The sequence below is a fragment of the Melanaphis sacchari genome, unplaced genomic scaffold (genome assembly GCF_002803265.2).
Source record: "Melanaphis sacchari strain LSU unplaced genomic scaffold, SCAv2.0 Contig54_pilon_pilon, whole genome shotgun sequence".
Classification (NCBI taxonomy): Eukaryota; Metazoa; Arthropoda; class Insecta; order Hemiptera; family Aphididae; genus Melanaphis; species Melanaphis sacchari.
In genome coordinates, this window is record NW_020271380.1 from 2,583,245 (window position 1) to 2,655,333 (window position 72,089).

Consider the following 72,089-nt stretch of genomic DNA (forward strand, 5'->3'; position numbering starts at 1 on the left):
AATTTCTAATCAACTACTCCTTAACTGGATAGAATTTAATATAAATATCGACAGCCACTTGGTACCAATGAACGAAGGAAATGTGCTGTAGTATCTATTGTATGACTTGTATTTTTATAATAAACCATTTTTAACTGATAAAAATGATACAGAAATATATTTCAAGTATTTAATATCAATTGTATTAAAATAAAAAAATGTCTACAATATTATTATGTAATTTTAAATGTTAAAACTGTATTACTATTTCAACAGTTAATGCCTATAGATTGCAAAACTTATCAAATATATACCTATGTTATATTTATATATTACACTTCAATCGTAACGATAGTTTTCTATACTTGTCATGAGTTTATTTGTTATAATATTATCTATGATATAATTAACTAAAGTTCAAATAGCGATTCATTAATCTGATTAGAATCAAGTTGCACAGTATTCCAAAGTATCTAATGATTATTTAGTGATATTCTTCGAATACATAGTTATCTAAATAACACTATTCCATCATGCGTCATGTGTAATTTATTTCTCTCAAAATAGCGAGAATACAAATAAATAAAATAATAAATTGTAAAGCATTTTAAAAGTCAATTTAGCTGCACATAAAATCACACATTCGAGTGATATTTGTCTCCGATTATAGTTTTATATTCCGTTTAAAATATCTAAATACTTAAAGTGTACAATACAGCTATAAATATACGTAGACATTATTTTGTTTTTAGATATTGGTCTTATCGAAAACCCACGGTTTATCTTCCGACTTCAACAGTTATAGAAAAGTGCGTAACGATTGCGGTGGTAGTAAATGAAGTGAAGGAGGAACGAGGTTGATGCAATTTTTAGGCTTACCCACTATCTCACCCCCTCGACAGACCAACAATGATCCGTTCGTTTGTGTAATGTTTTTTCGTCGTCTCTGCCTTGGATGGCTCACAATAGCTGTTAATCGAATCTTTGAATAATTGCCAACGATAAGTGGTATTATTCTCGTTACGGAGAAGACGTATATGTGATTACTTCACTCGGAATTGCCTGTCGGAAGCGGAAGTCGAGTGGTGTGACGCGTGTACAAAAGTAAAAATACAGATCGACGTTTTTGCATGAGCACAGTTGTACTCACAATATCATAAATTCATAACTATGGACATAGAAATATACCGAATTATGGTTATGGTTATGAATAATATTAGCGGTTCAGAAAATAGGATAAATGGTAATTACTTTAGAATTCGATATGAATTTTCGGGGAGAGTAATGATATATTTAGAATTAGTTCTGTTATAGCCCCATTCACCTAAGTGTTCCCTCCGCATTTTCAACAGCGATTATAACACATGTGATCACAATATATAGTATTACGCGTTATTGCAGTCTGCAGAACATGTAATAGTGCAAAACTCGCAATTATTATGACTGGTAATAAATAAATACTGTGCCCGAGTGGAGCGAACGTCCGTGATAAATACTAGGCGTGCACGATTTTGCTTGATATTCTATATATAATATTATAGTAACATAACGTTACAGGCGTAGGATACAATTTGACAAAAAAAAAAAAAAAGCAAAATAAAAACAAACGCCGCAAAACATAAATCTTTGCCTTTCTGTCCAACCGGTGCGGGCATCAGTGAACCGGATAAGGATTTCCCCTAAGCTTGAGCTATGAATAATAATTGCTCATTTGTTTTTATTTTACGTTTCCATGCACCCTCTCCGCACCAAACACCACCACCAACGCGTGTACAGGATTTGAATCCGTACGATTTTCCCGGGACGAATTCACTTCCGGATAAAATGGGCGGTTCTTTCGAAAACCAGCGGAAAAAAGAAAATTAGAAACTGCTATAATATTATAGACAAAACACATTTAAAATTAATTAAACTATATGGAAATTTAAAATAGTATTTTTTTCAGTATACCTGAGTTTACATCGATGCCGTATTTTTCGACATATATTATGTAACTTGATTATAATATTTTGCATTAAAATAAATATTGATAGGCTCGATGTATAACCAGCATAAAATACTGTACTAAGTAGTCTGCGGGAGTTAATTTAAATAAAATAATATTAAATTCATATTAGATCGGACTAAATTATAATTAATAAGAACTTTTTTTTATTCCTTTTATTAATTATAAAACTATTACTCAAGTATACATTTTTAAACAGAAAATATAATTCAATTCATTGCAAAAGTTAAAAATAATGAACAAAATCTAACTTTAACAAAAAAAAAAAAAATAAAATAATATTTCATTTAAATTATTTTCAAATTTTATGGTTTTTTTTTTTTTTTTTAATATGTAAAACTGTTTTGAAATGAAGATATATATATATATTTTAATTTCAATATTATAAATCAATTATTCAACATTAGAGCACAAAATAACAAAAAAATCATTCATTTATACATTATTGCGTTAGATATTGATTTACTATAATTTATTTGCGAAGTATTTTAATTTTATACCATCATTAATATTTTTAATATTTTTTGTTCATTTATTTAGTTAAAATATTTGAAGTTTTAAAAAAATTCCGTTAAATATAACAAAATTTGGATTATCTGGAAAGTTTGTAAAGTTTTAAAAATTTATTATTTTATTTTGGACCAGATATTTTGTTCAAATTTAAGAACATTACTTATTTCAATCATTATTAATAAATTGAAACATACAATCCATTGTGTAAGCGTATATTAACACCAAACGATTTAATTATAATATATATAATATTATTTACTAACAGAATTTGTAATAAATATTTAAAATTGTAATTCGATAAGTGACAAACAGAATTTATATGCTATTAAATATGTTATATTTAATAAACGTCGTTATTGGTCATAATTGTTTGTTGTTGAAACTTAAATTTGAATAATCTAATTCATAAACAATGTTATAAACCTTTTTAAATTCACTTCGAATATAATCTTTTAATATTCTTTGTTTCACCATTGTTTTTAGATAGAAAAATTAAAATACAGACAAGGCCTGAACGAGAGAAGCAAGCCTAGTGCCAACTAATGCATTTTTTTATCCTGTAAGTATAATAATTTTATTTTCAGAAGTTGTTTGAATTAGTTGTAAAAATATTCAATACAAATTAAATGTTATATAGATTTTCTGAGTATTTTATTTGAGTTTAATTTTACTTACAATATAATAATTTTAATATAATTTCATACAATTCCTTTATTCCTTTATAATTGGATTTTATTCTTTTGTACAATACTTTCTTTATTTATACATTATACTTTGTAATATCTTATTATGATGTCTTAAATATTATTTTTCTTGTAGATCTACACAATAGAGTTACCTTAAAATATTAAAATCGATATACCTTGTTTTATATGTATTTTGTAATGTATCTTTTTACGGAAGATTATGGATTCTATTGTTTCCGTGTTAATTGTAAATAATTTATTTATCTCTCTCTCTCAAAAAAAGTTTTTAGTTTTTAAAACAAAAACAATATGAAAATATAGACATTTTTGTATGCTAATTATACTTTATTTCAAAGTAAATATAAAAAAATTAAAAAAAATTGAGGGAAAATGATATTGTATTTTGTATTATTATTATGCGTTTATATTTTTTATTACTAAATTAATCGATTGTTTAATAATTAATAACTAAACTTTGATTAATTTAGTTCAAAAATGTGTTTTATAATATTTTGTTTAAAAGTACTAATAATTCATGTACATACTAATTTGCTACTTGTATGATGGAATATGATTAATAAATAAAAAATTAGATTTTTATATAATTAGATATGTATGTTTAACATTAAAATTCGACAATAAGTAATTTTTTTCAAATGTATAAATAAAAATTTGCAACAATATTATTGTAGTTTTATTTTCATAAACATTTTTACCTCTATATTTTAGTTTTAAAATCACAATGTGATGAAGACGATAAGTTATTTTGACAACACGTTTTATTTTCATAAGTTATAGATAAAATTAATGTATTATAAATAATATTTTATGGTACTTTAATGTTTAATTATAAAATAGAAAATATGGAATTTTTATAAAATTAGTGAGAATATTTCCTAATTATAATGTATGTGCTATAATTAAATATTAAAAAAAAATATTTAAACCTTAATTTAGGATGTTTTATTTGGTTACGTTGAATGCACCATAGAAATTAAATTTTATGTTTTAAACTGCTCCGTTTATTGCTTGTTTTTACACGTGGTTTAATGAAAATCGGATGCAGAAAGCTGATTAAATAACTATTAGTGTTTTTAATTTTTTACGTAAACAAAATATGTTATTTCTAAAATGCTTATGGTTCTTACGTTTTTCACTTCTCAAAGCATTGAAATATAACTTTGTACCTGTCAATAATGTATGCTAATTATTTGTATATATAATAATCGTAGGTTTATGCAATCTTAAGTATACAAATTCATTATCTTTTTTGTGATTATACAAAAGGTTTAATAAAAATACAATACAATCTGAAAACTGATGATTCATTTGAAAAGTTTCACATAAACTGCATGTACATCTGGTTTTAAATTATTAAGTGTATGTTTGTTTTAAAATGTATTTTGTAGGCATCTAAGTACTGCTTCTATATTGGATTTAATAATTATAATGTTTATTTTGTCAGTATGAACAATCTCTCATTCAATTGTATATTATATATTATATAATATTTATACTATATTATACAACTGTAAATACCGTAAAATAGTATAGATAGATTCATGTTATAATTAGATAATATTTTAAATTAATTAACATATTTTGAAAATTTTAATGCGTGTAGTAAAATGTTTAAATGTGTAAAAGTTTTAAGTCCCCACGTATAATATTTTAAAATTATAACAAAATAGTGAATATTATGTATATTTATCGTTAATATATTATGTAACTACAAATTAATTTGTAATTTTTGAAATTTTGATACATTTTGGGTAAAAATCTAAATTTAATTGGTTATAAGAAAATATTATGATTATAAATTTCCAATAAATTTTTAACTATGAAATAATAAGTTATCAAGAAGAATCTGATGTTACATTTTCATAAGCTTTTATCAATTTATATTGTTTTTGACATTAAAAAAAAAAAAATCGAAAATTTTAATTTCCCATAAATAGTTTAAAAAGAGTTAAAATACTTTCAAAATTATATAAAGTATATAAATTATCATAAAACTATTTGAATATGTTTTGAAGTGTATATGGTTATTATTTTTTGAGAGTTACTTTAAATTATAAAATTTATTTAAAAAAAACTAAATCTGCATATAAATTTTAGTTTTCATAAATTTCTTGTTTGGTTTTCCTGGTTATTTTGTAAAATACTAATTATTACAATTTTGGCTTCTCTAAAGTACAAATCAAATAAAATACAGTTACTATCCAAAACCTTCCTCAAAGTTGAAAAATAAACCATTTTTAACTACTTTTTGTGTATACTACATACACACAATGACATGCATTATATATAATTCAATACATTCATCGCTTCTCTCAGAAATTAAAATCGATGGTTATTACCTTAAAGTTTAATACTTAATATAATTATGAATTAAGGTTAAATTATCAAAGAATCTAATAATTTCTCTATTTTATTTTACATTAATTTTTAAGTGTTATAAAATAAAATGGATTTTGAATATTATAAAAGAAGTTTTTAATTCTAGTTGAACTTTTTTTCGTTACAAGATTGTATATTTATTTTTAATTATTCACTTAATAATAATACGCTTATATCATTTGTTCATTCGTAAAATAAACACAATGGTCAATAAAAAATGTTTAGCAAAACAATTTTATGATTTAACTACAATATTAATTTTTTTTAAATAATGACTGAACTGAATTTGAAATTTAATATGAATAATTTATATTAAAATAGTTTATTACTTTATAATCACAGTTAATATAGTTATAATTCGATTAACATTAAGATATACATTAATATCTGTTTTTTTTTTTTAAGTTTTGAGTTTGTTACTTCAATTAAAGCAATAAATAGGGTCTTCGATATATGGACACTTGCTCACTTCTCGTCATATCGTGTAGTTATTCCAGTTGTATGTCACGTATTATAAGTTATATTACAGTATTAAATGTATCATAAATTAGTATTATTTATCTACGTACATTAATTATTTAAATCTTAAAATTGCTTTAGCTTTAATGCCAACAGTTTTCGATAAGGACATTTAAATGAAGTGTTTAGTTTTTAATTAAACTAAATTTACGACTTATTTTTATAAAAAATGGATAATTTAGTGATTTATTGTCGGATTTTTTATGATTCATTATAATTTACAACCTTATATATATATTAGTACCTAAGTATTTTTTATTTCAAAATAGCAAACTGATTATAGGTAGGTACTTAATGAAAGATCTTGAAACGGTACGAGTGGTACATGTTTGAAGGATATTTTTAGTCACGAAGTATATCTAGTTTTAACTTTAAGAAGGGAAGGGGTTTAAAAGAAAAAAATTGTTTAGTAATCTTAAAAATAATTGATATTCACAACGTTTATTGCAATAAAGATTAATTATAGTTATAATGATGTAACTGGAAAAAAATGGAAATATAAGATAAAAACTGATTTCAGACACATTTGAGGCTTGTTAATTCATCCTTAGTCTTTTAAAAATATATTTATTACATTTTATTTCATTGACTGAACTAATGCAAAACGTGATAATAACTACTATATAAGTGAAATTGTTGGTATTATGCTTTGAAAATTCCCTAATTTTTAAAAAATTCATATGGTAATATTTATATATTGCTTAAAGTTCAATGATTGAATAAAATTAATGTAAAATCTAAAAAAAGAGAATTACGATCAAGGTGGTATTATTAAAAGAGATAATTCTTAAAATAGTCTGAAATAATGTCTCTCACAATATTAAAATACTTATTTAAGTCTACACACTTCCCATACGAGTCTTACGTTTTATGTATTTATAGCCCATAAATAATTCCTAAAAACATCTGAAATAATGACTGTATTAGTAAATATTAAGAAACTCAAACAGATTTAATGTAATTTCTATTTAAGTTGACATACTTTTGAATTGAATCATATTGAGTACCTATATCCTTAATGATTTCTGACGTCATTAAAAATATAATGCATGTAATATTTTTGTATATAATATATACAATTGCACTTCACATTTTTTAAATTAAACTTAAGCTATAAAGTTTTAAGCTACTGAAGTATAATTCATGATCATATGATATACTTAATGTTTTATATCGAAATAAGACAACTAATAAATGTTTTTAATGTTTAGACTGAGGGATGCGAAATATATGATTAGTCATAAAATAATATAGGATAGTTTTGAGTATTTGTAGTATTCAGTATTAGGTATTAATATACTTTAACCGTAAATCAATTAAAATTATAATTAATTAGGGATATATTATATCTATCAATATTTTTTGCCTGTAATTAATTTTAAAATAATTATATTAATTTAAATTATCATGATTTATAACTTTGATAAGTATAACTTAAAAATATTTTATACCTTGAATACTATCTTTATAAATTAAAGTATTTGTTATTATGAATTTACCGCAAAACAGCATTTTATACAAATTATTTAAATTGTATTATATTATTTTAAATTGGTCATAACTTATATTGGACTTATTAATTAGTTATTTGCATACAATTAAAATACAGTAAAGTAATAGTATCACTAACAGGAGATTTAAATTGGTGGCGAAATTCTATTATTTATGAAATATACCCGTTTTTCTTCAAAAAATCAGACGGTAATAGATCAAGTTATTTCAATTGAATATATTTCATTTATTTTAATTAACTATAAGATATGACTCAAAAATTGGTTATATCGTAGATACAGGAATAACTGCTACTATTTGTTTAACACAATTTTTTAAATAATCTGTAGAATCTGGTGGGTATGACATATATAACTATCTACAAGGTGTTTAATAAATTATATGATTTTAAAAATCATTTAAGTGCAGTATATTTAAAAAGTATGTGAATAATTTATTATTTATATGTGAGCACATATTATTATTTATTCGACTAAATTTTAACCGATATAAGAATTGAAAAACAATACAAAAAATATTATAGATTTAAAAGTTATTATCGACTTTGTTTCTAATCACACTAGTGATAAACATATTTGATTTGAAAATTCTATCAATAATAACACTATTTACATCAACTACTATACTTAGAAAGATATAAAAAAGTCAAGAGGGCATGTTAAAAAATAACAAAAAATTTTCTATTGTGCCGTAAAACTAGGTTATGTTTTAAATCTAAATTATACAGAATATTTGAAAGTTCCATCAAATCATATAATATTATATTATGTGTTATACTATATTATAACTACGTGAAAAAAATATTTAAAATGTTTGCTGTTTAAGAAAATTTTTTTATTCTACCCAACCGTTTTCCAAAAAATTTTAAATTTTGATTCATAGCCACGAATTTGGAATTTGTAACTTACTTTTGATTCTGAAAAATCAATTTTTTAAGTAGAAAACTACAATAAAAATACATCAGCACTTGAAACATGTATACACACAAAGTTGCTTAAAAATTATATCAATTGAATCATTTTTTAGTAATTGATTCATAACTGATGAAAAATGAAATGAAAATTTGAGTTTCATGACATAAATCTCATCCAGTGAAATTTATACCTCTCGAGAGTATTTTTCTCAAAATAAATATAATCAAAATTCCTTTTTTAATATCAATTTTTGTTAAAACGTATAAATCAATAAAAAATAAGAAAGTAGCTAGGTTTAAAATAAGGCTCATTATTTAAATAAATAGTCTATTGAGTGTGTAAATAATTTATGTTCAATTAATTTCAACAAATGATTTGATAAAATGCTAGTGCTTGGGTTTGGCATAACACTCGCAAACATTTTTATTACACTTAGTTCATTAAAAATTTACCAGGCTAAAATTATTGTAATGAAAAAGTTCATGGAAAAATGAAGAACGTTTTAAATGATTGGGTAGAATTAGAAATTGATAGTGTTCGAATAGAAGCTTTACAAGATGTTTACAAAAGCAAAAAACAGGAAGATGAACCAGTATTAGGTAAAAAGATTGCGGTTAATTAGTTTAATTTACACTATATATTTACATCAGATCAAATCGAAGTATATGACTTGATTAAAAATGGCGACTATTTACTTAAAAAATTTAAGCAAAAATATCACCAAACAAAAGGTTGAGAAATTACTTAGTCCTTTAAGTTTTTAATTTTATAATAAAGGTTTAAGTTAAGCTATTTATAGTTTGATATTTATTTATTTTTTTAATTAATAAATACTAAGTGGAATTATATTTTATTTAAATTAAATAATAGAGAATAACATAAAACATAACTAAATAATATAAATTTATTAATAAATGTAATAGTATATTTATGTGTGTAATTTGATTTTATTTCTATTTATTGGGCTATAACTAGCAGTTGGCTAAGCATTAAGTCTTATAGGATGCCTCTATTACTGTGTAAACCGTAAGTTATATAATATGTATGATGCTCACGCAGATAAATTTACAGGCTAAAGATAACTTTTACCTTAATTTGAAAAATCTAAAATAGTGTAAGCAAACTTAATAGTCACTACAAAATTTATTTTCAACAGATTTTAAAGTTTACAATCTACCTAGATATAATTAATTATAGCTACAAATTACATAAATTATATTTAAGGACTAAGTTAATTTTATTATGCAATTATTTTTTTTTTAATTAGAGTCTTCTTTCAGGATAATAATGATAGAATCATATTTTAATACTAGTGTTTTATTTAAATATTATACTAGTGGAATTGAAATATTAACTCATTTTTATTTATTGAAAGAGTATCGTGATACGCCACCAAGCGATTATGAGAGAGGAATAGAAAATTGGATAAATGAAATGTAGCTGGAACAAAATTTAATTCAGTAGTATTTTATATAACATAATATACTAATTAAAATAATTGCGTATAACACTTAATATTACATTTTTATTTTTAAATATTTAATATAATTTAAAATTATAATTATAATTATTCAATATAGTAAATTATATGTTTTATTTTTAAATTTATTTTGTTATGACTAAATCATATAAAAAAATTAAAAATTAAAATTGTTGTTTCTTTCTTGTAGGAAAAATGTTTTTCTTCAAAATATTTATTTTTTTAAGTTATTTATAGTTTTTGATAATTTAATCATAATAAATTTTGAAATTTAACTCAATAACCACAATCGTATACGATTTCCAACTTTTTACGGTACAAAATTGATTGATGACTTAAACGTTTATTTTTATTTTTACTAGGTATATCATTAGTGTTATTTGGAGGATAAATTTGGAATTGACGACTTACCTGACAAAATTAATTTGTCAAGAGGACTTATTCAATGAGATAACACAGAATACGTTAGATGGCACCTATAATAATAGTATAGCCAAGTGTCAAAAACATACTACGATTTTAAGTATGTTATATGATTATATCTGTTTGCTGTATATTAGGTTATTATTTAAGAGTATTTCATATATATAAGTATATTTTCCATCTTATAAACGTACAATGCATAAAATTGGTTTTATAAAAAACCTATATTGTGTTGTTAAATATTGATCTGTTATCGAGTTTTAAAATAAAAATAATATCATTGTAAGTTGGTTTTTGCGATATTTTATTGTTTAAGATGGTTATAAATAATAAGGCAATATGCATAATATGCATTTTTAAAATACTTTATTTCTTATATTTAAGTGTTTATGATTATTCAATTTAAATTTATTACAATTTGTACAATCAATATATTTTTTTTTATTTCTTAAAAATATTTAAAAATAAACACTCAAAATCTTATTGTTAAATAAATAGATATCTCTCAGAAAAAATAATATAAATTATCAAGTAATGTTATATGAATGTAAAATAATAAATTTTACGTCTATCCTTCTGGGACATATTGAAATCCTGATAAAGCAATATCACACTTTTTTGGAACAGCGTGTCAAATCTTTAAAGAACTGAAACATCAGAATACTCTATTACGTAATATTATAGCTTATCCTAAAATAAAATAAAAATTAATTTAAAACGTATAGTTACTTATTGGTATACATTTCAATGATGATAACTAGCAAATAAATAAAATAAATGAGAAGCTATTAAAGTATTACAACTTATAGGTATATATTATATTTTTCATTTGTTAGCACTCTTAGTATTAAATTGATGATAGTTAACAAAACATATTTTTCGTGATTTATTTTTTATAGTCTTCTCATTTCTTTTATAATTTAAAAACTACATAAAAATGCTGCATCAGTAATCAATTCGTATATAATATAATCATTAGCCATGTAGGTACTTACTTTGAAAATGATAAATTTATCATTTTTTCTGTTAAAAATAATGACTGTACCTAATGATGGATGAATATTCTGTGCTATAGATAGATTAAATCATGCATAATTTTGAAATTATTATAAAAAATAATTTAACTTAATACTGTATTAAAAAAAATACATAAATATAATAACAAAATTTATACTTTGGACACTATGTCACTTTGTATGTATTTATAATTAAATAATGCATTATATTATACAGGGTTCACTAACATTACACACGATCCATAGGTTGAAGTAAATTCAGAATATATCACGAACAATTTTCAGACTGAAAGCAAAAATCCCAAAAGTTAATAGACCTTTTTAAATCGGTATTGAAATTATGGGAAACTGGAACGTTTAAAATAAGAGGGATGGCAATAATTGAAATTTTTAACAGTTCAGTGTTTGTTTTAAATAAGTAAATAAATAATGAACCATATTATATAATTTAGATCCTGAACTAAAATGACAATTTAATTGTTAATTATTTGTGTTATCGAACAAATTAAATTAAATTATTATATAAAAGGTGATGTTTAGTAAATTATTATTACCCCGACAATTTTTTACACAAATGACTTTTTATTTTTTGTGAAATAATTTTAAGTTATTATATAATTACTTTTCAATTTTTTTTCACCTTTTTGAAGAATAATATATATATATATATATATATATCTTAACAATATGAGTTACGATAATTTTGAAGAGCTACTGCATTCATTAAGGACTGTCAACTTAAAATAACTCGAAAGAGTCAACCACCTCTCATAATACAGGTATCTCCTATATTTTAGATTCTGAGCTAAGTGAAAAATATATTGGTTTTATAACGATTTTTATATATAGTTTTTTTTTGTAAGTGACACTATCGTAAGCCAAGTAAACCAACTTACAAGCAAAATATTTATACATATAATATGAGAATAACAAAAAATACAAATTGAATTTCAGTCAAGAGGGTAATTAGGGTAGCTAGAGAAGCTCTCTGGGTGTATTACTGGCGGTGCCACTTAAAGTATTCGGAGACGGTTTTTCAGTTTTAAAGTAAGATTGCAATATTCTCAGGAGGACTAAACATTTTACCATCATTCATATAAGTGACAGTAAAATGCAAGAGTGTCATTTAAATTTGTATATGGGATACAAAATATAAATTTACTAAAATCCTATTATAGTACTAAAAAGTAAAAAATAGAGTAGTCATTTCGCTCATTAACTTTTTTCTATTTTTAATTATGGTAGTTATCGGGGTAATACATTTTTATATTTTTTTATGCGTAAGTAATATATAAATGTATCCATACTTAAAATATGAGTTGCTTGAAATATATAAGTTATTAAATAGTTTGTAATATACAATGCTATAGATTTTTACCAAAACATGAGAACTATATGTTAATTTTAACATGAATACGAATTATACATAGCACAATATACGTTTATTAGACTAAATATTTAATTTGAGTGATTTTTTAACAATTTTAGTTGGATTAGAAAACCAACACCGGCTTAGTACCTAATAATATTGTAAAAAATAACAGAGAATATTTCATAATGGAAGGTTATTGCATTCAAAAAATGCTTAATTGTAATAAATATATAACGCAGAGTCAAACCTACCTATTAAAGCTATATATTTGAAATAATTTTAAGGATAGATTAATATTATAAATTCACCGAGAAATAAAAAAGGATTTTTCAAAATTTTGATTTTTAGGGGTTGAAATCGGCAAAAAACACAATTTTTCATGAAAATTGTATACTTATATTATATACATTGATAAGTAAGCGTTTATAAACCGTGAACATTATACATTGGTTATGACGTATAATATATGCTATTTTTGAACATTAATAAGTTGATTTGTTATTTTTAGATCATAGTTTTTATGGCTTAATAATATATAAGACGTATTTTATTGAGGAGTGAGATCGAAAATGTCTTTGCAGTATGACTTTAATTTACAAAAATAGAAAAATATATGAATGTTAATGAATGTTTCTTATCTTTATAAGTAAACGTTTTCATTAATAGATAAACGAAATATTTACTATAATATAACAGTGATAGGAATTAAATTAATATAATACGATTGATACTTTTTCTTAAGTATAAATAATGCAGGTATTTTTTTAAAAAAGTGTAATTATTATCAAACTAAGAAAATTAAGAACTCCATTATTGTATACTACAATAGAAATGTGATATAACTATGATTTTTGGCTAAGCTTTGGTAGATATATAACAGTGTGTCTGTATTTGTTAAGTCTAAATTGCGTGTATTATCGGAAATAACTCGTACTAGAATAAAATTTAAATATTAAATCTATTGAATATATTATATGAAATCAGCACTATTAGTTACTATTATATATTCATATTTAGTAGTAGTATTTAATAATTACCCAGAAACTAACTGTTTGAATTTCTAATAAGCTATAACGGTATTTTCAAAAAAAATTCGTATGCTCAACAATTTTTAATAATTAAGGGTGAGGGTGATTTTGGAAAAATAGCTTGTTCTAACAAAATTATATAAGATAAATAATAAATTAACTCAAGTATCTTAAAATATGAACTTTTAGTATACACATTATTTGAAAATTCGAAAATCAGAGTTTTCATAAATATATTATTAAAGGATTTAACGAGTATATAGACATGATTGATGAGTCATTATATAATGTTAACGATAGTATAAAATAAATACTATGTTATTTTCGCTCGATATAAAAATAAATAATTGTATTTGCATTGTGAAAATAAAATTGTGTAGTTAAAAAATAATTGAATTTTTAATGAGTGTTAAGAAGTGGAGACTATAATATTCATCGAAGAAGCAAAGAAAACATTTGATGCTATTAAACTATATAATGTACCATGAAACATATAACTTAAACCGTTGCTGTTAAATTTAATAGTATTTCAATTATATTTCCTTTCCAATAATTTCATGTTTATTAGAAATTTAAATCATAGTAATTACAATGACAAAAGAACATTAATTATTGTGCAAAACTTCCACAGCGAGATAAAAAACATATAATTAAGTTTTTGTTGATAAAAAAAAAGTATATATATATATATATATTTACTCGTATACACATAAAGCATAAGCCATACAGTACGAGAAAGAGCAGCGTTAGATAATTGGTTTAGCCAGTTGGACGAAAAATAATAAGCATTCATTAAAAAGGCGAAAAAGTTTCTCAGCCGTTGTGATGCCTACTTTTCCATCTCTACGTAGGTTTAACCGACCCCAGAGATAAGATGCTCGTCTGATTTGTGTATAGGCTAAAAACATTTTATGTGTACATTTTAGCGTATACCATTTCCAGTAGCGTGTTATCTAATCTCTTCGTTATTGCTCTAAACATCTTCCGCTCAGAACGTAAATTATTAATTATAATTTTGACCCATATAAACAGAAAGTTTTGATTTAATAATTAATAGTCGCCTGTTTTATGAATGTTTTTTAATTAATTTTTAAAATATATATTAACTAATGCATGTTGAATATTAGATTCACATAGTTTTCTAATACCAAGACATACATATTAACACATAAACATAAGTAAATATATTAAAAGAATAATTACAGAATATAAGCTATTTAAAACATTGGTAAGACATATAACAGATTAAAAATTAATTGGTTTCTGTTTTGAAGTAGACAGATAGAAATATTTAAAATATATACAATTTTTTTAAAGTTTTGAAATACTTTAAGTAATTAAATAATAGTTAGATAAACGTTAGCATTAAAAATATTTAGGAATTTGATAAGTATGTTGATATGCAGCATATCCTACGGGTGATACAAATTGTTTAACAAAATTTGATACAGAAATCTTTCGATAGGCTTAAAAGGCCTATTTTTTTTAGTGAAATTAACGTTCTTCTCATTAAATTTTCAAAAAAAAAAAAAATCTTTTCCTATTATTACTACGTATATTTTTAATTTACGATTTTAGTAAAAACTTGAAGGGATTAGTGATCCTAAAACATTTATTAGCGTTATTATGTCTCCTTATTCATACTCTACATTAATTAGTTTATTGAATTTATTTGTTAATATTATCATTTTTATGTTTTATTTATTGATAATTGTATAATCATGTTAATACAGATACAATTATAAATTTACAAAAATATAAGTCCCGAGCGATTTGGAAATTATCCATACCCGCTCAATGACTCTCTCTCAAATACTCTACTACGAGTTATTACCAACACGCTGTACAAGTATATTGTCGTACAAAGAGGCAATTAAAAACCATATTTACATTGTACAGAACAAAATACTAAAACCATATTTTACAACGAGTTCAAGTATTACTTTCAAATTAAATGTTTATTTATTACTGTTTTAGGTCCCACCATTGTCTTTGCCTCTTTGGGAAACCCAAACTTCCCTATTTGTATTTCATGGAGTTGGGGGAGAGGGATATGGTTTTAAGTTAATTACGTTATTGTAGCACCAACACGGTTTTTATACGTGTTAAAAATTTTAAAACAAAACTATATGTCCAGCCGTCTTAATTAATTTTTGTATGAAATTAAATAGAAAGCAACGTTATAAGTCAAATAGTCGCATTGTAAATTTTTATTATTGGCCATATAAATAAATAATTCATAATATATTATATATACGTGATTGAGCATAGTTAACTATCCATTATTGCAGCTAGTATACTATTATACAACTAAACTGTAATAAATGTAAATTTCTGTACAGTAACCTCTGTAACGAGTTATACTTTAACGAAATTCAAAAAAAAAAAAAAACAACGGTGCAAGTTGGAATAAATTTGACATTTTACAGAATTGATATTCTTATTTGAAGTTTTTGTGCGCGCGTGAAACCGTAATTTTCCCGCTCGTCCGTAAAAGTGTATATATTATAATATAACGCATGGTCGGGAGTGTGCGTGTATATACTTAGAAAAATGATAAACGAGACGACGAAATGGTGAAATGGCAGACATCGGGGGCTGGGGTTAAGGTAAGGGGGATACCGAATGTGAGGGAAGTACGTCCTATATTCGTACGAGTATACCTACGCGATTATGTGCACAAGGTTTTTTTCTCTCTCGCAGTCTTTCTCTAACACTCCTTCTCTTTCGCTTTATGTGTTTTTGTCTTTATCTCTTCATCTCTGTCTCTTTCCGCCTTTCTCTCTTTATCCCCTTCCTTATATCTTTTCCTCCATCTCGTCATGTATAATACGGTACATATATAGCAACAGCAGACTTATATACAAGTGTGTACTGTGGGGGTAAACATACCGGATCTATTGCTATGCCCGAGTTCTGTGTTCGTCTTGGGCCCTGCAGGTCATTGTAGCAGGCAATTTCGTCTTGGCCAAACAGCTTGAAAATGTCCAATTAATTTCGTTCGACGATCCGGAACGAAGGCCGCGTGTGACGAAGAAATGTTGTAATTCGTGTGCATAATACACACAAAGGCGACAGGGCAGATACTCTAATAAAATATGGAGTGATGATGGTGACAAAGGTCACTTGGAACAAAATAATTATATTTACTATAACAATACGAAGAGTGCTATAACAAAAATATTAAGATGTTTCTTAAATATTTTAGCTATTTATATCGATAGGTAATAAAAATAGTAGATAGCCGAAAGGTGGCAACTTGTTAAAATCGTTGAATTTTTTTCTTATAGATCAAATAGAATTTTTTTAGTTCTTTGTTTTGAAAAATATGATTTATACATTGTGAGTTTACTCCAATAGAGTAAGTATAGCGAGAAGTGTACGAACAGAAACTAAATAACTACTATGATTTATTTTTAGCAACGTTTTGTAATTTAGAGTTATATAAGCTATTAATCTACGAAGCTTAGTGTGTAAAAGACACACAAATCACAAGCAAATATCGTGTGTGCTCTTACTCTTTTTCATTTATTTCACTGGACATCTTACAAATAATTTATTGAAAGGGCGATAAGTGCTAAGTATATTTTTATTATATATTACTTGGAATATTATTTGAATAATTTATCACGAAATTTTAAGTAGTAATATTATTTGGTCTGGATACACAATACTTTTTTAATTTTCTAGACTAGTTTTAACTAGACTAACATATGTAGTTTTATCGATTAATATAAAAAAATAAATAAATAAAAATAAAACGGTATTGATTTTGTATTTGGAAAATATAAAATATGTAAATACTCGTATTTAAAATTAAAGTAATTGAGAAATATAATATTTATAAATACGCTTGAACTTAGATTAAATAAAAACGCTTACAACAATTTATTAATAATGAGTAAAAATAAAAATACAAGAATAGTATCTATCAATTTATTCATACAAATAGACTTTCCGAATTTAACAATTTTGTTGAAAACAACGTATTCACTTTCACATAATCGATAATCTTATTTTATAATATATTTTGTTTTTTATAAAAATTAGTTATTACTGTACACAGGTATCGTATACGTATCAATGTGATTAAAATACGGATAAGTAGCGAAATATTATGTAATATGAATTATAGTATATTTTATTCAGAATTTATTAAAGAAAATTTAGCGTTTGTTAAATTTGGTAAACTTTACTTGATAAAAATATCTATTTATATATTGTAAATTATAAATTTATTTTTAATTTTTGTGTTCATTCATGATGATATATATGTATACGAGTTTCGATGCACTCAATACTTTTTCGGGGTAATAGTGACGTGTTACCATATTACATAATATATAATAATAATAATGATAACAGAAAGTTTTTAAATATATTATAATTATACCACTATCCAACCGACGGTAATTTATAATGATGTTGTCATTATGGTGTTATAGAATATAGTATATAATATATACATTTTACATACATACCTAATCGCTAGATATTAATAATTATTATTCTCGTCTGATATTATTATAATTTTCCTAGGTTAGTGATTAGTGAGAGCAGTTTTGAAAAGGATATCTCGAATCAGAATTGTATTTCATAAAATATATCGTTTGGTGTTTATCAGTAACAGTTTCACCGAATATTTTAGGTTACTCAAATTAAACGTATTTTTAACACTAGTTTATTGATGTGAAATTAAATATGTATACACACATATAAAATTAGCGACGGGTGATAATATTTAAAAATATAATTATAAATAAATACAATATTTATTTTGTATAATTTAAATTTTATATTACATAAACATATAATTTACTGTAACGTGGCAAAATCAAAATAAAAAAGAAAAATCATGCATAGGTAGAGTAAATAATAATTTTTACATTAATTAAAAATAAATATGACGGTAACAAAAAATTCAACGAATGGATTGTGAAAATTATACTAATAAATAACTTAATAATAACCAAACAATAACACTACAAACTTTTATTAAAAAAAAAAAAATTGCTCAAGGTAAAATGTATTCTCAAACTCCCAAATTTTCTACTTAACCGTTGAAAAAAATAATGGTACTATAAAGTGTAAATAATAGCAAATAATAGAAATTATAAAAAAAAAATTTTAATTTTTTGCTAATACATATATTCAAATGATGTGCAAGGCCAAAAAACGACGGATAATCTAGAACAACTAAATTTTAGTTTCGTATAATTTATAAATAAATGTAGCATATTATTATATTATAATATAATTTTGATAAGAATAATTCAAACCAAAACATAGGTAGTTGAAGTTTCATATAAATAGCAAAACAAAACAGTTAATATATTACCTATGTTTCTACTTTCGTAGATATCATAATAATATATTAATCAAAATGCGTTTTGAAATCGGTTCATGTGCACGATTTTATTAATGAACATACTGAATTTTTAACACCAAACATCATTCAATATATTATTTATCCTATTTAATTACTTTTTTACTCATTTCTTTTGGCGCCGTTGAATCCTATTATGCAGTGAAGTAGGTACTATACAATATTATTATATTATTTATTTAAAATTTAGATATTTTTTACAGTAGTTTTTAATTTGTCATTAAAAAATAGATTAAAAACCTTAAAATTATATCAAAATACATTTAATTTCACGTGCGTTAAAACTTCATTATTTTATTTTGGATAATAATTTTCGAGTGAAGACTCATTTGCTATTAAAAGTGATTCAATACTTTTTCAATATTCGTCAAAAAACTTAAACTACTCAAGGATAGTTGGTAATTACTGATTGGTATATTATATTATATTATTTTATATCCAAGCGTTTTGAACATATACGTATTTTATTATAGTAAATCTCCTAGGAAGAATACGTGTATCAATATTTACGGTTTATAGAAATACTAACACTCTGTGAAACTAAAAATAACATAAAAACCATTTAGATTTTCAGTGAAGTAGTATGATGAAACAAGTCAACAATTTTACCTGTTTTATATTTATCTTGAAACATACGATTTTTCTGAGAAATATTACTATAATAATATTTTTTATTTGAATAAGACTTATCTCCGTAAACTCGACAGGCATTTCAACATTTTTTGGACATTTAAAATGAGATCTTGTTGTATTAATTTCATTTTTCATACATAATAAGGTATAGTAAAATACTTTATTTAATATATATAATATATATGGTATATTTATATATTAAATATCTGTGTATCACGAATTATTCGAGTATATATGTTTATATTATATTTTTTAAGTGCTTTTGTCAAAACAAATATTTAAGTACAATAATTAAAAATATAATAACACAAAAAAAAAAAAAAAAAAATTGAAAAAAATATTACTACTAAATATAAGAAAAAGAAATTTAAATTAGAATGGCGTCAGCATTTAAAAATTATTAGCTTTGGTCATAAATTATATTAAACAAAAATGAATTTATAAAGGGAGATTGAGAAAGTTCAAGAATTGTAACTAAAATATTTCAATAAAAATATGGTTTCTTCTCTCAAGTCATTCCAGTGATATTATTCAATTATTAAATATTATTCTTATTGTGATATACACCAAAGCTAAAGAGTATAGGTATTTAAGGTATTTTACTCGTATAAGTTAAATTTCTCTCTCAAAAAAAAAAAAATTATTATAAAATAAAATGTGTTAATTGTTTATACAATTTAGGCATCTATTGTCTAGGGTATAATATACTAATTAGTAATATGAATGGTGTTTAAGATTGTATTCGTGTGAAGTTCAAATCATATAATATTTGTTTGATTATATATTGCACTTAAGAAAAACTCACATTTTCAATGTTCCTAATAATTTAAGCAAATATTTTTAATTTATTTATTTCCTTAAATCTTTTACTTATGTAATTTTATTAAATATGAAACGATTAATTAAAAGTATGAAACCGATGTCTTTAAGTAATACATTTTTTGTTATTTAAATGATAGGATAAATTATGACGGAAAATTAATACTGATGATGACTATTCAATATTATTCCATGAAATTCGAAAATGCGCATAATGTTCTTCGAATAAATTCAAACATAATATATTTTCGATTATAAGAGATGTGTAATAATATTTCATAAATCATTGGCCATACAGTTATCATACTCTAAAAATGATTCATCAAATACATTATGTACGTAAAAGATAAATTGTACGAAATAAGATATGCGAGTGCCAGAAAATAACGAACAAATATCACTCATCATTTAGTAATAGATATTTTGATAAATTGATCAATCTAGTAAAATTTGTCAATTTAGAAATAGGTATCAATCATTTTAAGTAAATTACTGTGCATAGGTTACAATGTAGCTTTCGTTATTTACACTACTGTATTTTATTTACTCAGCGTTTTGTGGTATACTAATCATATGACAAATTTATGTAATAAATTGAACATATCTAGCACATGCTTAAGCTACCGTATCAAATGTAACTCTCGGTGATCGAATGCTTTATCCTTAAATTTTATCTAAATTAAATTGATAGTTTTTCTATACATAATATTTCGTCCTTAAAAAATAGTTTTTTTTAAATCGTAATTTAAAATGCATACATATTTAAAACAACAAGATATAGTAATTGACAATTTATATAAGGTTATGCCGCGTTAAGAATTTTTTGACTAATTAACAACAGTAAAGTCCATTATCATTTTTATATAAATTAATGTATGTACTGTGTCAAGGATAAATATTTATGAGGAATTAATATAATTACCTCGTGACGATTAAACAATATATATATAATTGGTATAAGTATACAATGCAAATGTTACCGTTTTATATATTCTTAGAGCATAAAAATTTCATTTTATTTTTCACGCAATTCTTTATGTATTTCATAGAATATTTTCTATATATTTCGTATATAATATTATTTGTTTCGAACTACTTCAAATTTCATTGGATAAATTATTTTAAATACAATTTTGAAGTAATTATGTCAACTATAATAATTGTATATCCCTGTATGCATCATGCTAACTGGAACGTGTTTGATACACAACAAGTCAACTATATTAATATACGGGAATAATACAATTATTTTGTTTCAAACAATTTGACGTATACCCACAGGTTTTCGGATGATACTCGAATAACAATTAATAACACTAGTCGTTATTTTCAAATGGTGAATAATTGAGTTTAAAAGTTAGTAGCCAAAACTTGAGAAAAAAAAAAAATCAAAATACCACTCAACACACCCATTGTTCACTCACACATAAACGTTATACATAAAACAAACGCGGTGAAAGTTTTTACATGGCCAAAGTTTTACCTCAACGTTTACCACGGTGCATAAATTGTATAATCACGTGCGGTTCCGTTGTTGGCAGCATAGATATCAGTAGTTTGCACACACTAGGCATATATTTCAGCTGGTGAACAAAACGTTAGTATCCGACCAGCAGCAAGATTACCATAATTTTGTACACAATTTTTCATTGAGTTGCAATAATGTATTTATACGATAAAACACACACATGCATACACGCGCGCGCACGCACACACACACGCACACACACATACACATATGGATTTTAGTATATACATAACCGTCTGAGGATAATAGACTCAAAAACTACGGGAGAGATTTTAAGTAAGGTAAATTGAAACTTACAGAAATTTCTCAAATAAACAATTATAGAACAATTATGAATATGAAATTATATTGACATTTTTATGTGAAGAACTTAGTAACAGCCACTATTAAAGAAAAAAAAAATGACGTTTTATGATAGGTAAATCTTGAAAAATTTAACATTTCTTTTTGTTACATATTACTTGTAATTTGTATTCTATAAATATATTTTCAGTTGTTCATTTACTAGAGAATAATTTGAAGTGTTCTGCAGCAGATCTTGGCTCCAAACTACAATTGGGCGTATTTACATAATGTATGATTCTATTATTTTATGACACGTATCGTCTTAGCTAGCGACAGGACGCAACATTAAACAACGGCAATAAGATATGACCTGTTCGCAACAATAAATTCATAAATTTAGGCCAGAGTTTTAGTTATCACGAGTTGTTGCTTTTTTCGCAAAAGTTCAATTTGCATCTTACTCACTCTCTCTCTCTCTCTTTTACTCCATCTATATCTCAATGCGGCGTCTCGTTTGTCGTCGAAACGTCGTTTTCGATACGATAATTTATCAAACCGAACTCGCATTTTGCCGGAAACGCCCCTAGATTCAATACGTGAATGATCGAGTGGGTTCGTAAATCATGTATTCATTTTGGCGCCGCAAGGACTCATCTATTGCACAACTTTCGTCATTACCATGCGTTAGTATATTATATTGTTCAAAGTATAGGTGATAACAAAGCTATGTCGATAATGTCTCGTTATTATTATTGAGAATGTATGTGGACAATATATCACACGATATATTGTGTAATGGTAATAATTTAGAAACGTAATTGTTATACTTATGTGATAATATTAAACAATAAATATTTTTTATTTTATACGGTTATTATAACACTGTAAACAATAAATTCTTGTCAGATGGACGACTCAAAGGCGATAAAAACATTTCTTTGATACCTTTAACGAGTATATGGCGTTATATTATATAGATAGTTGGGTCAGTAGGTTAGTTTTTTCTGCACTAAAATATAATAAATCAGACAAGACACCTAGATAGTAAGATGTTTCACGATACTATTTACTAATATATAGTTCAAAAACTTGTAAATCTTCTGAATTATTATTATATTACTTATGAGTTAATAGGATAATATGTAATAATTTCACGTTTAAAATGGATAATATACATAGCTGGTATAAAATTATACAAACCTATATATCGTTGATATGTTTGTTATCAATAAATTATAATACAATTATTCATGGAAATTTTATAATACAAAAATGTTATTATTTTTAATTGGACTATATCTATTTATGAATAGAATTTAATAAATATGCGCAATTTATAAGCAATTAACAAGATATGCTATTAGTTACACGATTTTATTATGTTTTTGTATTATATAAATTACGTAAAAAGGTTTTTCACTATTTACTGAATATAAAATTATATTTTCAAGTAAAATTTCATAGAATCAGTTAATCCGGTTAGTGATGATGATAATAATATAGTACATTCAACGGTTATAATCCTACTAGGAATTACCAAAATTTCAGAAATGGAAAACAGTTTGTTTAATATATTACACATAAAATTAAGGGCCATTCTGAATTCATTTTACTTAAGTGTCTTTTGATCTGATGATAATTGGCTCTAACTCTCACTTAAGATTAAACAATAAAAAATATAACTACAACAGTGATATTTATAAAATCTTTTTTAATATTATTAACCGAATAAAAGTTGCATGGACTATGATCGTATTATACTTTGATAATGTAATTGATATTAATTGGTTTGGAGATTACCTAATCACAATAGTACCTATCTTCAAATAATATTATAATATACTTAATAGTTACTTAAATTCAAACTTAACAATTAAGTGTGATTCAATACATTAAGCAATACAGTTGAGTATACTATTTTAATATTTTAAATCAAGCTACTGTACATGAGTATATACCATACATCATATGCAATTTTTTATGTATAAAAATAAACGTAATCGTTTATATTAAGCTATAATACAGATACAAATTAAAACTTTAAGTTTGTATTTTATGTTGAAAATAATTTAGTATGTCTTAAAAGTTGTTTTACTTCTAATATTGTATTTTTTATATCATGTTAATAAATATATTTTATTTGAAATCTACTAAATTAATTAATATTACTATAATTAATATTAATGTTCTTAAATACACATTTAATAAAAGTATTTAATAGTACAGCTAAATTATTTATTAATAGTACAATAACAAAATGTATGCATCAAATTTTAATTTGTAAAAGTGTTTGTAAACTACTTGCGTGATTTTAAATAACAGAACTAGTATAGGTATAAGTTAATAAAACTAATTTTGATTGGATTAATAAATTTAATCTATAGTTATTCAATAAAAATTGAATAGAATTAAAATTCTTAAAAAGATAAAATTTTCAAGTTAAATATATTTTTATATTATTACACGTCATGCTTTAGAAACATTATAAATTATTTGTTGATGTAAAGATGTTACAATAATACACCATATAATAATATATTGTACATTAGCTTGACAGCTAATAAACAATATATTATAAAACTTTAAAACATTTATTTAAATATATAAAGTTCAAAATGACAGTTTTTGATCAAATATTTTATTCAATTTTGTGTTTTTAATATTGTTATTGTAAAGTTTTAGTATATTTACAATCAAAATTTTAATTCAAAACGTCCTAAATATAGTAATACATTTTCAAACTATTTTCTCAACTCATATTTATTTTTAAACTTTTTTAATAATATCATTTTTTAGGTATTTTTAATGTGAATTCAAATGGCTTAATTATATTAATACTATTTGAATTATATATCATTTTAATCATATTGTAAATACAAACTTAAAATGTATAATAAGAAGCTATAGTCTTATAATAGTTCTTTATTATATTAACTATACTATACTTTATAAAAAATAATTTATCAGATAAAGATTTCGAACTATGATAAGTCTAAAATATATTTCAGTAATATGTTATCTACTCATCATTTTTACTATTATGTATATAATTGATACAAAATAAAACTTATTGAGGATTTAGAATTATATGAAATTTTTTATATGGGTTGATTACGAATGTACATAAAAATTAAAAAAAAATTAAAACCATTCTTGGCGACTTTTAAAAATAAATATTCATTATAAAATGAATTTAATTTTTAAGTCATTTAACTTTTTCGACTTTGAATATAAAATTAGTTTTTCTATAACACGCTTAATATTTAAACATCTTAAACTACCGTAAGTCTGTTTATTTATACAAAAAAAAAAAAAAAATGTTTTATAAAAAATATTTAAAGTTTTTTTTTTTTTTTTGTAGGTGCCTATATTAAATGTTGATTGTATTTAAATTGTGGTATTTATTCATCGCTAAAATGTTGTCATGACTAATATATTAATTAACTACCACATTTTTAATATTACGTAATTATTTATTGATAAATAATATATTTAACCATTATATAGATGTAGTATAATTAAATGCAAATAATGATGTTTCATGTATATATTATACATAGGTAAGTTATTTAGTTTTAAACCAATAAGTTTTAGTAATTAATGAATGGAATAATTTATTAAACGTATTGTTAAATTCAAATATATTTGATTAGGAATTTAAACATTAGATCGGCTTTTGATATATTTTATTGTTAATTATTGATAATTATATTATTATGAATTATTATGGTTTATAGACTTTCAAATTTATAAACAATAACTGTTATAATACTACTTTAATACTATTATTATATCATTTATCATATAATGTAAATATTAATAATCAATAAGTATTTTAACAATGTATTTTTCGTTATAGATTATATTAAAATTAACAAGATTATATTTGGTACGTACCTATATATTATATTATATCAACACAAGACGGCGCCTTACAAACATTATTAATTGTTCAAATAATTACTATTTTATAAGTAATATATATTATATAAGCTTATACACTTAATTATACTTTGTTCATGCCGTTACTTCATTTATTAATTTTAAATTGTTTTCACGAAGACGTTCTTCAGATGCCTATGGTTTGGAGTCCCTGTACCTAAATAATTATTATTTTATTGCATTAGCTTAATGTTTTGATGTTTTTGTGTTTATAGCAACTAATTAAAACAAGATCAATTATAAAACAATGAAATACCTTAAGAATTTCAAAATAGAATGACAAAGAAATAAATAAAAAAATAAAATTAATTAATTTTAAATTATGTAAATCACAATAACATGTTTAGGTAACGAAAAAGTAGTTAGTTTCCGTTTCCTACAATTTCTGCTCAGTATTGGCCATTGCAGTAGCATTTTGATTTGATTATATTAGGACCATTATTGGTAATAGTTGCTTGTGTTATTTTGGTCAAAAAAAAATAGATGAACTTTTACTTTTTTCTTAAAAATATGCCCAAGTCATGTTGTTATTATGCGATCTCTATTTCTTCATAAAAATTTAAGAGTGTCTACAAATGTTCTTAGTCTAACCAGAAATTTATAAATTTGCCATTTATTTTCATGACTAGTTAAGTAGTCAGCTAAGCTTAGCGTTTAGGTCCATCTCCACATTTAAGGCGGAAAATGGAAATTTAATAAATAATATCTTACGGGAAATTTGAATGTTATTGCAAGGAACCAATTAAATATAATATATAGTATGCCATTATCATCAAAGAAAAAATAAATACATTATTGTATCTTTTGATATATATATATATATAATTTATTTTTTTTTTAAAGAAACATAATTTAATTATAAATGTTCAGCGTTCTTAGGTATTGAATATTTTTTTTTTAAATGCCAAAGTACCGAATTCTTTTTTTTTTTCAAATTTCTTTTGACTGTAAAATTATATTGTATTTGTAAAATGTAGTTCATTCAATTCTAAGTGATTAAAATTACGATTTAACAATGGAACAGTAAAAATGATATCACAATATCAACTGTTTTTTTTTTATTAGAATTTATTGTTCGTGCCATTTATTTTTCAAAATATTTTGGCTCTTTTTGAGCTATCTATAAACATTTTAAATTTATGATTTTTTATTTTACAAATGTTAATAAAACAAAAATTATTAGTTCAAAAATCTTGAAAATTAATATTTAAAGCTTAAAATTTAAAGCATAAAACATAAATCTTTCTCACAATTGTTTTTCATATGCCTGCAAACTAAAAAATATTAAAAATTCAGTTACAGTATATTTTTTAAAAACTATTAAAAACCCAAAACGATATTAAATCAAAATTAAAATCAGGAAGAATAAATACGGGTTTTTTAAATTGATGTTGAAATATAATTTTGGTCTTAAGCAATGTTTAGTTATTTATATATATTTATAGGTCGATGAACTATCTTAGGCTGCATTGATTTATCATTGGATTCAAATTGAATACATTCATTACATAGCTACTCGATGACTAGGTATACTCGAATCCTACTTTACAACAAAGCGGTTTTCTTCTTTTGTTCTTTATAAATTAAATTAGGTTTACACTTGTGTTAAGGGTAAAATCCTTAATCTATCTATAGTTACAATAATGAAGTTCAGCTAACGGTTGTTAGAATATTGTGCATTATAAAATCGATGGAAATTTTTGGCTACATAGTTATTCTACATGTATTGATTACAGATGAAAATAATATTTATACATAAGAAATTGAGATATATTAATGTAAAATAAAATTTATAACAACTATATATATAATAAATATACATATATATACGCATAGATGAATATTGATATTGTTATAAATCAAATCATAGTACAAATGATGATGCACCTGGTTACCGCTTCTATCTAATTTCGATGTAAATTGGTAACTACTAACTAGTCTACATAGGCATTAGAGTAATGTTGTTTCTATAAAAAATGTTTCATGTTCAGTTAAATTTCATTGAATTTTTAACAACGTTTGTATATTTACATTGCATATTATTTCGATGAGACTATTAACCGCAATAATTCATACTGATGAATGTATTCGTATAGTTGTACGCGTGCATTATTGCGCACATTATATTATATTATTAAAGTGATTTACGACGTGTGCTGAACGAATGTTTACAGTTAATAATTAATATCAGGTATTTAAATTATTATTGATTATAAATCAATAAAACCATATATTGTGATTTTATTAAATACGCACGATGATTAAATTTACCTATAATTTAATAATACTATTCATAATGCTCATAAATCGAGACGACGAAAATGAATTATTAAACAAATTTGATCGTATTAAATGTTAACAGAATGTTCATCATTGAACACCGATATCATCCACCGATGAGATTCGAGACTTATAGCGATTAAAACATTGATATAATATCGCAGAAAAGTATTGTATAAATATATTTTAGTGGCTTGGTGTTGTGCATTGGATGCTGCCAGTCGCGGAATGCGACTGGGAGTAAGTAACGGCCACAGCTACTAGTTCCCAGATGGGTGACCACCTGGGCTTGTAGTGGTTAAAAACCTTGCCACACATACACGTGTTTCCTATCAACCGTAACAACCATAACAATCGTAAAAACAACTTACCTGTATCAAAATTACCTATATCCACAATTCATAACCCATACAATAGCAAATGGCCTTAGTCGTCGGGTTTAAGTTCAATAAAAAAAAAAAAATAAAAAAAAAAAATGTTTTAATGCACTCATAAAAATAATTCCAATGAAGGATTTTGTAAATTTTTGTTTATTTCATGAGTTTTTACATAACTTATGGATTTTTTACTGGAAGTATTTAAATTGTTTTTTACCTTTACATACATTTATTTATTATACAAATACTTAAGCATGTTCAACAAAAATTTAATAATTTTATAATTTGAAAAAATATAAAAAAAAATTCTTTTCAAAACTCAACATAAATGTTGATTTGACTATAACAATATAATATATATATATATATATATATATATATATATTAAATAGCTCATGACGACTCAATTATGTTAAATTGGATAGCTAATAAAATTTATACGGTTGTTGATAAAAAAAATACCATCATAAACAAAATTATTTACTAAACGTGTTATGTTATTATTAATATATTTATTTTTTTATATTATTCACTATCATTTATTGACAGTTTTTATAAAAAAAAAGTATTTTGTTTGTTTTTTATATGTAGTTTTAATCTTCTTTAGTGCTATGATTTTCAAGCCCTGAGTTATAATCAACAATGCTTATATTTTTTATTTTATTGTCATGTTGATAATAATATAACTATGCAACTCTAATTTATATCCAATACTCATTCTGCGAAGTATGTAATTCCACGTAAACCGTTTTAACTGTTCTTTGTTTGCTACATCTCATAATATAATTTATCGGATACAAAAATTGTTTAGTCGATGAAAAGAATGCTCATGTTTATAAACCATTTATTAAAAAATAAAATAGATTGAAATATATTATTACGAATACAGTATATAATAATATATTAATATGTATATCGTTGATTTTGATTTAAAACTCGTTGTCATTCGTTTTATAATAGCTTGATATTAATGACGTTTTTAATATCATATTATTCCTCTTAATATTTTTTCTGTTGAATGCAATCATCTCTAACGACTGGAAAACAATATTGTTTATTTTGTTAACGCACTCAACATTAATGTTTTATCACAAAACGATACGAATCTTTTTCTATTTACATTCAATTAACTGTTATATTTTTATTCTTAAAAATATTACGTTTTTTTTCCGTCTAACATAATAATATTTTACTTTGGAAATTTTGTTGTATTATTTGGTTAATTTCTGCAATATGTTTTACTAAAATATGCTGTCTATAGGTAAATTAATAATTTATTTTTGTCTAAATCTTACTATGCTATACTCGTATGCAGTTTGACGTATTTTTTGATACATACGTATTTTGTGTACGATATTATATTCAAGTGGTTTTAAGCATTCATTATGGTCAATATTATTTATTATTTTAAGTAAAAATATAAATTTAAGTAAGCGATCTACAAAACAATAGAGTAAATTTAAACCACAATAATTGACTATCTTATAAATATCTTTTTGTACGTTTGCCACAATTGTAAAAATTTACAACAATTGTTAAATTTTTAACTAAATATTTAAACATTATTATTTATTGCACCTATTAGAACATTAATATTTGTTAGATTTAGGGTTTTTATTCATGTAAACAATAGTTAAAATAAATCTAAAATTGACGTATGTGATATTTTTATAAAATAACACCCAATGAGACATTTTTCTACGAATACCAGTGAATAACCGAAACTTTTTTAGGAATTGTGAAATTTCACTACTATTGTTTATAGAAAAATCCTAAAATACAGAGCACTCTAAATAACGACAATTTTATGATTATATTTCGAAAATTGTTATTTTGGTATATTTTATTATAATGTATATTTTACATATTATCAAACTATTATAGAATGAATATGAATATTAAAACATATACGTATTTTAAAGGTATTAATATTTTCTCCCCCCTTTAAATAGCAGATAACATTTCAGCAATGAGAGACACCAGTATTTAGAGATTTCATAAAACATAATTTTTACAAATAACTGAGTATATATTTCATTACGCTTCATATAATTTATATTTGTTTTATCTAAATTTTAATATATAAAACATTATGATTTTTTTTTATTAATCGATCGCGTTATTCGAGGTTTTTTTTAAATATTAATTAAATAAAATTGTTATTCCTAACAAATAAAGTATAATTAAAATAATTTCAATATTCAGAATAATGTATTACATTTTTAAGAAAAGTTAATTACATTTTCTTTATTTAAGAATCCACGTTACAGCGCATAAAACATTTATCGACGCATTTATAATATTATTATGAAAATCAAAGAGTGATATTTAAGAAAATGAAAAAACAAAAACCAAGCGTTTATATAATTTTACACAGCAAAGTGCCATTAACTTATTAAAGGTGGAAAAATACAGTCAAATATATTATTACAACGCAAACATTAATATACTTAACATACACGTGGAAATGTTTATACATCGTCATAAATATTACTTACGTACTGTGTAAAAAAATAAAAGAAAAAATAAGAAAAGTTTTAATATTATGTACCTTTATTTTATAGTGATATAGTATATGCAATAATATAGAGGTTGGATATACACTTTGTTCATAAACAAATATAAAATATGTAGTGTGTACATAAATATAATATGTATACTGAATACCACTGGAGGGGGCAGCGCGATTTACTGTTTTAGTTAAACATGAAAACCGGAAAATACAAGGTGGACACCCTGTTTGTGGAAGTCTTATCCATATATTTATACATAAATTTAAATGTTTACTACACAATATAAGTTTTCAAATATTTACTACTATTAGTGGGCTCTGCGAAGACTTCTCGCATTTTCTAATGCTTTTTTTTCTAAAATTGACTGTTTATTTACCTCTATGGAAATATTGGGACAACTTTTGCAATAGCAATACTTCAAATCAACCATACATATGAATTTAAATCAAAATAAGTTTTGCGAATTTTTGGATTATTATTTATTCAACTTTTTTAACTAAAAAAAGTCCATTATTTGTAAAAGATTAAATTATGAGGGTTATAATGATAATTTAAAAAACATTGTCATCAATACTTATAATATATTGATATATTAATACTTATAAAAAAGTTTTTAATATAATTTAAGAAGTATGTAGTCATCAGATTAATATTACACAATTTATAATATTTTATGAACACCTATCTTATCACTATAACATTTTAGGCATATCTATTTTCATGAAATTTTGTTATTAGTTCAGCTTAATATTTTAGAAGCTTTTTTTTTATGAATTTTGATTTAGATAATATATCAGCATATTATTATCAAATCAAGAAAAAATTGCTTAAAAGTCTATAGAGTAAAAAAGGTAGTCTTAATTTGAAAACAATGAAGCCTATGTAATGTTATAATATTCTCCTTAAATATTATAAAAATCTAGGTGCTGGCCAATATGTACTGTAAATAACAATAGTTATAATTACTAAAAATAAGAGCTTAATTAAATGCATTCCTAATTAAAAGATAAGGTGTGGGTGAGTAAACTTGGTTATTTGCAATTTTTCTATAAGTATAAAACAAAATCTTGAATTATTAATTCTGTTTTTGAATTCTGTACATTTATTCTACTTGTATCATTACAAGAATTGAATACAATTATTGTAAAAATGCATAAAATATATTTTGTTTTTATAATAAATATTTCATATTTTTATTTTTCAAAGTCATTAATTCACGTTTTTCTGCGGTTATTTTATAAAATCTATTCGAAATAATAATATTAATGGAATAATATATATTTTCTCGCATTTTGTTAATGCATTTTTTCATTTGTACGAAAAAAAAAAACTCTTTAAAAAAAAAAAAAAATACATTTATATAAGGCTTGTATTTGTTTATTAAACAATATACATTTTTTTTTATTAATCCAGTTACCTTCCCATCAATATTAACTAATAAATTCTGAAAAATAAAAATAACTTTATTTATTTGTTTTAATCAAATCGTTATGACTAAGTAACGGATTTTTTTCTTATCTGTATGGTATTTTTTTCTTACCGTAAAAATAATTTATTTTTCATTGAAAAGTTGCATTTTTAATTGCAATTATTATGTATAATTAATTTCAAGTCTGTGTAATGTATTTTGAAGGGATGTAAACTTTACATGAAGTGATTCGTTATTTAATAATATGTGATAAAAAAATAAATATTATAATGCGTTTAAAATTATAATCATATATTATATGCTCAATAGACAAATACAAGAAGTTTTTTTTTGGTTTATGAAAGAAAATTGAAAATTGAAATATACAGACAATTTAGGAACTGGGGAGTTTTTAAATAATGATAATCATTGATAATTATTTATCTATATCTATTGCAGGATATATCTGATTAAGGTTAAAAAAAATATACTGAACAAATTTGATGATAAAAATGAACTTTTTTTATTCTAGTTTAGGATTTTTTTGACGTTATGACATCATTTTTGTATTATAATGGTGTTTAAAAGATTTGTTGATAATATTGATTGCAAAAATATTTTTAACAGAATATTGTTATCATACCTTGAGTTATATAAGTACAATATTAAAATTAGTAACTATAAAATATTGTAATGTACACGAAAACGAGTGGGTATGCATATTTTTATCATTAGATGTTACGGTATTTGAAGTTAAACTTAGTGTAAGTGGCAACTAGCAGGAAGTACCTACCATTAATTAAATGCTACGCATCGAATAATAACAATTACTACTTAAAATACTGCCACTAAAAATTAATATATATAAAAGTTTTATGCTTTTAACTATAGATTGTGATTCGTGAAATTAAACAAAATTCCTTATGGAATTTATCGCTTATTTTTTATTAAAAGTACTTAACGTAATTTATCGTAAAAAAACATCTCGTTGTGTATTATTTATAGTTAATTTTTTATTTGTTTTTAGTAATTTGTCAATTTTATGGATCATTTGTTTTAAATAAAGTAAACTATTACGACTCGAATTTCATAAATTATTTTATTTTTTTATTAATCATTATAATTGGTGTTATATTTTATATTTTTATTTAAAGTAATTTATTTAAAATATGTACAAATATATATACAATGCTGTAATTACTCTAATGCATATTGCGCAATGAAATGTAAAACAGTGACACTTTAAAAAGCTATCGGTTTAGTATTATATTGTGCACTGGTGTTGTATACTACAGGAATATATCGATTACCTATATGCTAATAATTATCTTTTAAATATTGAATATTTTAAAGTGCTTAATAAAAAAATGTACCTACCTATTTATTAAAAAACTAATAGCTTCAAATAATTAATGAATGTTACTAACAAGCTGCAATAATATAGTTATTTAATTTGATTATGTGTGATGTTTGATTTTATAATCAGAAAACAATATTTTGTTTAAACTTACATTCGTCATTACATTTTAATTAACTTTATAAAGTTAAAAATTATAATTAATGATAATTATTGATAATAAATAATATTTCTACGTCATATTATTATTTAGAATTACACGGGATTTATTAAAATCATTTAAGTGAACTATTGTAAACTATTGAAATATAATGTTTTAATTGTAATATAAAACATTAATTTAATAATTTAAACATTATTTGAAAAACGTTTGATTTTTTTTTCGATTAACTACAACTCTTGACACTATTTTGAACGTAGCATAATCTCACACGTTATGGTTCAATTTAATTTAGATATAATTTATAGTCCAATATGATTTTTTGTATTAAATTTTTAAACTTTTTTAGTACAAACAATATGAGACTCTTTAAATAAAAAAAAAAAAAAACAACTTTTGTATATAAATTATTATTGTGTTTTGTTATAAGGTATTAAAAAATAAACAATAATTTTAAACTTTCACCAAAGTGTACATAGAAAAGGCTAATATAATATTTTTAGTATTTCATTTAAAACATTGTTAATTGATTATTAAATTTCTGGTGTAAAAAAATAAAAAAAATATGACACACATATTGGTGGATTGTTTAAACGACCGGTTATTCATATTTCAAAAATATAACATTATAACATTTTATTTATATATGTTTGTGCCAAACTTGTGGTGAACTTTTTTCCGTTAAACATCTCTTCATCTACTGTCAAACACATACAGAATCGAGAAAAAAATCAAGAAATTCCGAATAACATCTATGAAGTTCTCGGCACTATTAAAGATGACCTCAAAAAAGTTATTTTATTTCTTAAATATATTGACATGTATAACTCTATTTAATAATCTATTTTTTTTTTAGAATTTTTTTAGACATGTTTAAGATTAGTTAAATTTAGTAAATTTTAACCAAAGAAAACGTATTTGTTTATAATACGTATATAAATCTGTACTATACATTTGGTAATGTAATGCAGTGTTAAGATGCTTATATAATATGTATCGACATGTGTACGTACACACTACACAGTATTATGGTGGTACAGTACCGTATGCTACCTGTTGCTCGTACACGATAGTTTAAAAATAAACCATTTTATAATCTATGATATGTTACTACCATTTTATAATTTTAACCTTCCTCCTTCCCCGAAAATCGCTGTGACAAATATTTGATAACATTCAGTTAACCATGGCAACATGTCGGAAACATTGCGTTTGATCAATTAGAATTATTGCGTGAAATATTATATTGTACAAGAATTATTTTGGAGGTTATTAATTTTTGTAATTTTTAATTTTAAATAAATGTATTATACACACACACATACCCTATACCCATGTTCGTGTACATATAACGTGTATAATTATTTTATTTTGAAAGTTCGAATCTCTACGAATTCGTGTCCTTACCACAATTCAATTCAACTATGAATTATACATTGTCTAGAAGATGAACAGTTTCGTTAAGTACGATCCCGGGTTCTCAGCCAGTGAATATTTTGAACGCACCCGATGCATCGATGCCGATTTCCGAAGAATGATCTACGACTTGCGTAAGTTAATAATTAACCATCATGATACTGCTTTGTTTCAGCGAAATTATTTTTTTAACAATACACCGCTGGTGCCCTTGGCCATAATTTAATATATTGCTATCTCTTGACACAATATAAGGGCACGAAAAAAAAAAAAAATCATAATAATTGGACAAGTTTTTCTGTAATTTAAATTCGTATACTTGCCTCATAGATACAAAAGTTATGGAGAATGTTATTTCTTCATTATGCTGCGGGTCGTGTGTCCTGAGGAGTATCGTCGAAAGCCAAAAAGTTTTTGCGCAGCTCACGATCATAAGAGCCTAGATGGAATAACTTTCACCTGTAATTTCCTCATAACATTCCATGGAGTCTTATTATTATGTTGTACTGTGAGAATTTAACACTTTTGATGTAAAAATACAATAAAAGTATCTACGTTAATATTATAACATTATATAATGTTTCGCATTCCGTATGATCGGGGCTACTTAATACTAATATTTTAATTAATGACGACAAGGTAGTTAAATATCAAATATATGGTTTTAGCTAGTACGTTTATTAATCTGATATTTTCATTGCATGGCTGTGAAGTTATTGAATTTTCAGGTTTTTTCATAATATTATTTAATTCATTGCTAAGCAAGGTAAAAATAAATTTATTTCATTTTACAATGAATATTTTTAAACTTCACGCGTTTTATACGTAATTGATAAATGATAATATTTCAAAACTTTTTTAGTTAAAAACTAAAAAAAAAATGTCCATTATTCTGTACAATTCTATTAAATTGTATAAAGTCTATTAATACGTAGCAAATATTTTTATGTTTAAATGTTTGTATTTATTATATTTCTTAAAAATATTGAACATAGATTGCAATAATTTAATATTAAAACTAAATTGCTTAAAAACTATGTTTTTTTTTTTTTATTGTATTCAAAACTTAGTTAATATTTTTGAATTAAATAATTTAAATAATTTATTGCTTTTTTTTTTTAATATTTATTTGAATATATACAATCTGTAATAGTAGTTACAATAAGCATATGAGCTGAAAAGTACAGTTGGTAGTGAAATCGTGAGGGGAGTAGCTACCCAGCAGTAACATTCGTCCAATTTATTGCTGAGTTTTTTTTAAGATTATATACATAGGTTATATGAAAAATGTTTTCATCATTTAAATAAATAACAATTATATTAAATGTGTATATTTTAAAGCATATCATTTTTTCTTTTTTAAGTATACGTTATCTCTTTTTATTTTTAGTATTCTTTTAAAGTATTATGTTATAAGGTTCACTTATATTAATTTTAATTATTTTTTTTTTTTTTTTTTAACTATTATAATTTAATTTAATTTTCACTAACTAACGTTACATTATACAAAAAAAAAAAAAAAAAATTACTTAAAATTATAGTTTCAATGTTTTTCTTTAAATATCTAAAAATTGTGATAGATTTTGAACATACATTCATTTTTTAAAGATAACAGTGATTAATTAATTATGTTGTATGCTAGCGTAACTGAGTCAAATTTTTTAACTGAAGGATCGTCAACTACATTCTGCCACACAAAGGTATTTTCTTCAAATAAATAAGGTTATATGTTAAGCCTTATTTTATTAAAATATAAATAAATTTTTTTTTTTTTTATTTACGTTGATGATCATACAAGTAGTTGGAATAACACTAAATACTTATTGTATAGTACTTACCTAATTATATGTATATATATTATATTTTACACGTTTATAATCGAATAAGAGTAAGTACTTATGTTTTTATGTTAATTTTATTGTTTTAAAATTTACAATAATTTTCAATATTTTAACATTTTACAATGGTTCGTCAAATGTATAAATATTTATCTGTTATTTTGAGATGCTTTTATGGTAACTTACTTCTAAATGCTTAAGATAGTTCAACGCATACTTCAGTTCTTCATAGTTTTAATTTATCTAGATTATCTAACTGTAGAAAAATTACAAACCTCTCGTTTTTTTCAAATTATTATTAATTAAGAATTTTAAGAATTGATAATTCTGAATTAGAATGTTATGTACTACATATATTCAAAGTTTGTTAATTACTATATTTAAATAAAGTATCGTGTGATCTGTGTAAAATAAGAAATCTTGTAAGGTATGTAAATAATTTCAAAACTGCTAAATAAAAATTTATTATTATTGTTATATAGGTTTGATTGAACCAATATACACAACGATAGAATAATTATATAAAATAATAGCATTTTACTACTAATTCTTCAGTGTAAAAGAAATTTAAATTCAATATTTATATTTTAATGAATTTACTATATCTTATTGATCAATCTTATAAAATCTAGAATAGATTGTTATACTATAATATTTTAGTTTAAACACACTTGATTATTCTAAATTAGCTATTATATAAAGCATGATATTATACATTTTATACCAAAATTTTATTTTATTTTGTGAAAATCGTTGTCGTTTTAATTAAGTCTGAAACACTTAATTCATGTATAATGCTTAGTTCATGATGGTTCCCCGCATTATCTTTGTCGCATTTGCAATATTTTATTGTAGATTACCATTATAATTTATACCGGTTTTAAATCCATTCCAATTGCCTTTAAGGACATCAGTTTCTGTTAATTCGTCGTAAATGTTATATTTTATGCTAATTTCTTATCTTATTTTATAACTTTCCCCAATATTATTCCAACGCATTCTTTAACATTTCGGTGTACGAGTCACATTATCTGTACTCAGTTCTTATAGTTTCGTGTATTTGTATCGTTAAAATCCATTCACCTATATTTTCTCTAAAAAAATTAACACTAGAGTGTAATCTAGTATGTATAAATAAAATTCTGTGCGTTCATATAGTAGTTACATCAATAATATATCAATAACGTTGCGTTTAATAATAATTTTTACAAGGTATAAAATTATTAAATTATTCATGTTTAGAATACTAAGAAAAGTTTTAAAAATCACAAACATCATATTATATCATTAATACAAATTTGTAATTAACTCATTTCATTAATGATGTTCTTAATAGCGTTTATTGCTTTTTAAACTTTTTTTATTGTTAATTCTCAGTTACTAATAACACAACATAATGCAATATCACATTTATACCTCGACTAACTCAGTTGATAGAGCATGAAACCTTAATCTCGGGATCATGGATTCGAGCCATACGTTGGATATCATTTTTTCGTATACATGGATCGCTTCCAACATACTTTATATAATTATTTAATTATTTAATAATTTAAAATATATTACTTTATTATTACAAGCAGTGTTCTATAGTGATCGTATCATACAATAGCCACATAATTAACCATTCTATTTCCTATATTATATTTTATATACTTATTACTTATATTATAACAATGGTATTAATGAATAACCAATACTTACTGACCAAGGAAAAATTACAGTAATTGTTGTATTTTTTTTTTTTTACCTTATTTTAAATAATGTATTAATTTCTATTGTCATTTAAGTAGTAATCTAGTCGCAAGTGTATGACTCTATTTAAGTTGTTACTTATGACAATTATAACATAAATATTTTCTTAATTTAATTTTTAAATTAAATTTATTTCTTATTGCTACTTAATTAATTTTACAAATATCAAATGCCTATTAATACAACAATATGTATCCAAATATTACTATTAATGTACCACAATTCATTAAAATATTATTGGTGACAATTTATTATCGTGAAAAAAAATATTTTGAAGCATGAATTAAAGTTTAGTTAATGTAACTGAATATTATTATTCTACAATACATCATAACATCATGATTTATAAACAAAAAAAAAAATTCTATTACTTTAATAGTATGTATGAGTTTAATTTTATAATAATATTGTATTGTGTTTTATCCCAATACTATTCAGTTATAATATAATGATATTTGTTTAAAAATTATTAATCTTTAACGCTGTAGTTATATACTGCCGTGTGTTTATAACTTTTTTAAATTATATCATATTGTCCTAAAGGTGAAAAGTAATTATAACTGTAATAACTAAATAATATTAATCTTTTATAATCGAATGGAAACATTATATCATTTAATAAAATATTATGATTGTTATATTTTTTTGAAAATTTATTTTCATTTAATAAAAAACAAAATGTATTCATAACAATAATTTATTAAGTTTTTAGTCTTTGAATGTTATTGTGATCTATTGTATTTTACTTTATTTAAAACATGTTTGGTAAAATTTTTATTTTTATCCACAAATGATTGTGAAATTCAAAATAATTAAATAATATAATATAATTGTTTATTTGTTTACATTTATTTCTAATATTCAATTTTAATTAATATGAATTTAAAAGTTTATTACATGTTATAAATATAGTAAGTAATTTTAATTTTCTAAATGGTAATAAATTAAATTTTATGTTAAAGGATTATTTAAATAGTTTTAACAAATTGTATGTTTTTGTTTTATTAAAAAATTAAAAATTATGTTTTAATATAATGTAGCATGACCTAAATCAAGAGAAAAATATATTTGGATCCTTCGCAGAACTATATTCGGGAACTAGAGTAGAGAACCTTAAGATTACTACCATATAAAGTAGCGATAATATTTTTTTTTTAGTTTTGGGTATTTTTTAAATACTAAAAAAAATGAATTATTTAGGAGAATATTCCATTTAGTCAACATATGTTTTTTAATTAAAAAATTGAAGGTTTGTTCAATTCAATTAATTTATTCATTAAAAGTAGAATCCGGCACAGAAAAATTATATTTAAACAAATAATTCATGTTAACTTTTTTTAGATCATCGTTTTTGTTTTTTTTTTTCATTTTTTTAATGTTAGCAATACTTCCAGTGTAAAAATGTGTTCAATTACCCAACCAAATCAAAAATAAAAAAAAATAATATTCGTTGACGTGGTTTTTTAAATGATGTGATAAATGTAAACTTGTAACAGTTATATTTTAGGTATAATATCATTAACCTCTATGCACTATCATGTCTATGATCCCTCCCACCCCAAAAAAAAATGTTAATTGTCTTAGAATTTTCTATTATCCAAATACACTGTATATTTTTGTAACACCTAACCAGCTTATATTATACGTTTTGAACCAGGAGTTCAATTATTTACCTGAAAATTCATAATTTTGTAAATATTGTGTTATGTATTATCAAGAATTTTATAAAACATGTAAAAAATATTTCAAAATGTAGAAACATGTACCAAAAATTACCCTAAAGTGATAAAATAATCTTTTTGTACAATATTAATATGTAAGTGTCTTACTACCGTTACTATCTTATAAAACTCCAATTTTTACAATTTATATTAGATAGGTAATCGAAATTATAGATATTATTTAGTTTGATTGCAGCGATTAAAACACAATTTAAATCCTTAGACATGAAAAATAATTTGTATCATTATTTACGTTGTTACACTATTATAAAATATAAGAGTGGTCATTAAAATAAGTTTTTCGTGTATATACATTTTTAAGCTGAAAGTAATCGGTGAATTGATTGATCATCGTTTTTTTTTAATACATAGATCGCTAAAAAAATTGGTGCTTATTATCAATATAACAAAAATAATATGTTTTGTTTATAAAACATGGTATTATATTCTTTTTAGTTTGTTTAATATCCCATAAATTTGCACACTCTATGTAAAATTAATCATAATCTAGCTTAACCATTATTTAATACCATTTGGTTGTATATATATAAGTGTATACACTTTATAACTGTTAGATTTATTTACATTATATTATAAACTGTTTTATCTGCATGTTTATATTTTATAGAATAAGTGGTTAATCAGCAGTGTAAAAATGTATGACACGTTTTAATGTGATTATGTTTATTATCCTTAATAAATATTATTGTCATAACTCATTTATATGATAATTATTTATTAGTTTTATAATAATTTATTGATTACTAATCTTCGATTAGAACATTTATTTATTTTTTTACATTAAAACTTTTATTCTTAACAGACATATGTTATTAAAATATTTATGCTATTATATTTATTTCTGAGCACTAACACCTCATGTTTGATAAAAAAGAAATTTTGTTGTACTTGCTTGCATGTTATTTGATTTATTATGTAATAAGTTATATTTTATAATTATTACGAAACATATCCTAGAATATATATCATATAATATATAATAATTGATAAGTAAACAAAATAATAAACAAATATTTTTGAAAATACAAATATACTAATTTTGTAACAATTTGTTTGAAATTAATAAATTTGAATTTTATTTTATTACGATTTCTTGAGAAAAAATATTATTTTTACTTATCAAAAATTTGTTTTAAATTAATTGTATAGTATTAAAATTAAAGAAATATTTTTTTTGATTTAAGGTTATTAAATTTTAAATTAAAACTGAGAATGATTTATAATTTTTTTTTTTTTTTTTTTTGATCTGTCATAAAAATCGTTCAACATTGAAAAATAAGATACAATAACATTTAACAAACAGCTTTTTTTTTTAATTTAATAGAAATATTAACGTTTAAAGACTAATTACATTCAATGTTTGAATATTTGAATTTAGGAGTTTTTCTAAATTCCAAACCACTGAACTATAAAGGCAGAACTTTTAAATCATAAAAGTACAAATAAATAATGAATCAAATATGACATTATTTTAATAAGTTAACAAACTGTACATGAATGCGTTTCCATAAAAAAAAAATAAACCATTTCGTTATTTTGACAAATAGGTAGTGTACACAATACTATACGCTATCTTAATTTTATTTTTGATCGTTCAATCAAACATACTTCACGTAAAAAGATTGATATCATAAATCATATTATAATTTTACGGTGTTTTTGGAGAGATAAAACACTCACATAACTTCACTGTAAAACTAATAACATAGTCGTCTGGCTTGGACTCTAAAAATGAAAATTATCACACTTATCGTTTATATAATATGTAATATGTATATGTATATAATATTATTTATAGTATATACATAATAACAGAATATATTTTTATATCTTTCATTTGTTTAATAATAATATATGTTGTTTTTAATGTTACTTACATATTAACGTGAGTAGAACGTTTGACATTTATATGTGTATGAAATATTTTTCTTAGTAAATTATATGATACGACATAATAAGATATTTTACAAATATTATTTTGAGAAGACATATCGGGATAAATTACATTGCATTTTTATAAGCTACGCAATAGTTATACTACCCCATATTGTAGCAAATAATTTAAACATATAATCCCTAAAACATAAAACAATGTTTCACGCTTGTTATAACTTTATTGTAATATAGGTATAAAGAAAACTTAATTTCGTTTAAAATAATATTATACAAAATATGTAAACTTTTTTTTTATTAAAATTAATTTAAATTAATGAAAAAATATATTGATAAATAACTAATTATTTTCTTGTATTGATTAAAGCAACTATAAGCTCAGAGATAAATCATTATTTTACTGATAAAATATCTCTAAAAACTATAATTCTGTAGTATTTATATATTGTTTTGTGATTATTGAATATTTTTAAAATTATTATTTTATAATAATATTAAGTAAAATTCACGAGAAAAAAAATGCCAATCATAGCTGCATAATAAAAGTAAAAGAACTTCAAGGATTTGATTTTAATTTGTATTAATACATAGGGTATGACGCGTTATATACTAGATAGCTTATATTTTGAAACGATGAGGTGGTTACTTTCTGATAATAAGTTAGAAAGGATAATAAGTGATAAGAAGGTTTAGATGATTGTGGTTGGTTTTATGCATTTTTATTTTTTATTTTTAAGGGATTTGTGTGTGTGTAAGTGTATAACTAATGATTGGATGTTATGATGTAACACATGAATACCAGATATCGTTAGTATTAGATGAATATTAATAGTTTGGACTTATTTTAATAATTTCAAGTTAAATTATTTGGTTTACAAATATCATAAAAAATATACTGATAAAGAACGAATTAATTGATTATAAACATGAAATTTGTTTTCTAGAGAGATATATAAATGGAGAAATTCCCTTAGTTTATAAAGTCTTAAGCTTAAAAAATATGTTTTCTTTATAGTTAATGTCTAGGTTAATCATTTAAAAAGATAGAATTCTATGTATTTTAATGAGTATATAAAGTGAGTTTATTTTCGTGGATTTTCGTTTTCCGTAAAGTGTGCTGTTTTTGTAATCTGCAATATATAATATGTTATGTAATGTGGGGTTAAAGATTAAGTTTATTGCCTTGCAAAAAGCCTGTTTTTATGGCAAGAATACTAGAATTATCACATTTACACCATACTACAAAAGTTCGAAAAATAAGACATAATTTTTAAGCAAGGAGAAGTAGAGTTTCTAGAAAGAGGAGTTTGAAAAACACCTGAACAAAATTTTTGGATCTTATGTCATTACCTCATTAGTGATATTATAAATTAATTTGTATTGTACTCAGCGAAAGGAAGAATTGAGTTTATCCAAGTTGGTAGAATATAATATAATATCCAAACTATTGTTAAAAATATGATTAAGAAAAATAATAGACTTATTGTGCAATTGATTGAAAACTGTATTGGATATCAGTAGGTATTTGTTATTTTGTATATTGTTAATAATGTACCAAATTTCAGAGATTTTTAAATGTTGTGTAAGAAGGTTATTTGATACATGATAAGAGTCGTTCTTTTCATTCATTATTTTGAGTATATTTCAAAGTTGTGCGTGAATAGAGTTGTTTTAATGTTTGAAATAACTAAAAATGGTATATCTGGCACAGAGAAAGTGTTTAAACTTTTTAATTTAAGATATTTTTTGCTATGTTTCAAAGAAAATAACTAAGGTTAATATGTAATTTTTAATAATTAAGTTTTAATTGTTTAAATTTAATTTATCTATACATACTTATATTTTACCATAAATTTGTCATAAGTAGTCTGTCATATTTTCTGTATTTAGTTTGTAATGCTATAAACTGTTTATTACAAATCGATATCATATTTCTAGAACTTTTTTTTTTTTAATACTCACATTTTTTTTTTAGTCATTAGCAGTCAATAGGTAATTTATATACATTAGTTTTGTGTAAGTGTAAATTTATAAAATGGACAATTATAAACAGTTTTATACGATGAAGTACACCATAGTTTTAAATCGATGTAAATAACAAATATAACAACATGAAAATAAACTATTATTTTTGTTATATTTAAAAAATCGTTTTTATATTTTTTTAGAAATAGCGATGTACAAGACAACATATAATATATCGTTTTATTGGCCGGAAAATGTACCCAAACGCAATTATTATCAGTAAGTATTAAAACTTTAAATATTTATAAATACACATATACCAAAAAAATTAATTTATTAATCCCAATGTAAACTACATTAATTTACCTCACAAAATTATTAGATTATATTTTTACATTATACATGTGCATATCAAACTTTCCATATTTTCAACTTTCAAGTTCATACAATTTTAACATTAGTCATTTTGACATTTTTGACTATTTATAAATTGCTTTGTTTAAATTTTTATGGTGGATTCTAAGTTATAGGTATTATACTTTTATCTTCTATACCAATAGAAGATGAAAGTATATGCTTAAAATATGATATCTACTTCTAATGGCATCGTATCTAATGATATAATGTAATGTGTTTATGATTTATGTACAATTTTTTGTAATATTTTAGTTCATTATATTTAAAAAAAAATTTAAAAAAAAAATTAATTAAAGAATCGAACCTGGATTTACTACGATACCGAAGCCAAATGATGATCAGTATAAACAACTGTATACACCTGAAATTTTAATATCCAGAAAACTGAGTGAAAATAAAAGAATTGTACCACCTTTGGATTACTCAATAAGTATCCCATCAATGGTATGTACCAATCTATCATATGTTTTAACATTGAATATAAAGAATATAATATTTTAAATATAATAAAATATTTTTTATGAGAATTATGAATAAAAACAATTCATTTTTACATATCCCATTTCCCTATATTATCTTTAGTTGATATATATTATTTATTTTACATTTATACCTGTAGTAATATTGAATAAATAATTAAGCCATGTATTTATGTTAGGTTCAGTTTTTAAGTACATTGAGCTATATTTAATTACATATCGTAATAACAAAATTTCCCTATAAGCATATATCAAAAAAAAAAAAAAAAGACAAATCAAATAAATCCTTTGTTTAGGTTTACGTTATTTCATATATTAAAATTTCATCTTAATATATATATAAATATGATACACTGAGTGTATATTTAAGTCTTAGAAAAACTATAAATTATTCAGTTTGTTTATTTATTTAAAAAACAGTACGTGATGTATTATCATGAGAGATCGGAAATCTCAAAATTCCTTTATTTTAAATACACTTTTTAGTATATTTTGATTCATGTATTTTCGTTTTACTTCCATGAACAATAAACCGACTGAAGTAGCGTAGACTTTGAACGGTTCGACAAACATAAACGTTTCAACGGTCCGATTTAGACAAAATACAAAGGTTTTTGTATTGGGTTTTATGTAACGTGTATACACGAGTCGTATTTCAAAAGTTAGCCAAAGAATAAATATTTCAAGAGCCTGGGCTTTATAATATATTTATTATATACCAGAAAAAAATGCAATCATGTTTTTTTTTACGTATATGTCTGTTTATCAGAATTATTCAACGTTATACAATTTTTTTTACTTACTTAAAAATAATAATAAAATTCAATAACTATAAATTTTAACTTTAATATATCTACGAAAGAGATAATATTTAAAAAAAAATACTATAATGCGATACAATTTCATGATTTATAAAATATTAACCCATTATTCATGGTTTTGAATATATGCAATAGTATATATATATATATATAGTAAAGATATAATATTTAACAGCAATATTCAAATCGTACAAACAATAAAAATGCATTTAAATCAATAAATAGTAGTTATTTATATTATTTTAAATCTTTAATATTCTGAATATACAATAATATTTTTTATAAATGATTCGCCTTATTTATTTAACATACAAAATGCGTGTTAGTGCTTATATACAGCATTTTATTTCAATTGTTGTATTATATCTTCAATTGCATAAAACAGAACGTTATTAATTTTCAATTCGTTAATATAAAACTTACTTAATATTTCTAAAAATGTTTAAACTATATAAATCGTTATAATTAAAATATTCGAATAAAACTAATTATGTAATAAGATTATATTTTCTTAAATTTAAAATATTAGTTTACTCATAATATTATATTGTCCAATTAAATTAGGTTACTTAAATTTAACATTTTACTTATACATTTTAAATACTCAAAATTTTTTTAAGGCTTTACAATTTTTCATTAGTATTTAAATCTGTTAAAATAAACTTAAATGCATGTATGCTATTTATTGTTCTTATTCTTAAGATTTAAGCTTTAACAAAATGTATTGTATAATATACATATTAATAATATAAAAATTTATAGTCTTACCTTTTATACCGTTTGTTAGTACAGTAGGTTTAAATACATAAAATATATTATTATTTTTTAGTAATTATAAGACATATTATATTATAGGTATAAACAACATAATGTGTTTATAACATTTTAATTTTAAATAAATACTTGATTTATATGTACAAAATTTAATCGGTGAAAAATGTTGGTCAGTAAATCAATTGCTCAACGTATAAAAAATGTATACTTTTAACTAAGAAATATATTTTTTGGAAACTCTAAATTAAGTACAATTAAACTTAAAAAGTCGATTAATAATAGCTAACCAATCAAAAATTAAATTATATATTTTATATATTATTCATATTAATATGTATCTAGTTTGAAGTTAGTTATAACTAGGGCTTGCATTTGAAAAAAATTGTTATACGCTATTGATAATTAAAACGTTATACTAATTTTGAGTTTATTGTTATTTAGAATTAAAACGTTATTCAATGTTTGCGTTTATGGTTATTCAGAATTAATTTTTTTAATATATTTTTTTAAATTATAACTATTGAATAATTGGAAATTAATTATTTCATTTAATGATAAACTATATAATATAACGTTTAGCGTTATGTTTTGTTTGATGATATATCATATATTTTGTTAATCGTTATGTTTTTTTTTTGTGTTAGTTAATTATTTATGCTTATAGTTTTCCGTTATAATTACGTTTACAAATTTCAATAGTTTTTTGTCAAATATAACATTATTATAATGTTTACAAACTCTGGTTACAACAGTTTATTTTAATTTCAGTTATAAGTTCATTGAAAAAAAAGAAAATTTAACTTATCAAATTGTAATTCGTGCTAAAATTATTTATGTGTTTGAAATAGTACCTGAATTGAAAATTTAAAAATTATAAATGCATAATATTATATAAGCAGTTATAATAAATTATTATATATCAAATAAAAAAATATTTTTTGTTTCATTTTATTTAAAGTTGCTTCCTATTTTCTGGCCATAATTATTATACATTTTTATCTTAAAATAACATAGTTTAAAAAAGAATAAGTGACGACCAATAAAATTGGATATAAAAAATCGTATAGTTATTGCCGATATTGATAGTTCTGACACTTTTACTAAATAATTATTTTTATTATTCACTCCAAAATACAATTTAATAAAAATATCATCAACTACAGTGTCAAGACGAGGATTTAAATGACTCTGATACACACGCGAAGTCTTTGTACCAAGAGAGTTACATAAATTGGACGCCAAATCAAGCACATAAAAAAGGTTCAACTAAAGTCTAAAGTTATATGCTTTTTTTCTTCTTACCTATATATATAAATTGATTGGTTTTATTTTTTCGTTTACTCGCTAGAGGAAACATCAGAAGAGTGGGCTCAGAAATGGAGAAACGAGTGTCACAACGTTCGAGATGCCGACGATTTAGTGCACGACTTATCGAATCGAATAATCAAATCGCAAAAGATGATATTGAGTAAAAAGAAGATTGGCTATGCTTAGTAAAGAGTATTGTTTCATAGATTGAAATTTTGATAACTATTTTATTATAATTAAAATGTTAAAAAAATAGTAATTTGTAAAAATAAACAATTAATAATTTTGATTTAAGAGGACATTTTTATATTCAATTCTATATTTAGTGAGTGTCATTGATGGATGGCTTATTATATTTCGTGTTTCGTGTAAATATATATTATTTTTATGTTAGTTCTTCTCTTTTTAGTTGTATTAATGTATAATATATATACATTACATTTCACTCTGTACCACGTGTACTCATTGTGTCTCTTAAGTAAATATTGTATATTTCAAATAAAGAAAAAAAATTCTTTATTTGAAATATAAAATAAACAATTTTAACTAGCTGATATTAAAAGGTACTGATAATTTTAATGTAGGTACTATCTATTTTTATTGAGTATACTAATGGTTATGAAACAAATAAAATAAAAGAACATAACTTATTTTATAATTTTTGTCGGTTTTCAGTATCATTAACTAGTTTTTAACTCAATGAATAATAAAATTTTTACATTTTAAATTGAACATAATTATTTTTATTATTTTTAAACTTGTTTTACAATATATAAAACTTTTTTTGTGTATTATTTTGCAATATTATAATTATAAAGTTTTAATTTTTAAACTCAATTATAGTTCATTTTTTATAATAATATAAAGTATATTAACAATGAATAAAGAGAACACGCCTTTTGTGTAGTTCTTTTTAAGGTCCACTTTTAATCGTATAATTAAATTGCTTGTATAAATCGACTAGTTGTACATGATTATTAATTAATATTTCTTAAATCATTAATATATATTTTTTATGAATATATTTAGTTTTATGCATTTTAATTTTGATAAAAACTTATATCAAAAAGTCGATGATGTGAAAACATTTCAATCAGTGGTTTTACTTAAATTATACTTGGATATACATTCATTTAAAATTTAATGTTTTTAATGTACTCTTCGAAGATAAGATATAACTATTAATGTAATAATTAATTTTAATTATATTATATCTAAGTTAGTTTTTGAAAATTGTAAAATTTTATAAATTTAGAACACACCGATATTTTTTGCTAAATTTTTTTAGCAATTAAATATCTAATAAATTTCCATTGTTATTATTTTTTTATTACTATTATTAATATACTTTATAATGTATCTAAATAACATAATACATATTATTCAAATACATAGAAAATAATAAAATAAAATATTAAACGAAATATCACATTATAATATTATTGTTATTTACATCATAAAATATTACTATTCTGAGTTTTTAATTTTATTTAATAATCTGTTGTAAGAATAATGTTTTAAAAAAAGTTACCCAACCGTGAAATTGGATAAAAAGTAATTTTTCTGAGTAGTCTTGTGAGGAGTGAATAATTTTGTTTAATATCAAAATTTGAATTAAAGTAGACTTACTATTTAATATTTAGTTATATTTAAGATTAAATTATAACACTTAAAAATGATAAATTATGTTTTTAAATATTATACATTGTGTATTTAAGCACAATAAATAAAAAATATATGTATATTAATTGACAGTATTATAAGCAACTTTATTCTATTTTATTTATAATTTAATATTTTATCAGTGAATAACATAAAAAAAAAACACAATTAATGCAAATTAATGACATATATTTTTTTACACTATTCACAATAAAAATCTAATATATAGGTATTTTTCATAATTATTTCAGTACTAATATGTATTAAATTTATAATAATAGTAGGAATTATTATGTATGAATAATTTGAGTATATTTGTATGCGAGTTTATTGGTAGTTAAATACTTTAATTATCTTGAGTAAAATGATCATTACTAGTATTCGTTATTTACATAATATATACCTTTAAAAAGATGTATACCTAATTTATAAATTATAATTCTTCAAATAACATAATCATCATACAATTTATTTATACGATATAAATTTAATTTATTTTCAATTTTTAAGATATTTATAAAATTATTTTTATTTTTTTAAATAATTTTAAACTGTAGAATAATCAAATAGAAATATTTAATTTGAATATGTCTTAAAATCTACAATACAATTAAAGGAAAATTATAAACAGTAAATATTGAATATACGGTTTTAAATAAAAACGATTCATTAATGATAATCAATGGGTGTCTTAACTTTTATTATTTCATTATAGTTTAGACTTTAAATCATTATTAATAAGACAAGACAGCACTGTTTCAATTTTATTTTACAAGTTCTTTGAATTATAAACGATTTTTTTTTTTTATTCATTAATAAATAATTTAAATGTAGATATGAAATAATACAAAGGTTCAAAAGATGCAAATTTAAAATATTAAATTTTTTTTAAATAAAGTATTTTTGATGATTATCAAATATGAAAAGTGTAAAAACTGTTATGCGTTAAGTTTAATCATTTGAGTTTATTTCCAAGTAAAAATGTGATGAAAAAAAAAAAAAAACTTGATGTAAAAGTAACAGTTATAAAATTTAATAAATTCTACAGCTATTCAACTTATATTGTTTGTAAATATATTTTTTTCACCGAATTAAAACATTTTTGTACAAAATTAAATATTTTCTGGGTATAAAAGATGATACAATTATACAATTATTTATTATATTTCATTATCAAAAGAATATAAATATGAGATTATACCCTTAGTTATTACTAATTATATTTATCAAATATATGGAATCTATTGTTTTTAATACTATACTTAGGTTAAGTAAGTTCGATAAAAACCAAATTGTTTTAAATAAATCACTATTTTTTATTTTGGAACATTTTAGTTATTGCTTATAACTTTATAAAAACGCACCTAATTTGTTATAAATAGAGCTTAATTTATAAGATATTGATCACTTAACTTAAATCATAATATAGTGGAGTTGAAAAAAAAGTTAGTATTTTTTTGTTTTGAAACCATGACATCTGAAGTTTAGGACAGTTTCTCACTAATTTGTGGTTAATGATTAATTTTACAAAGCATTTTCTAATAATAAAATATAATGTAAACAAAATAGCATACCATTTAATCCTTGAAAATATATTCTGCTTTGGGATTTTTTAAAAAACTTGGGTTACTATTTAAGAAAAATAAAACCCTAAGCAAACATTACTTATAAGTTAAGAGAAAAAATATTAACATTACTGTGGGAAAAATGTAATACTTCAAAGTCACAAGAACCTTTTTATTCAGGATCACAAAACTTGACAGAGAAAATGAGTGTTTCTGGTTAAATGGGTCTCTTGGTATGTATATTTTATATATATATCAGAAGTAACCGGAGACATTTTAGTGGACTTTCTACCCCCAGTTGACATTATAATTACATCCAACGTAAATTATAATCCGATACAAATAATACGTTCCCTGTGGACAAATGTTGACTATATGAATTAGTGACCTACTAAATTTCTATTTCATTTTAATGTTAAAAAAATATGAAACGCAGCTACCAATTATTTATTACGACTTTTGTAAAATATTTTTCTCAACAGATGCTTATGGGCTCATAATCTCTCGAGATAATGTATACATTTGTGTTTTTTTTTTTTCTCTTAAAATGAAAGTATTATGACACCAAAAGTGCATTATTGGTTACAGTATTGTAGAGTTATTGTACAGAGTCTATAGCACAGGTATGATGATAATATTAAAATATATAACGAGGTCAAAGATACGATAAAATAAACAATAAAGAGCTATGCATATGTCTCAGTGTAGTTTTTTTTTAAATTTTACTAAGGAATTTTTTGGTTATCAGAAAGCACTACAAGTATACTAGATTTAATAATTATTTTTGTATTGTAAAAAATTAATTAATTAAATAAGTAACTTTAATGATTAAAAACGTTTTCAAGATAATAATAAAATAAAGTAGCAGTATGAAAATATAGTATATATAAATACAGGTATAGATAGAAAACTACTCTCCCAATAGCGGACATATTTAATTATACTATGATGTTTCCTATTAAGGGTTTTCTGTTAACAAGGAGTACCATTACCATGATTAATATGCAATATTTATTTTTATATCAGAAAATTCAGAAGTGTAAGCTATTGATAGTATGTCCTTTAAGGAGTTTCAATATACAAAAATTTTACTATATCCTAAACGTTCATCGGTAAGATCCTAAAATAGTAGTGTAATCGAATTCCATTTTAATCGTTATTGTATATTTGTAAATTATCTGTTGTAAAATTTAAAAAAAATAAATATATTTTAAATGTTGATCAAACTTGGAGCGGACCTAAGAGCTACTATATATTTTAGTATTTACTATACAAAATATATTAAAGAATAATGAAATAATAATAACTGACAGATATAACTAACTAACAATGTAATAAGTTTTGTTTTAATTATTGTTTGTTGATGTTAATAAAAATTCAAGTTATTTCGAAGTCGATTAATTCATATTTTCAGTTAATTCAGTAACATTCCGTAAATATAAATAAAATTAATAATATACATTTATGAATGAGTTATGTTTAACTTGCTCGTATTAAAATAACGTTACGAAATTTTTTCAAGAGTAGGTAACATTTTATTAATTTATATTTTTGCATTATGCTGTAGACTATATGATACTGGCCTGGGTTAGCACATAAGTATATTGTATTCACACAACACCGTCAACTAATAATAACAACAGTTTGCAGAAAGAGGGCTTACTACAAGCTTTTGTTTTGGTTTACATATACTCTAAAATGTACCCACACAAATACGTAATATAATAAATGTAAATATAGTAAATAATTTATATCCGAATTGCACATCGGCCGGCTCATTTTATAATCATGTTTTACAGCAATTCATTTTACTATCGATTTTTTTCCAATACTTATAATAGGTAATATATTATATGATATTACGTAGCTGCTACACGTGACGAATATCTGTGACTTCATTTGTACACGTTTTTGATGCATTATTTACTCTAACATTATAGCTATTTATTGGTATCTTTTGTTTCTCTAATAGATTTGACAATATATAATTCTCTTTCGTATAAATGTTGAAAACCAAATAACTCACTATTTTGATATTTTGGTTCAGCAGGCCATAAGTGCTAAACAATTTTTAATGAAAGATCATTTTCTATTATTATTTGCTAAGAAACTGATTGAATTGTATGAAACTCGAAAAACTGAATCATAAAGAAAAAATACGGACGATAAAAATATTAACTTTTTTTAATACCACATTAAAATTGTATTTTTTTTTTTTTTTTATGGATTCAGGATTGTATATTAGACAAACGTAATATCATGGTATTTATCATATTTATAGAAATATTCAATCAAATTTAAAATTAAATATGTACTCATATTAAAACTAACGTGTAAACCGGTTGGAATTTGTATACGAATAATTAATTATATAAAATGTTAGCTATATCTATAATTAAAAGTAATATAGTCGAAAAATACGTTATTGATTTTAATTTTCACAATGGCCCAAATACGCTGAACCATAGCGACTCATAAATGCTAGAAAGAAAAAAATAAATTTGGTGAAGGTTAAATAGTTAATTTACTTTATGTGTTTAAAATAAAACCAGCGCCAGCGTAGAATCAGATTTAAAAAAGTGAAGTCAATTTTCGAGTGAGTTAATTTAGATCACTTCTTGCTTGACAGATAAAAAGTGGAGTATCCAATTTGAATTAATGTTTTAAGAAGGTATATTATTATTACTCTGGAATAATGTACAGCAAGGAGTACTACAATAAACATATTAAATATTAATTTCTAGCGCAACCGCGGCAAGACAAACTGCAACATGGCATTGGCCCTTATATGCACATTTGCAAATAGATAATATTATTAAAAAGCTTGATTTAATATCCCTAAGAGTTCACAAGCCGGTACTTAGTTGTGGGTGCACATCAATGGAAAACCAAATATATTCATATTCTTATCCTTTTTAACATATTGGATACGTAGGCCACAAATATACTCATTTGTAATTTAACACATCGTAATATAAAATTAATTAAACATTTTAATCTCATTAAATGCTTTGTAAAATATTCAAATATTAACTTTTTTAAATAATATAATTTGATAGTTTGAACACTTTTATATGAATTATATAATGGCATAGAATTAACATTTAATATATGTTATATATTATACTCATTTTTAGTATGATACTACATAAAACTTAATACTATTATTGTTTAAAATAAAATCATATAATTTATAAGTTAAAATTTACATAAATATTTTCAACATTAAAATTATGCATCAATTTTTAAGAACTAAAATAACTTAACTAATACAAATATATCCTTAAATTTAAAATTAATTTAAGTAAATAATGAATGTATTAATTAAGTATTATATGTTTTCTAGTTGAGTAATTTTTAAATTAAAATAAATACATAAAAAAGCAAGTTTTATGATTGAGTGGAAAGCTTAAATCATAATGGTCTAGAATAATGGATCAGCTTTGAAGTGTCTGAGGATAGTATTATCTATTAATTTTTCGTATTTTAAGTTTTGAACGCGAATTTTTTCCAAATCCCTTTTTTTTAAACGAAAAAGTACTTGACCAAATGACATTTTGTTGACATTTTCTGTTAAATTACTCACAGAACTCTTCTGGATGAACTTCAAAAAAAAAATAAATAAATAAATATTTGTAAAAATAATTAGTTACGAGATTGTTTTGTGAAAAAACTTTGGTCAAACAAGTTTTTAGTTTAATTTGAAAATGTCTACCTGTTTATAGTTGTATACTACCGTGACACATCATTGACCACACGCAAATTTCAGCTCTAAAAATAGTTTATTTTTAGAAGTCTTCTATAAAATTTAAAACCACAAGTTTCAAATATTGTTTTTATACTTTGGTATAATTAATTTAAATATATATAAATATAGTTTAAAATTAAATAATTTCGTTGATTAAATTTAAATTTATCTCATTGATATAATAACTTACAAGAAAAAGCCTTCGTAAACATTTTAATATTTATTTTAAAAATCTTATCATACAATACATTTTATCATATGAAAAATTTCTTTTTCGTTTTATTATAAACAATGATGTATATTTTGAACTAAAAAAAATCAATTAGGTAGAACAATGGTCGAATTGAGGGAAGTTGCAATACTTTCTTTTATTTTCCTCCTCATTATACATGGTTTAGTGTTTAGTGATCTAATGCCTCGAGAGGTGTTTCTCAACGCCGATCAATACTGTTAAAAAATTAATTTTTCGTTTCGTACAGTGTCTAAAATGATTTACATTTGTTACAATTTTCAATTGTTTTTTTCTTCGCGGCCCGTAAAAGTAAATAAGCGCATTTATTATACAAGCACAAACGCGACGTCACAAACTGCCGCACAGGTATAAATGCGTCGTATATATTATTATTATACTGTAGTAGGTACAATAATATATTAAAAATTTTTATATTATATAAACACGCCGCGAGGGTGGCACAAGCACAACGGATGCTTTTAATGATAAGTTCAAACTTTTTGGCTTCTTGCCAGCGAATTATTATATTGAGTTTTCACAACGAAAAAAAGCACGAAAAATATTTAAAAAATAAAAAGTAACTCTAGGCCATAAATCACGAGAACAATAAAATGACAATATCGGTTGCGAGATCAATGCGCTTTACCGCTCGTCTTCTATGCTTAACCTTTAATATTCTCACTATTAAGTCAATAGCCCTGGTACCGTACACCTATATTAAAATAATTTATGCTACTATTGCTTCAACAACGATCTTCTCTCCATGAACGGTCTTTGCTCTTGAATTCTGCGAGTTAGCGTCAGATATGCAGACTGCAGTCAATGTTTTACTATTCCTCACAAATGTATTCCTCGGTGCTGCACCCAAAACCCAAAATATTATGTAGTATATTATGAAATCTTGTGTAAATAACGTGAAAAAGACGTACAAGCTCAATACTAAAAACATGAAGATATACAGGTATATATTTCTTTTTTAAATTAAATAGAAGGTTTATAAAACGTGATATTTTTTTTTACACCCATCAATATTAATGTACAAATACCTATACGTTTTACTGAACGCTAATAATTCCTTATAAATAATAAAATTATTGATTTAGTATAAAATAATTTTAACTGTGCTATTTTCAGAAACACATATGTTTGAATGTTTTCAAAAAGTAGTGTAAGTACAAAAAGTTATGTCTTAAAATATCATTACAAACAGTGAAAAAAATATTACACTATAAGACATTAATATACTCGTATGTAGACTTAAAAAAATAAATTACTTGAATAAAAAAAAATATACACTAATGTTTTCGACAACTTAAATTTGGTTGTAATAATGATTGTGTTAAAATCGTGTTTATTGATAATATTATATATATATATATATATATATATACATAAAAGCATTTAGTTAATCTTCCATCTCAATCATAATATATCATATTACTGATTTAATTGATGTGGTATAACAATTAATAATTATTCATTATTAGCGTAATATTTCATGCTCGAATACGCAGTTTTCTGACAAAAATCAGAAAGGGTAGGGATTTTGTGATGAAAACTGTGGTCAATTTGAAATATAATTTAAAAATAACCTATTTATATTATATTAATATTGTTGTAAGATAATCCGTTAACAGTAGAATAGAAACGAATTAACGTTTTTCTAAAAAATCAAAATCAAATATTCTGTTTATTCTTTCCAACTCGTTATTGAACAAGTTACAATCGGCATAATACGGTATACGATATTCAAAATCGCGTGTATTAAATATTATTACAAATCGTATGTATATGCCAATAATGTGTATCGACTGAAAACACAAATAAAAGTATGAACGCATATTATTATTATTATCATCATTGTATTCAATCCTACTATAAGGATATTATTTCAATATAAAATTGTATTATACAATATAATGTATTCGAATGCGATATACATTTAAAGAAACGTGCTCGACGTCTGATAACGTTTTTCAGCAGCACTTGAATATCATCGAGCATAACATTATAATGATAATATAATGGCAAAATAACACTACGAATTGTCCCCAATCGTGTGTAATAATATTGGTTTGTAAACTTGAATAAATAAACGGCATGCATGTGTTGTACCTTGATACACTCATACACACATATACTTCAAGATGTTTTAAGTTGTTCAGAAGTTCATATGGGTTACCCAAATTCAGTGATTAAAATCAAAATATTCGTTTGATTAATGCGAGTATTCAAAAAATTTTTTTCTAAAATAATAACCATATTATTCAATTTCAAACATGTTATTGTAATGTATACTATCATTTATGACTATAACATACTAGTTTTAAAACCTATATATTTCGTTAAACAAGCAACTATAATACATATAATTATTGGCTTTGTGATGAAATTATTTGGTGCTTAATATAAGTAGCATGATGTATTGTTTTAATTAATGTTTAAAAATATATGTTTTAAATGTGACATTAAAATATAACAAAGTATAATAAACCATAGAAAATGTATATATTTAACGTGCTATTTATTAAAACTCTCTGTGAAATAGTAATGTATTAATGTAACTTATTTTCTTTGCAGTATTAGTCAACTTTTGAGAATTATTTATTTTTAAAAAGCCGCTTTATTTTTAAATGTATATTCAAACGTAGGTATCCACAGACAAGAATTATTCATTTATTATACAATAGAATAATATAAGCTGGTTGGATTATTCGTTTGCGGAAGAAACACACATTTTCGCTGTTCTCGTAATACTCCACGTAGTTAACATATTATAATCACCATGAATGTATATAATATTCGGAAAAGTAAATGGAACAGAAATATCTGACTTTGCTTTAGTAACCAAAATGGAAACTCCTTTGTCTTACTTTTAATAGAGTACAATAATTTCGATGAACTACCTAGTTTGGTTAGAATAATGGTACAATTTAACAATAGCTTCATGAAATTATAAATTAACACAATATATTGCTTAGTTTCCGCATTTTTAATATGATGCAGTTAAAAAAAAAAAAAAAAAAAAACAAACAAAAAATTAACGAAAAAATTGTTTTTGGCACTGTTATATTATATTCTTATGCAATTACTTGTTTTACTTATACAATTTATACTATAATTTAAATATTATGCATCAATTAGTGTTAGAGTATTATGATAATAATTATTACTACTGTATTTAAAATAACTTTTTTTTATATTTTTATTTATTTAATACCTATAATATATATTTAAGTCTCTATATTTAGCAAAATACATTTATATATAACGTAATATTGTGAGAGAAAATATCACATGATCACATGTATAAGAGATAAATATGCTAACCTTACAATGGTATTAAATCATCAGCTAAAATGTTTTACTGATCATTGTTTAAGTTTCAGAAATTAAATATGATAAATTTTAAAAATTTAGATTTTATTCAATAAAATAATCTTGAAAAATAATCAAAACATATTTTTTGCCGTAAATACTATTATGGAATTGAATGAAATTTAAATGTATTTTGACTTTTTTGTTTGGAAACTTTTGATTAGCTTGTAGTTTGAAAACTTATTTGTATTGATACGTGATATTGAAATGCGTGAGTTAATTTTTGACAATATGTGCGTTAACTGTGAAATAATTTTTGGGTCAAACCTTATGACTGACTTTTAAATATAATCTATCGATTAAAATAGTATGTGTGTACATAACTTTATGATTGAAATACATTCAATATAAGCAAATTCCTTTCCTATAATTTCAATTTATTTCTGAATATATGAAGACATTAAAGAAAATCAAAATACAACCTTTTAGAATTAGGTATTCGGACCGAACGATTAAAATGTACAAACGTCTTTAATTTATCGAAACTTTCAAATGAATACACAATTTTATACTATACAACCTTTATACTTGAATGTTATTTATTTTTATCTTTGTAATATTTATATGTTGCTATAATTGTCGTTGTAACCTTAAAATTAAAAGTTATAAAAATAATAAAAGTTTTGGTTTAATTTTTTTTTATATTGGACATGTTATTATTATACTCGTAATTATTTTTTATCTATTAATTTAAGCACCCGTATTTGTATTATATTATGTTCGATTTAATATTTTATTTAATTACAATCGATAATAAATATCGCTGTATGTACGTGTACATGGCATAATATAGTACTTAATTACCTGCTAAACATAATATTATTATAATTCACATAAAACAGTAATTGTTTGCTGAAATTACGAGCGTTTCGTGCCCGTTTACAATGATAGCAGATATCTAAGTGTAACTACCGTATGGTTTTAGGCATTATACTTTATATAAATACACGAAAATGTCTAAGCAAACACAATCGTGAGTTACCCACCGTAGAACTATGGGACTATTCCCTGGGGAAAACCCAAGTTTCATCATTATGTACCATCGACTAAATAAATTACAATGCAATCTGTTCAGAATCATTAAACACGAAGTTTACTGGAATACGACGTGCACTTTTAGTTATTAAATGCATATTTTATATTAAGGAAAAAAAATAATAATATGCATATAAACTGAATAAATATTATATACGTACTTTGAGCCAAAACGGTTGCTTCATAGTATGCAAACACTATGGGTTATTATTTTTAATTGTGTACATAATATATTATACATTCCACATTATTCAAAGTATGCCGAAGTTCTGTATTACAGAAAACAAATATTATTTTCCATTTGAAATATAATGTAAATTTTTTTTCAAGAAAATAATTTGAATAATTATTAGTTTTATTGTGTGAGAATATCATGTGAATAATATATAATATCTATCGTTGTATTTAATTTGTATTTGAATTTAAAACATCGTAATAATTATTAATTTTATTCTTTAATTTGTTTTAGAATGTATTATTCGATATTTTTTGAATATTGTTCATCTGTAGATAAAAAAATCAGCAACTATAGTTGGAGTGTTAATGTCACCTTTTTTTCTTTTTAAAAATCTATGAAATTTAAATAACAAAACTTCTCTGGTGTACTTACTCAAAGTTTATGATACTTGACTTTCAACATATACTTGACCGATACTTATATTATTTTAAAATTCACGTTTTTATGCAACTTTTAATCATCAAACCTGCACGGTCTTTCATTGTTTTTTAAATTTTAATGACAATTTAACACGGAGACAGATAATAAAGACAACGATTTAAAAATAATTTAATGACTCACTAGAACATAAACGTTTTTATCAGTAACTATTTTTATTTTTTTAATCCTTATATAGGTTATATAAATATATTCACTTTAAAGTACCGAAATACTATAAAGTAACTTAAAAATAAATAATTGTTCCAAACAATATCGGTTAAATTATATCGTTACGTTTTAGTATGTTGAAATTTACACATACAACTAATGATAAACATTGTTTCTTTTGTCTTTTTTATTGTCTTACCTATTTCGATATTATTAAAACCAAATAAAATATGATACATCAATATTAATTACTCACTTTATCTAAATTTGCATATAATTTTGTTAGACTAACTAAACAGTAAACATAATAAACGTATACTTCCATACACTTAAGTTATATTACCCATAAGTCATAACTACAATAATATGTAAAGCACTTACGGTGATCATTTGTATGTGATATTTCATGAGTAAATAACTGTGGTTTTTAGTGTTCTTACGTACGCCCACAACATTAAATATAAATTTATTTTAAGTTAGCTTATGTAAATTAATCTTTGTCGTTCACTGAAACTTTTTATCAAGTACCATATACTTTATTAAAACTTTGAGAACTAGAAAATTACATTTTCTAACTTGTTTTTGAATCAATGCACCTACTGATAATTTGAAACCTTTAAAACGTTATTTTTTTAAGTCTAGTGAAGTAAAACTTAGTTCGTTTATTTATAAAAATTTAAGCAAGATTCGGTTATTATAATTGTGTTTATATAAATATTTTATTAATATACATAGGATCCTTAAATAATGCCAATAATTCAAAGATTGCTAGAACTAAAAATAATAATCAAAATATAGCAAAAAGTCAAGGTCAACCTCAGGAATGAATATAATATAATCAAAATTTTAAAAAGGATCCAAATACTAAATAAATAAATGATTATAAACTAGAAATAATATTGTAATTTGTGATTTAGTTGTGAGATCATGTATAAATTATAAACTTTAACTAATACCTATATACAATATGTATTTAATAATATTACGATTATCATTTTTATAAAAGTATCTCGATCGGAGTGTGTAAATTAACGGCCCTTGTATTTTTATGGCATACGTTATTTGTGGCCCTGAATATTCCGATTTTCGGTCGGTTGTACAATTCAAAGATTAGTAATAACTAATATTCTGCTATGTAGATATCAGTTTGAAAAGTCAGGAAACAAAAAGCAAAAAAAAAGACTGAAAAAGAAATATTGATATGTGAAAAAATGTATGAATTGCAAGCAACAAAAAATTCTTTGTTAGACTATATGCGGAAATTATCTTACAAATTTTTACCAGTTTCTTAATTAAAATTTTTTTTGGTAATATATTTTTAATGACACACATTTTTACCCAATATTTTATTATTAATTGTTAATAATACATTTTTTAATTATAAACAAAAAAACAGTGAAACTAATATTTTTATCCATACCAATAACTAGAACAATAAAATTATATTGCTAGTTCTAAGTCTGAAAAATTGGAAAGAAAGTATTGATTTTAATCAATTAATTGATTTCATACAAATTATACCTAGGCCGTAGTTTACATATATACAAAATATACTCTGGCCGCAATTTACGTATGTATAAAATAAACCCGGGCTGCAATTTACACAAGAAATTAAAAATGGAACTCAATTTACAGCGACCCATCTCGATTAGGCATTACTATCGAAGACGGATGTAATTAAGTCGAGATAAAATAGACAAATTAAATTTAGTTTGGAAAGTAACTTTTCTTTTAAAAATAACTAAATGGGAAATAAATGTAATAAAACTAACTTAACTTAGTTTAAAATCAGTAACATTTTTTTTTTATTTTTTTTTTTTTATTGATTATTTACAATTCGTGGAATTTTTTGCAAAAGAAAAATTAGCATACTTGATAAAAGTTTATACAAAAATATAATTAAAAATAATACATATTATAATAATTAAAACAAATAGATGGTTTTTAATGGTATAACCTTTATTGATTATAGTTAATAATTATAAAAATTTAAAAATAGTGTACTTAACAAATTATGTATTGTTAAGTAATTATCTATTTAAAATACATTAAAAACTGCAACTTAATAATTTATAAATAGTATATCCGATTGTTATTTATTTTTTTATCGTGATACGATATTTATAATTATTTATTCAAAAATATATCTATATTAAATTTATGGGGTTTAGGTATATTGGATAAAAAAATAGTTCAATATTTTAGCAAGTTCTTTTAAACAATATTGCTCGTTATGTAATTTAGTTAAAAATAATTTAACTTTTAAACTTCTTAAATTTAACTAAAACTACCGTTATTATAATTATTATTATTATTATAACCATTGCTATTATTGAATTTGATAGAATTCTTAAAATAACCTTAAAAATTACCAACTATTTTGTAATTAAAAGTTCATAAAAACTTTTCTTTTTATATCTAAGATTAGAAAAAGTTATACACAATTTTTCATAAGTAGTTTTAACTTAAAGCTATAACTAAAATATCTAATATATATACAAACAATTTTAGTTTGTTTAATTTAGTCTTATATACATTTTAAGTCCAAATTTGAAAAAAAATTACGTATTTTAACGTAGGAAATAGATGCTTATTATTTGTTTATACACCAAAAACAATACTTATAGAGACTTGAGGCTTTTTATATATTATCAAAATGTTTACTATATGTAATGACTTTTTTAAGATATAAATATATTATGAACTTATTTTTATTGTTATAAGGTATTAACAAAAATATGTTATTAAATTTTGAATTATTTAAATCGATATAATATTATGGTATAAATACATATTATTTTAATATATTTAATACTAGTTATATAATAAAAGCAATATTTCCGGAAAAAAAAAAATCAAATAACTATAATACTAAAATAAACATATTTATATATCATTGAGATATGCTTAATGATATATGATGATATTCTGACAGATTATCTTCACTCAGAATCTTTTTTTGCATATAACTATATATCATTAAATTCAAATTTAACACACTCATAACAATGGACCTATTGATACTCAACTTAATGTATATCATTGTGGTTCCCCTTGCCTGCAATTTTTTTTCTTTTTCACAAAAATACCAAAAGAAGATTTATGTAAAAAAATATCTAGTTTGTACATAATACATTTAAATACTAAAATGAAATAAAACATTTAAAAAATAATATTTTTACTTGGTGTTTTTGACAAACAATAGTTACCCACCTTATAATCAATGCTTGGAAGTTCTAGCAAAAACATATACATTTTTTTTTTTTAGGAAGTTATAGAACACCAATATTAAGATAAAAATTTGTTTCATACTTACATGATATCGTATAAAATATTTTATTTTGCTTATTTATGTCTATTTACGAAAGTTTATTAGTGCTATTTATAGGCATATTTTTATAAAACAAAGGGAATAAAAACTATAAATCTAATAAAATATACAAATACAGGAATGAAAGCATTTATTTTGGTTAATTATCTCTTTTAATTTAAAGCGAATTGCCACATGGTTAAATGATATTACGTTCTCTAAAGTCTTAAACCTTTTATTCAAGAACGAAGCATTTTATTCTCGTTATACAAATTCAGTTGAATCTCATTCAATCGTAAAGAGGCGTTTAATTTCTAAAATGTATATTTATTTTAATGTTTATAAAATAGTATCAATAAATTATACTGCATTCAATTTTTTCAATAAATTGTTTTAATAATGGTCTAACACTGTCAACAATGAAGAATGATTTTACGTACAATAAAAATTTGTGGGAACACATAAAGGTTTAAGAAATTGTTTAAGAGACTAGATAAATAACTATTATTGTTCTTTAATTTTGAGTTTTTAAGTCATAGGAGCCATAGACTAAGATTTTATACTTCAGTCTGCTAAAATATTGCACATATTATATTCAAAATGAAATGTTCCATCATAAGGTATACAGATTTCCCTTTTGCTTACAACTCTGAAGTAAAGTTGTTTTTGTTAAGTATTTCTGGTTTTTATTCAAATTATGTTTTAGCTAATGTAGAAGGTTCAACAATTTTATTGGATTATTTTATTGTATTAAATATAATTAAATTTATTGAAACGTAATTAACAGAAAGTTGTTTACTATGTGCTGCACATTTTACACGATAAATTTTGCAACTTATTAAATGAGTGCCATTAGTTACATTTTTTGCATTATTAGTTACTATTTTTAATATTTTTTTTAGTAATATCTTATTTAACAAACGTATTTATAAGTAGTTTTGATAAATGCTCTGTGGTATGACATTTATTCATTCCGTGTGTTGTCAATGTACATGATTTAGCACACCAATTAAAATCAATTATATGAGCAATTACTGTAATTTAAGATTTCTGTTTAATCTTGTGGTCTAATAGCCGGTTGTGTAACATAACATATGCTACGAGTATCATGCAAGTCTTTTTTAATAAGTTTTTCAATATTTGAAGATAATATTTTTTACCTTGTTTTTATCGTTTTCTTTTTATATGGTGTGTATTTTGATTCTATTACGGACATGAAATCACAAAAATTGTAATTTTAACAAAATTACAAAGGTAACAGATTTACAGCTATTATTTTAGCTAATATTCTATTAAATTTTCAAACTAGTCCTTCGAACACCTGCATGCATTGTGTTTTAATTATGTATAACTGCTCATTTCTTTCTCTTTATTGGATTTTCATTTTTTTCAAGGATTGTTTCTTTATTTGTCTCATAAATAACAATAAATTCGTCACTATCATTTTACGAATATTGTACACTGTGTGTAGATACTTGCCACTTGGTTTAATAATAAATATTTAAAACACTTTTTGTATGGATACTATATTAAAAAATAAATAAATAATTGAATTTAAATTTGAAAAAAAGTACACTTGTTGTACTTTTACACAGTATACCGTGTAAGTACACTAGGTGTTGGATGGGTCACTATTATTGGTGTGTTAAATTTTATTGTAATGATAAATCATCGCATTCAAAAATAATAATAAAAATTAGTTTACATATTACATATATTTGTATTTGTACGTAAACTATTATAAAACATATATATATATATATATATATATATAGATGTATTTTACTTACTGTTCTTTGTTATTTACAGTATTAATTAATAAGTCGTGAATGGTGGAGACATGTCTTCCCAATGATTCAGTGGTACCTCTATAACAATAAAACTCATTGTTTTTATCTTTATGGTATAAATTACAGTATTCCTTATTTTCAATATGCTTAGCATACTGCCAAAAACTCAACTTTTTCCTCGCTATGACATTTTAGTATTTTACTCATGTAAAAATATAACAAATAAGTATCCGTGGATCGTGTAAATGAATAACAAATAGAATAAATTTAAACCATCAGAGAAATCAACACAATCTAATGTCGTTTGAGCATGGCACGTAGTTACGATTTAACTTAATCTTATCAAAAACTCGATAACTGTATTGTTAAATAATAAATTTAAATATAATATTTAATATACAAATGTATATTAAGATAATAAGGTACAAAAGAAAAATAATTATAACGTAAAGTAAACATAATTTATCGAAGTAATGTAAACAATACTTAATGGATTAAATACAAATATTTTTTTATAAAACATACTTTTGTACATCACTCGAATACACATTTATACATTATTTTATGGCAAAAAATTGGTTCTATTAAATTATTAAAGCCACTAAACGTAATTTGCAATGCGAGCGATATTTTTCAGTGGTTTTTAAGCTTTTGGTGGAACCAAAAGCGATTAATTGCAAGGAAACAAACTATTTTGATTTATTTGTGTTAAAAATGATTTAACGTAAAACGCTCTTAGTTCAGCCATGTTATAGTTATTCTATAGTTTTGATAAAATGGTAATATTACAAAACGCAAACGCAAAACGAAAAAATAGCAAATATCGTTCAGTGAGGAAATAACTTTAGACTAATTTCATCTAAAATAAGCAATTATTTAACTTTAAAATCTAAAATTAAAGTACTACTACAATAAAATTATTAATTTTAAAACTTCAGATTTATTTAATTTTTATCATTTATAGTAGGTATATACATATTTAATATATTAATTTTTAATCGATGACATATTTACACGTGTACAACAGAAACTTATATGCATATAATAATATACGTAAAACTTTATTGCTATGAACCAATAAAAGTATATTAAAACTACACGAATTACACGTGTAATAAGGACCACTAGTATAAACATATTTTTTATTTTATTTTATTATTTTTATTTGATCTTTATTTAGCACATATCATTAATATTTATTCTATATTTATTATCAACAATTAATTGGTACTAATAAAAAAATACATTATTTTTAGTTTAAAAATATTATTAAAAATAAAGGCCGACTTTTTAATTTGATATTTTGTCTACGCTAAGAATTATTATTCGTTTACAGTGAATTATATATAGTTTAATTTATCCATTATAGTGACGATGATGATGAGGTACACTGTAAAAATTCTAATAAACTATTCATTAGAACAAGTTTTTCAGTTTCAATTGCAAGAAATTATTATATAAATCAAATATTGTTCTATGATTGCTTACAACAAAAACAGTTACATCTCTAATAAATAAATTCTGAAAATATGAAAATTTATTCTAAGTTAAAAATTAAATCATAAACAAATAAAACTTAAATTGTATTCGTTTGAACAAGATAAAATGATTAATACTACTCTTAATATAGTTAATACAACATATTAACATATTATTACCAATCAATTGCAACATTAACATCTTCAGTATAAAGTTTGAAATTGCATTAATACATATTTAGAACAACTTTATTTGATAAAGTTCAATTAAAATATTTAAAAAAAAGGATTTGTATGATTACATAAGATACAAATAATACATTTAAATAAACTAACCAGTTCAATTTTCAAGTTAATTAAATTGTTGTTTCATATAACAAAACTATAGATTACAAATTATTGGAAATGTATAATATTTTATTGAAATGTTGGTTTTGTTATTTCAACTTATTTTTTTCCAAACATTTCAAAAAACCACTTAAGAAGCCGTGGACTGCAAACTTATCAGGTTTAAATTTTCGGAGAATGAAAACTTTTTCTATTATTTGCAACTTTTCAATACTTTTAGACTATTGGTATTTTATGGAATATTTAATTTATTATTTTACAAACATAGGCACTATTTATCAAATACCATGAATACATCTTCATATTCCTTTCAAATCTTATATTATAATTTATTAAAGTCTCTTTAATTTGTAATGTTTATCGTTCAAACTATTAAGAAAATTGTATATAATATACAGAGAGATTTAACATTTTAATTTACGATTATTTACCATATTTTATTATTGATATTTTGATAAAATATTAAAAATTGTGAGTTTAAATGTGTTAAATTAAATTTAAGATATCTTGTTTATTACTTTAACAGAAAAATAATGGTTTTATAGTCTTACGTGTGACAATAATATAACTGATTTTTTATGCAAACAAAAACTGAAACTGCAGTGTTCGTTATCACTGTATCATTATCTATATTAAATTATTGCACTAAACTATTGCCAAAACAAAGTATAATATTATCGACACGAAAATAAATATGGTACTTTCTGTAACACAAAAATACCAAAATTGAAAAATAAATCAGTCGAATATTGCATAGACTTTTAAAAGAACACTTTAATACTTTAATTAACTACTTCAGTTAATCATTCTAATGTTACCGCTATTTACTTATTCAACAACACTAAACGCCGCGTTTTCAAAGTATTAAACACACTTAAGAAGAGCAGAAGAGACTATACTTAAAGAGGAACTTAAAGTTTTGCAATATTCTATGTCTTATAATGTAAATGCAACCTAGAAAATGTTAAAACCATCAAAACTATCGTATATGTATATTTAATAGAATTAACATTCAGTGGTATTCATGTAATAAATCGCTTTTAGCCACTTTTAAATAGACTGTTCAATTTTTATCAAACAAAAAAATAAATAAATAATAATAATAAATATATAAATAATTTTAAGTCAATTATATCAGTATTTGATGTGCTAAAAAAAATTGGGCTATATTATATTACTTTTTTGTATTGAATTTAATAGTTTTGCTTCCTATTAAAATTATTATTGTTATTCAACTTGTATTTTTTGGTTTATATGAATTATAAACATTAATACGATTCAATTTTTAATGAAAGTGCAACTCAAACAAGTGATAGAAAATACTCTGATAAATAATGTAATGGTGTTATTAAATTTGTTAAGTACCTTTTTGAATTAAGAGTATTAAATTTTATTTTAATCTATACATATAAATTCCAAATACCTCACTCATTGATCGCTGTATCTTGAAAATTACTCAACTTACGAACTTGAAATTTGGAATAGTGGTTCCTCAAATACTTTCACCGTACAATAAGAAAGGATTTTAAAAAAATGTTGTATTAAAGTTGACTAATTGATAATTTTAATTATTCGTTATTTCACACGTATTGTACGGCACTGCGGCCGGCCGCGCGGTTTCTAGCTATTTGCAACCTATACTCATACCGGCCGTGCGGAGTGTAGATAAAAATTGTTCCAAGAAACTTATACTTCATAGACAAGAATACACAAGGGCGAAATCGAATAGTTCAGGTATAACTAATAAAATTCGAGTGTAGTACCATGGTCCACGAGGTATGATTCGATATCGAGAAGAGTCGCTGTAATAGATATGTTAAACTTGATTTCAAAATTTGAATTGTTTTTTTTTTTTTTTTTTATCAGACTAGAGTCATATTCTTTAGAATCTTTATATAATACACAAAAAAACTGGACTTTTAATGTTCCTGTTTTGTGACGACACTATTTAAAATGTTTTCCAATTTTTTTTTTTTTTTTCACAAGGTTGTATACTTGTACCTAATATTTTTACGAGTGATTTATCATTCACAATTTAATTTTATTTGTTATATTGAGAAAGCACAAACTACACACGGGCGAAGCCGGATGATTCTATTCAGCTAATAATATTTAAAATGCATGTACAATATATCATTGGTAGGAGAAAAAATTATAGATATTTAATCTAGCTTTCTTTAATAATACCCTTTTAACAGCGATGCTTATGTAACCATAAAATAATATAATAATACGAGTATATGATAATAATACGTCAAGTTACACAGGTCTCGATAAATAAATAATTTATTATTATTTATTTTATTATTTAAAATAAATATAATATCTATATATATACATAGTGATTTTATATACATACATATTGATTTTTACATGAAAAATAGTTGGAATTATTTCATTTTAATTCATAAAAAAAAAAAAAATATGCTTTTTTTAGATTTAAATTAAATTTTTCCACGTAATACTGTTTATTTTTATAGAGTACACACAGCTGTGAGGAAATGACGCGATAGGTACTACAGGTATAAATAGATATTATATTAAAATAATATGAATAAAGTCACGAGCAAGATAAAAAAAAAAAAAAATACAGAAACTATAATTGCATATTATATAGACACAAGGTTATTGTTGAAGAAATGGGAAACTAGTAAAAACCCTGAGGTAAGTGAGTTAGTAACTACCAAGAGGACGGACGTAGAGTGGAAACATATATATTATTATTATAAAAATGAGGTGGGAAAGTGTTTCTGAGTTGTTGGCTGTTCGCCCGTATTATACATTGCACACGCGCGCAGGCACACACGTACATATACGACACTTTTAACGATATGCTTTAGAAGTCTCATTTGGCGAGACGCTTATTTGGAGGAAAATACATGAAAAATAAAAAAATCAGCAAATAAATTATATTATAGCAAGGTAATTTAGAAGTAACTTTTTTAGTATTCTCCCCTTGATTCTAAGAAGTAGTAAAATTAAATTTTTGTAGAAATTATGTTTCCTGCTTTTTTTTTTTTTACGATAACATTTTTTTATTATTTTTTTTTTTTTACCATTTATTTCTAATTTAAAATCTCATTAGAAAAGTCAAAAATAAAGAAGCATTGTTGATTCAGTAGAAATGACGTGTAATTTATTTCTAAAACTTATTTTAATTTAGAAAATTTTTATATACAAATAGAACAAATTAAATTTACCTATAGGTAAATAATAATAAGTTCTATGCTTGATATATTGAAGACGTCAACGAACGCCAAGAAAATTTTCAGCGTCTAAACATGAAATCAACAATAATATAGTATGGTTTCGTATTATATACATAAAAAAAAATATATATATACAATTTCGAACTTTGGGTACAGAGTACATAATGCAATAAAGGAAATATTGGAATCCAGTAAAAAAATACTATTATAATACACATAAATTGAAAAAATCACACGTATATAATAATAACTCTACCTATGTAAATTATATAACAGTATCATAGGATGGAAAAAAGTATATGATGTAGGATGATTCACAAAACATCCCCATATTTTTTTCTTCAGTAAATTTGTTATTCAAAATCTAATTTTTAACTTCTTAAAAACTGTTTTGAGACGAAGCAATAATTTATGTTTTTCAAATAAAACCTATTTTCTTAGTGTTAATTATTTAGTAAATAATTTTTTTCAAAATAAAAATTTGAACAAATAATTTTTAAATTATTTAAATTTATGTATTAAGAATAATAGGTTCACGATGAAGGGTTTGGAAGGTATAGGGGCT

The 72,089-nt window shown here is 23.0% G+C and overlaps 1 protein-coding gene across 2 annotated transcripts; it reads left to right on the forward strand.

Moving 5' to 3' along the window:
- The first annotated feature begins 35,671 nt into the window (after nt 1–35,671).
- LOC112599746 lies at nt 35,672–49,211 on the forward strand. 2 transcript variants are annotated; one of them, XM_025346798.1, is made up of 6 exons: nt 35,672–35,803; nt 35,980–36,085; nt 45,348–45,423; nt 45,858–46,005; nt 48,799–48,895; nt 48,984–49,211. In XM_025346798.1, exons 2-6 carry the CDS (start codon nt 35,983–35,985, stop codon nt 49,127–49,129), a joined length of 570 nt encoding a protein of 189 aa, XP_025202583.1. In that variant the 5' UTR covers nt 35,672–35,803; nt 35,980–35,982; the 3' UTR covers nt 49,130–49,211. The 2 variants fall into 2 exon arrangements, with proteins under 2 accessions (XP_025202583.1, XP_025202584.1); XM_025346799.1 differs by lacking the exons at nt 35,672–35,803; nt 35,980–36,085 and adding an exon at nt 37,610–37,651.
- Nucleotides 49,212–72,089: the final 22,878 nt, after the last annotated feature.

Excerpts from the sequence above, each read along its gene's own strand:
- LOC112599746 (XM_025346798.1), top strand. The coding sequence starts at position 35,983 with ATGAACAGTTTCGTTAAGTACGATCCCGGGTTCTCAGCCAGTGAATAT. Across the intron at positions 46,006-48,798 it reads CAATAAGTATCCCATCAATG|TGTCAAGACGAGGATTTAAA; the intron begins GTATGTACCAAT and ends CATCAACTACAG. Across the intron at positions 48,896-48,983 it reads AAATCAAGCACATAAAAAAG|AGGAAACATCAGAAGAGTGG; the intron begins GTTCAACTAAAG and ends TTTACTCGCTAG.